This window comes from Nicotiana tabacum, chromosome 18 (assembly GCF_000715075.1).
Source record: "Nicotiana tabacum cultivar K326 chromosome 18, ASM71507v2, whole genome shotgun sequence".
NCBI classification, from domain to species: Eukaryota; Viridiplantae; Streptophyta; class Magnoliopsida; order Solanales; family Solanaceae; genus Nicotiana; species Nicotiana tabacum.
Window position 1 is genome coordinate 77325679 of NC_134097.1, and position 72089 is coordinate 77397767.

The 72089-nt window shown below is 38.5% G+C and overlaps 3 protein-coding genes across 4 annotated transcripts; all 3 read right to left on the reverse strand.

Annotated features, from left to right (window-relative positions):
• Positions 1-12579: 12579 nt before the first annotated feature.
• On the reverse strand, positions 12580-13944 carry LOC142172549 (uncharacterized). The gene is made up of 4 exons (XM_075236196.1): positions 13726-13944; positions 13510-13611; positions 13296-13419; positions 12580-13007 (listed from the first exon to the last, which is right to left on the reverse strand). The coding sequence occupies exons 1-4, from the start codon at positions 13942-13944 to the stop codon at positions 12580-12582; spliced, it is 873 nt and encodes a 290-aa protein (XP_075092297.1).
• A 21140-nt stretch (positions 13945-35084) lies between these two features.
• LOC107766898 (aspartic proteinase A1) lies at positions 35085-39019 on the reverse strand. Of its 2 annotated transcripts, none has more exons than XM_016585788.2 (14): positions 38738-39019; positions 38140-38518; positions 37786-37846; positions 37585-37676; positions 37369-37481; positions 37087-37255; positions 36956-36995; positions 36819-36883; positions 36602-36715; positions 36447-36511; positions 35926-36079; positions 35739-35858; positions 35560-35648; positions 35085-35427 (listed from the first exon to the last, which is right to left on the reverse strand). In XM_016585788.2, exons 2-14 carry the CDS (start codon positions 38503-38505, stop codon positions 35343-35345), a joined length of 1533 nt encoding a protein of 510 aa, XP_016441274.2. In that variant the 5' UTR covers positions 38506-38518; positions 38738-39019; the 3' UTR covers positions 35085-35342. The 2 variants fall into 2 exon arrangements, with proteins under 2 accessions (XP_016441274.2, XP_016441273.2); XM_016585787.2 differs by having other exon boundaries at positions 38802-38929.
• A 6321-nt stretch (positions 39020-45340) lies between these two features.
• Positions 45341-48298, reverse strand: LOC107766899 (uncharacterized). Its single transcript, XM_016585789.2, has 4 exons — positions 48072-48298; positions 46209-46925; positions 45988-46123; positions 45341-45906 (listed from the first exon to the last, which is right to left on the reverse strand). The coding sequence occupies exons 1-4, from the start codon at positions 48154-48156 to the stop codon at positions 45717-45719; spliced, it is 1128 nt and encodes a 375-aa protein (XP_016441275.1). The 5' UTR covers positions 48157-48298; the 3' UTR covers positions 45341-45716.
• Between the last annotated feature and the right edge of the window lie 23791 nt (positions 48299-72089).

Sequence of the window (72089 nt, forward strand, 5' to 3'; positions counted from 1 at the left end):
TAGCACTGCGGACCGCACAAAATCCACCGCGGTCCGCAGTGAGTTCCCAATAGCAATACCAACCTAGGGTTCAAATTTTACACGTTTTAGTCCAATTTTTCACCTAATATTGATTCCCTAGGTATTGAATCGGTGTTTTAACTAATTAATCCTAATTTAACATGATTAGACAAACCTATGCTACAGAATTGAAAGAAAAACGGGAAGATAAAGAAGAAAAACTAAGAAAAATATAAGTCAAAAGAAAATAGCAAAATTAAACAACTAAGAAGGAATTAAAGTTACCATAAGTGAGATGCACTGTTGATTAATCGAGATTTAGCAGTTGAATTCGTGCAATTAGAGTGATGAACAATAATTTTTAATCTCTGAGAATAAAAGGTCGAAAAGTTCAAACTGAGGACCCCAAGTCCTATTTATAGAAAAAGGACCAGGGGCCCATCTCACCTACCCACCGCGCACCGCACAAAATTTCACCCCGGTCCGCAGTACTCAGAAACGTGAAGCACTAGGAAGATGTCCATAGTGGACCGCAAGAAATGTAATGCAGACGCAGTGGTCCACCACGGACCGCACAAAATGCATTGCGACCGCGGTGGAAAACTTCAAAGAATCCTCACTTTTGACCAATCAACTCTGCGGTCCACATTGAATTTTTGTCCACGCACTAAGGCCTTTGTGGCCGCACAAAATGAAGTGTGGTCCACATTGCAAACTTCAAAGAGTGATTGTTTTTCAAAACTTGGTCCTGCACTGCATCAAGACAACCCTACAACATGTCACAACCAGTCAGTCCAAAAATAAATGCTACACTAAGAAGAGAATCAAAGAAAAACAAAAAGAAAGACACATGGGTTGCTTCCCAAGAAGTGCTTGATATAACATCGCGGCACGACGCAGGTTACCATCAAATCACTTCAGATGGAGCAGTGCCACCATGTGGCTGTCATCAATCTTGCCCAGGTAGTGCTTAACTTGGTGCCCATTAACTCTGAAAACCTCCCCATTTTTGTTCTTTAGGTCAAGTGCACCAAACAAAGTCACAAATACCACTTCAAAGGGTCCACTCCATTTCGACTTAAGCTTTCTCGGAAACAGACGTAACCGAGTGTTGAACAAGAGAACCAAATCCCCAGCAACAGTGCCAAAAAGTGATCGGTGCCAACCCTGCACTACTACAAAGTAGCATGAGTGGTCGAAGCAGCTTTTACCCGAGAAGGTCGGGATCGATTTCCGCAGGGAGTTAGAAATGGGAATTGGGTTTCTATCTAAGTTAGAGATGTGTAATTGCTCTTAATTGCACTTCTAATCATAGTTGGTCTTTTGATTTTACTTCTAATTTTATGCTAATAAGATGCTAAATTAAGCTAAGAGTGAAATACTTGAAGGTTGTCTAAATAGTTAAGAAGGCACCAGGGAAGTGACTTTCTTAGGTGGATACTTGACGGGTTCTCGGGTCTAAGGCTAGGTTCTCATGTTGGGGATTATGATATAACAAATGCACTAAACTTCTCACTCTATACCTCTCGGTAGTTTGAGTGATTTTTCCCTAATTGACTTTCTCAAGACCAATTGGGTATGATAATTTGTGCAAGCAATTTAGGTTCAAGTCTGGTATTACTATCTCTAGGTTAAACCCTTTAATTGGTTCTATCAATCTCTTGAATACGCCCCAATTCCTTGTTGGACTAATTTTCCTAGACTCAAGTTCTCTTTCTCAAGAAGAACCCAAGTCAAATAGGCACAATTAGTTATTGCAACCACTAATTCAACATTGAAACCATAAATTAGTCCAAATATCAAACACCCATAGACATTCAATCCTTAAAACACAAGACCCATTAAATACTCACACTAGGGTTGAGCCACAACCCTAGCTAATAGGTCTAGCTACTCATGATAATAGAAGAAAACAAAGAAATAGAAAGAAAAACCCATAATATTTAATTACAAGCTTAAACTTGAAGATTCAATGATAAAACTACTCTAGAATTACTCAAAATAGGTAAGGAACATTGTTCACGATCGCATCTAGAAGATAAAATACAACTGATGACCTAAAAATGTAAAAAGAAACTATTTATACTAGGCCAAATTTTCTGGACAAAAATACTCCTGCGGGGGTAGTTCGGATCACACAAAATCGAGTACGGCCGCAATGAGGCTTCTTGGTTTAAAAGTCTGTTCTCTGAACTTGGCCACCGCAGGCCACACAAAATGCACCACGGCCGCGGTGGCTTCTGTTGCAGTCCGCACAAAAAGGACCGCGGACCGCACTAGCAATGATTCCCAAAATTATCAACTCTCTGAACTCAATCATTGCGGATAGCACAATATCGAGTGCGGTTGCGATGAGCCCATTGCGATCCGCATGAAATGATTTGCGGCCGCAATGCTTGACTTTCTGAAATTAGCACCTCTCTAATCTTCACTGCGGATCGCACAGAATGGAGTGTAGCCGCATTGGACCTGTTGCACTGTGCTTGGACTTGTTCTTGGTACTTGTGCATGTTTTACTCCTTTTTGAGCTGATTTTGACTAATTGTCACCTTGTTGACCAAACCCTGCAAACAAGTACAATATGTATGCCTTTGGGAATATTTTGTACACATTTTCAATTAGAACTCAAGTAAGAAGGAGTGTAAAATGCACCATAATCCCTAGTTATCAAGGAGCCAAAGGATAAGCAAATAGTAAATAGCAATAACAAACTACACTCCCGGCTATCCCCGACTAAGCGAAGCGGGGAACCATACCGCGTCCTCATCACAGGCGACTGAAATGTATCAGGGCCCGAAACACCGCCGACACACTCTACACTAAGGTATGATCGTATCCTCTCTCTTTCAATTATATTCTACACTAATCTGAGTTTAGGTACCTGATTGGAACAGCCAAAGCAATCTCCAACTTGAAGGGCTTAGGTTTCAAAAAGCATGTGTTGCACTCTTTTCCTTCGACCGGGTTTTTATCCCAAAAAAGGTTTTACCAGCAAGGTTTTTAATGAGGCAACACCTACATGCTACCGAAGGAAGATCCAACAAGTATTCAAGTCTTCTTTTGCAATCAACCTCAAATACTGGGGGGCATCCCCCCGGAAGGTCACCTACTCAGAGAAGCCAAGATACGCCGAATAGGGGCTCAATAGGAAAGTAATGTACTGGGCCAAACGGTCAAACAATCTGTGTCCGCATAGAACAACCGAGCTCGCAACATCAAAAACATGTATACTTGTACCAAGTAATCAAAGAATACTTCCCAAAAGCATAAGAAAGCTCAATATTTTTGCAAACAAAGGGCCTCAGAGCAAAAAAAAATGTCCCGAACACTCGGGGACTGGTGTCAACTACTTAAAACAATGCGACCTCCAGGTCGGAGATCCTAACTTATAATCCCTCGATGAGGAAACATCAAGATCACAAAGTGACTCTAGAGCCAAAAACGCCTCGAACACCTGGGGACTGGCATCAAATGCTCAAGACCACATGACCTTCGGGTCGGGAACTCGGAAATTGTAAGCCCTCAATGAGGCAATACCGAGTCTACAAGTAATGGCTCCAGAGCCAAGAAACCCTCGATGACTCGGGGACTGTCGTCAATCGCCATCTCTATCAACTTACCAAAACCCTAGGCCGTAAGGCCACATGCGGGCAACCTCGGTCTTGTAAGGCCTACATAAGGCAAGGGCAACATCTGTAAGACCTCAAGCAAGGCATGAACAATACTTATACCAAGTATCCAAAACTGTAAGACTTCTAAGGAATGAAAAACTTGTAAGACCTTACTAAAGGCCTAAACCCGACCTCAAAGTTTCGGCTATATATCGAACTTGTAAGACCCTTAAAAAGGCATACCCTCGATATAGATGCCGACACTACTTCACTCGGGACTTAAAGGCTCCGGCCAAACACAAATGACTCTGGTCACAAGGTTGTACCAGCCAAACTAATGCAACTCGGGGATGCCTGACCGTTGCTATAAATCACAGGCCTTCAATTACTCTGAATATACTTCGGAAAGAACTGGTTAAATAGGCTACCCTTGATATAGGCAAAAGAGCTTTGACCATGTCAGCTCCTAAACACTAGCTTCAAGATACTCAGCCTCCGAGCCAAACCTTCCGAGGTGCTCGATCATCGCCATATAACAACTAACAATCGAGGTTTTTTAAACCGTCGAAGAGTCAGGCAAACACTATTTCAAAAAATGCTTATCGAGGGAAAAATAAAGCCTACATAAAAGGTCGCATCGACCCAATGCGTAAGAGCCTAAGGGCCAGCTTGCAATTCAAAAACTTGAGGGTCAAATGAGCTCAAGTCATAACCCGATTCGGAGACTGAACCCAAAATAGTTAACTAAATATTCCTAAGGGCAAAAGCGTAAAAGCCATTGTCGCTAGCCCACATACACTAAAAGGTAGCATCGACCAAAAGCATAAGAGCCACTATCACCAGCCTAAAATTTGACAACTTGAGGGTCAAACAAGCTCAAGTCGATGCCCAACTCGGGGACTGAGTCCAAAACAGTTGGCCTAAATATGCCTAAGAGCAAAAGCGCGTAAGATCCTACGGGCCAGACCAATGAGCCTCAAGGCTATAACGTGAATCTAAAGATTCCCTTCAGCTCAAAGACCAGTTCATCCGGCTAAAATCAAGGAAAAAGAAATGTAGGAGAAATAAAGCCGCAAGGTTTCTTCTTTATACATACATGCGGAGAAATACAAGCTCCATTTACAAACGTGCTTTAAGAATGATATATGCAGAATCGGAAAGAAAAATCTATATTCCCCCTAGAGGCTATGGCCCATCGGCCTCACCCTTGCTTTTATCAGCGTCGGACAGAAGCAACCGGGCACCACGCTCGTCTGCGCCAACTCGTCCGAGAGGTCAAATCCCCTAGTGCGGATCTCCTCGAGGGTTTTCCTCCGAGACTTACACTGAGCGTATTCTTTTCTCCTATCAATGCAGTCAAGGATCTTTCTCATCTTAGCTTGAGCATCGACAACATCCTTTAAATAGACCGCCACTTTCTGGTCAGCCTTAGTTCGGCTCATTACAGCTCCAGCTCGGGCATCCACAATCTCAGCCCTTATCTTCGAGAGCTCGGTCTCGAGCTTCGCAATTGCATCTTTTCAAACCAAGCTATTGTCACGAGCTAAGCGAAGTTGAACCTCAAGGGCGGAAGCCTTAGCTAGAGCACCCTCCTCCGTCGAAGCATGAGCATCCGCCTGAGCCTTCAACTTATCATAGTTGCGCTTGGCTCAGCCAACCTTATCTCTAAGGTGCTCCAATCCCTCCGCCTTATTCTGCAACTAAATTAAACAAAACATTAGCTTAGGGAGCTAGCAGGAGGAATGATCGCTCGCTCGAGACAAAAAATACCTTCTCCTTCATATAGCTCTCATAATTTGAGCTCCGACTCGCCTCATACAATAAGTATGCCAATTCAACTTCCCTTTCATCGCAAAGGAGCCTCATGGATTTCTCCTCATCCAGAGCTTTCCGCAGCCTGGCCTCACGGTGAAGCATCTCAAACTTAAGCTTGTCGAAGGCCTACAAAAGAAAACTCAGTAAGGAAGGGAAGGCGCGAAACTCAAAAGGCCTGTGCCAAAAACTCACCACAGAGTGAAGTTGTTGTTCTTTCCCGAAGGTTGAGTGCACATCTGCTAACCTAGTTCCCTTAGCTCTGAAAAAGTTGACCCCTGCCGAGGCACGATCGCACGGTGCATATGATCCCGGGTTTCGAGTATCCCTCAAAGCACCTCTAATGGATAAAGAAGGTGACAACGGAGGATAAATCGCCTATCCAAAACCATAAATCACGAACGCGGTAGGCTCAATGAATACTTCCACTTCGGGGCCCCAGCCTAGGTTCGCCTTGCCCTGAGCGTCATCGCACTGCAAAGGTATCTATTGCTTATTGTTATCATTCTTTAGCCCAGAAGCTAATGCTACTTCTTCCCCCCCCCCCCCAAGGGGACACGGCCACACCTTGGAAGGCTCCCCGATGCCTATAATAACAGGGATAGCACGTAGAAAGAGAAAGTGCTTTTTCAACTAAAAGAAGGGAATAGATCGCACGGCATATACCGTGGTATTTTTCCTCCTATCTATCCTTAGATAAAGTTCACCACTTACACTCGTTGTAAGTAGAGTGGGTCACTAACTTCTAAACTCAATCCGGCAGATCGGGAACCTCGCCCGACATCCACAAAATTGTTGTAGAAAAAAAAGGCACACTTACGAAACACCCCTTCGCCATGATTGAAGAATTGTGAAGGCATGAGTGTACCATTTACGTGTATAATTCCATTCCTCATGGAATGGCATAAACTCCATGGGGATAATATCTACATTTCATACTCGAACGAATTGACTCATCTACTCCCGACCCCCATCTTCTTCATCATCGACAATGAACGGTGTGGCCAACTGGCATCGTAAGGTTAGTAGACCTTGATGATGAAAGGGCAGGTACCGTCTGATAAGATGGCTAAGCATAAATTCAAGCCCTGCCTTCTCCGCAAATAACCTTACCATCAACACTATCTGCCAAGATGACGGGGGAATGTGGGCCAAGGTAACCTGATACTTTCTATAGAAGTCAAGCACAATCCTATCAAAAGGGGCCCAGCATGAAGGGATATGTGAACACATTAAGAAACCCCTCGGCACGGTTCGTAACACTCTCATCCGGGGAAGGTACCTGCAGTACTACCTTTTTCCCCCATCCACAGTCTTTTCTCACCGACCCAAGGTGTCCCTCTCCTATCAAAGAAGTAAATTTCAATGTATGCTCCCATTGATCCTGAGCATCGGGGAGCTTTTCTGATGAAAAGTCCCCTCTCAAAGCATAATGCCCTAAGCCAACAAGGCGAGAACTGGAAGCGGAGACCTCTCCTCCCTGCCAAACGGGTCCTGATGTAGCAGTCATGACCACAACAAAATAGGAGAAATGGAGCGGGAATTTAGGCTAGAGCGTCAATACTGAAATAATGAAAAGCCTAATGCAGGAAAAAAGGGTAACTTCTCAGAATGGTGGAATCTCCTAAAAGACGAAAGCAGCCCTATAAAGGGAAAAAGCGGCAACGATCCACCTGCCTATTAAAATGTTGGCCAAAACCACTTTGGGAAGATGTGTCGGCGGAGTTGCCTTGGTTATTTTACAGCCGTGTCGTCCATTTGACAAGCGTCGTGTGACCTTTTTGGGGTTGGAGACCCCCGTACCAAACAAGTTTTGAGGTGGTGCCCGACCTCAAGGACCTCCATCAAAAAGAAAAAAGGATCCAAGAAGCCATTAATATTACTACCAATTCCGAGGTGGTACCCGACCTCGAGGACCTCCATTAAAAAGAAGAAAGGCCCCAAGAGGCCATTAATACCACTACCAGTCCCGAGGTGGTACCTGACCTCAAGAACCTCCATCAAAAAAAATGTTAGGCTCCAAGAAGCCTTTGGTATCATCACTAGTCCCGAGATGGTACCCGATCTCGAGGACCCCCACGAAAAAGAAGAAAGGCTCCAAGAAGCCATTAATATCACTACAAGTCCCGAGATGGTACCCGATCTCGAGGACCTCCATCAAAATGAAGTTAGGCTCCAGGAAGCCTCTAGCATCATCGCCAGACCCAAGATAGTACCCGATCTCGGGGATCTCTCCAATGGGCCATCGACGTCATTACAAGACTTGAGATAGTACTCGGTTTCGAAGGCTCCTCTCAAGGAGAAAAATAAGAACTTAAAACTCTATTCACACGGGCTTGGCCTCGGGATACCATCTAAACCCGGACAGTCCCTCATCCGGGATCTACCTACAACGCCTTAAGGCTATATACACTAAGTTCAAGACAAGTTTCTAGACGGCCCGAGTTAACCCTCACTCGGGGACTGCTCTCGAAAGCCTAAAGGTAGTCTCCATTCTCGAGCTTCCGAGCGAATACCCCCTTGAAGATTATCACCGGGTGTAAAGGCTAAATCTCGATTTGGGGGTCCGAAGCCCTACTCTCATTCAACTCGAAGTCAGGGTCCTGATGACCTGAGTTTATCAGTCCAACTTGGGCTTGATATTTGCACCAACCGATGGGGTCATGCACTTAGATTCTACACAAGAATAAATAAAGGTAAAATAGTATGCATCAGAGACAAACAAAACATTTTTCATTCATAAACATTCGATTACAAAAGCCCACGAGGGGTCTTTACATATAATTACAAAAGCCCACAAGGGGTCCTTACACAGAAACAAAGAAGCAAAAAAGGTACATATGCAAGAACATCCTAGAGTCTAATCTCTGCTCGAGGTTTCATCCTCGGTGGCAATATCTTCGAGCACCATCCCCTCAGGTATGATTCCTTGGCGGTAGTGTCTTCGACCACCACCTCCTCGGGGGTCTTATCTCGGTCCTCTAAAATGGTATCTCCAAGGGAGAAGATGAAGAAGAGGAAAGTGAAGAGGCAGAAAGGGATGAAAAAACACCATAGCCCGCCACAGAGCAAAGGCTTTCACCATACCAGGAAGATCACGACCCAGTAGAAGACTTGGCAGGCATCAGCCTCGCATGCACGACTACTTTGAGTCCACTTCTTGGCATATTGTGCCGTGCAAGCCATCGGCCAGAGGTACCACTGCACTCTACGGAAAGCAAAAGGGGTGAAGTGCCACACTAGGTCGGGGTAGGAAGGTGAGAAGCGATGTATAGTCTGAACACCCTCATGAGTAGCAATATATAGTCCAAATACCTTCCCAAGATGGAAGAGATCAGCCTCCCTATCTCCTCGTCTCGAGCCAACAGTGACAGCAGTAACAACAACAATAACAATAACAACAACAATAACAAGAAGAAGAAGTTGTTGTAATCTTGCTCGACAAGAAGGGGCCCCGAGAAAAGGCCACAGGCCTCAGGCATGGAAAGAAGAAATGGGAGAAAGGCTAATTGAAGAACACTTGAATAAGGAATTGTTTCCAGAAAGCCCCATTTATAGAGAAAGGGAAGGGTAACCGGCAGGCACAATCAATACTCTTTTGAAAAATGCAACTGACGGTGCCATCAATGTCCTTGAAAGACTTATCGACAGATGCAATTAATGCATTTTGGGAACTAAATTGGCGGCGATATTATCGTCTAGAAGGACAAGAATCGAAAGTACATTGAAAGGTACTGAAAAGACAAGTCAACAAGATGCCTGGGTTGCCACAAAAGCTATGTCATAAGTATGATGTCATCAGTATAACATTATCGTGGGAAATTCGGAAAGATGATTATCAAGATCGGTTCTTGTCATTCTACTCTAACGGGACAGCACGATTATGCTCGACAAAGGGAAGTCCCGGCAAAGGGCCACAGCACGATCTAAGAGAGCTCCGCTAAACGACTTTGAGTCCATGAGCCCCAAGCATGATGTTCAATGATAGAAGAAGATAATAATAAGGAATAGGCAAGCAAGCCAACGAAGGCACTGGGATAGGAAAAACAACACCAAAACACCCCCATTTATAGGGGGTTACAAAAAGGTCATCAAGGCTTTGAAAGATTGACCGACAGACGACATTAATGTATCCTTGGAAGACCGAATCAACGGTGGTACCTTAACCTTGGGGAGAGGAAATTGGGAGTGCATTGAATGAAGTCAAAAATACATAAGCCTGCGGATGCCCCGGTTACCACAAAGATCGCACCAGGAGTCGCATCATCGGTATGACGTTTCCATAAAGAGCTTGAGGAATCAAGTGTTAAAATTGTTTCCCATCACTTCACTCGGGGAAACGCGAAGACTATCTGTATGCGGCAAAATCATATGACTTGATTTCTCGCTCTCAAGTCACTTTGCAAGAATGCCTCAAGACCCCGAGGATAGGAAGCCACGGCCGAGTTCCCGAGCTTGGGGCTCGTCGAGGCCCGACTCAGAGAAAACGGAGATCTAAGCCAGGACAGAAGGGGAAGCTCCCAAGGCACACGGTTAAGTCTGACAAGGCTGGCCTATCCACAGCCTATGTTGAGGCATCGCATCAGGCCATCCCATCTCCAGACTTTGTAATTAATGCCCACGTACTTGTAGCCGAGTTCCCCTCCTATATAAAAGGGACTCACCCTACCTTGTAAAGGGCTGATGTTGCTCCATTTCTCCACGAGTGCAATAATATCTCTCTCTCTTTTCTTTCTAACTTGCTTGTTCTCATTGGCCCGAGGTAACCTTAATACCCATCACTCTTCTACTTGTTCTTCATCATATAGCTTAGTATTGGCCGTGAAGAGCCTTGTTTAATCATATCTTTAACTGTTATCTCATCCCCGACTATCCCCGATAGCTGGAACTCAACCCTGACGTCGACCTTGAGGTCCTCTATCGACTAGAGCTATACCCCGGCAGCAGGCCCATCGGTTTGATTACTATCTCGTTTTAGCTCGCATTCCATTATTAAACTGCATATTATTAGCATCAACTACTCTAACAACTAGCTCGGGAATAGATCACGTATTTTTAGAATCCCATTTACAAATTTAATTGTTGTTACCATTTTTATGGTAAACAAAAGTTTATCCGGAAGGAATATTGAGATTTTTACATATTTTCATGCATTTCACCCATTTATATATGTGCATTGACCCATGACCAGATGGTGTTATACACACACACACACACACACACACATATATATATATATATGGGAAAAGATTACGGTATTATATATGCACGACCACCTGATCAGCTGGTATATGTTGATGATGTTGCCCAAAGTGGCCGAGACGATATGATGGGATGCCTTCAGTGGCTTGATAATATAATGTACACCCATACTATGCATGGCACGACATTTATACGCATGTGCATGACATTATAAATGTTTTAAAATTCACAAAGTTATTCAGGTTTAAAGATGTGTTTCTATATTCTATGTTTCATCTATGTCTTTTACGTACTAATTTTCATGTCTTACATACTCAGTACATTTTTCGTACCGACGCCCTATTTCACGGGGCATGTGTTTCAGCAAGAGTTAGCTGACAGTCCCCCTTCTTAGGATCCCTGAGCAGCAAGAGTTGGCGTGCTCCACTTGATCCGAAGCTGCTTTTGATTTTGGTACAATATGTTTATATATATATATATATATATATATATATATATATATATATATATATATATATATATATATGGGTATGACGTGGCTCAGTCCCATCTTTGTACAATTATGTTTCTATTAGAGGTCTGTAGACAGTATGTCTAGTTGGGTTGTATGTGGCCTTAGTTGTCTATAGCAGCCTTGCCGGCTCGCCCACTGTATTCTACATGTATACGTACATATGCCTTGTTGGCAGGTCTCCTTCATGTATGTTATCTTCATAATTTAGTAGATGTTATACAGGTTCATATCCTAGACGTATGCTTAGGGGTGTTTGACAGGTAGGACTCAGGCACCCGTCGTGGCCTATCGATTTGGGTCGTGACATCTGAGAAGGTTCAGGTTGTTGCTGATTTTGAGCTTCTGTAGTTATTTGAATAGGCTCTTCATGAACAATATGATCATTTAGTTCAGTGTACATATAGTTTGTTGGTATGTCTGAATAGTTTTATTCTCTTATTTCTTGATTTGCATTGGATTCTGCTCTTTCAATTCTATCTGACTAATTATTGCTTGTGGTAATTTCTTATCTTGTTTCAAAAAATACTTCATTGTTGTCAAAAGATACTCCTATTTTTGATATGTTATCCACAAACACAGGCTTTGAGATACATTCTTTATTTCCAACTGGAAATATATCTTTTCTAAAAGTGACATATCTTCTAACAAAGAAGGATTGATTAGAGAGATCATATAAGATATAGCCTTTTTGGACTTCTGAATAGCCTATATGAACAGATAGTTTTGCTCAAGGCCTCATGCTCCTGTACAACTTTTGCAAAGCATAGGCAACCTAACACTCTAAGGTGTTGTAGAGAAGGTTTTCTTTTATGTAGCTTCTCAAATGAAGACATATTTCCCATAACTGAACTAGGCAGTCTATTTATTTGATAAACTGTAGCTAGTATGCAATATCCCTAGTACTTAATAGGTATTTGATCTTGAAATCTTATAGCTCTTATAACTTCCAATATATGTCTATGCTTCCTCTCAGCAACTCTATTTTTCTGAGAAGTATATACACAAGTTCTTTGGTGTATAACACCCAAGGTTCTAAATAGATTTTCACATATAGAGTTTACAAACTCTATTCCATTATCTGTTCTGATGATTTTTATTATCTTCTCAAATTGAGTTTTGACATAGTTAAAGAAGTGCTGAATTTATACACACACATCAGACTTTTGTTTTAGCAGAAAAACCCATGTCATTCTGGAAAGATCATCTATAATAGTCAAGAAGTATATGTTTCCATCCAAAGTAGCTATTTTATATGGCCCCAACAAATCTACATGTATTAAATCAAAACAACTTCTACTCTGAATACTACTGGTAGGAAAGAGCAGTCTAATCTGCTTGGCACAAGGACAAACAATGCACTTATTTATTCTACTCTTGATAGTTTCTAAATCTACTGGAATTAACTTCTTTAAAACATGTATAGATACATGACGAAATCTTCTATGCCACAGTATTACATCTGATTTTTTTAGCTTCAAGTGTCTCATTACTTATTGCAGTTAGTGCCACCACTTTCTCCTTTTCTCTTGTATCAGTATATAGTAGGTAAAGTCCATCATATTCCTTACTAATACCCTTCACCTTCCTAGTGAAGAGCTCCTGAAACACACAAGAATCAGGAAAGAATGTAGCTGAGCACTGTAATTCTTTGGTAAGTTTAGAAACTGACAGTAGATTGCATTTGAATTGAGGAACATAAAACACATTTGTTATCATGCTGCTTTCTGATATCGAACTGGACCATATATGAGTGACTACTGTAATGACACCATTAGGTAACAAGATTTTCTTTAGATTTCCTGTTTCAACAACTGTTTCTTTCTTTAACAAGCTAATATCAGAAACTATGTGATTTGTAGCCCTTGTATCTATAATCTATTGTCTAAGGCAATCAGTAACTAGTAAAGTTGTGTCAATACCTGCTACATTAGATGCTGAGGTAGTGTTGCTTGGCAAAGTGTTTTTGTTCAATATTTGAAGAATCTACTCATATTGACTCTTTATAGGTGCATAATTTCCCAGCTGACTCAGGATTCTCAGTGTTGAAATTGTTAGAACCACTTCTAATAGTCTGTTATTCACATTAGTATTCTTTCCATAGTTAAATGCAGGCCCTTGTTAGTGATCTTGAGCAGCTGAACTATAAACAGAATTACCATTTTTTGTTAGAAGGTTGACATTATAGGCTACATTTGTACTTGTACTAACATTTCCTCTTCTTTTGTTCTTGAAATCTACAGGGTATCCAATAATCTTGTAGCAATTTTCTTTGTTATGTCCCTACATCTTGCAGAATTCATAATATGCATTATAATTCCTTCTACACCTTTAATTTGGATTCTGATTTACTCCAGCCTTGGAGTACATTACAGCTTCAAAACGTCCCATTTGACGTGTTAGGTTAGCTCCCAAGGTTCCTGTAGTAGCAACAACAAATTTTTGTCTCTCATCACTCACAATTAAGGCATATGCCTGATTGACAGTAGGAGTGGGTCTTCTCATTAGAATCTGACTCCTAGATTGAGAATAGGAGTCATTTAATCTCATCAAGAACTGATACAACTTTAATTTCTACAGGTAACTTACAAATTCCCTTGATTTTGTACAATCACATCCAGGTGCTGGCACCAAGGCTTCAAATTCTTCCCACAGATCTTTCAATTTTGAAAAATACACGTAAACTGAAAATGTACCTTGTGATAAAGTAGTTATTTTCTTATGTAGATTGAAAGTTCTTGAGCCATCCCCTTTGTTAAACCTTTCTGGTAGTTCTTCCCAGACTATTTGTGCACTAAATGCATGCATGATTCCTCTAAGAAGACCTTTTTTCCACTGAATTCATGATCTAAGAAAGCATAATTGCGTTCACTCTTTCCAAATAATTCCATATGATTTATGAAAATCTTTCTTTCTTGCATGTGTCATCCACCATATCAAGCTTGTTTCTTCCTAACAAGGCAACTCGCATAGATCTAATCTAGATAGAGTAGTTTTCAATCCTAGTCAATTGAAATGATATGATGTGAATTCCACTCAAATAAGGGATGATTATAATTAGTCTCATTAGCTTGATTCCCGATAGATTGGCTTGCATGTTCAGTAGTGAACTGAATTCCTGGACTTTGACCCAATGAATCATCAGTTATCGCTATTTTCTTGCTAATTCAAGAGTTGAATAGATCTGATACTAATTTCACTAAAAATGAACAGAGATAGGAAATAGTGGTTAGGATCGATATACAAGCTATGAATTTTAGTTTGAATGCTTTGATACCATGATATAATTCACACAGTAGTGATTAGAGTTTCAGAAAGATGAAGGAAGAAGAAAGAGGAAGAAGAAGGACATGGAGCAGTCGTTTGAAAGAATAGAGATAAGACAATGAAATATTATTTCATTACTCAAAAGTAGGCAAAATATATAAGTTGTCACCTAGCCTATGGCCCAAATCCCCGTTACACAGTTTCTATGGACGATAAGAATATTACACACGCAACCTTTCTAAAGTGTATCTAGTACACACCTCTTTTGACTCGCGTGTTTACACACAAAAGAAGCGCGTGAAATTTTATTTTTTTCTATCAAATTATTTATTAAAGTGCCACGTGTTCAAACTTTATTTAATCTTTTTAATTGTGTCACAACCACAAATTGGGGGAGTGAGTTCAGTGCATGAAGATGGAGAAGAAGGGTTTGTGACTCTTGATACCCAATTTTTCCCTATATATATTTTCAAATATGCAAAATACTTTCAAAATAACATATGTATGCATATATAAGTATGTCCAATTGTTTTATTATTTTTTCATCATTTTTAAAAGGTTTTAAACCAATTTATTTCCTTATTTACATCCCTAAAATCCAATAATTTCCAAAATTAATATTTTGATGATTCATTTATTGGATTCTCATATTCATACTAAAATATAGAGAATATAATTTTTGCATATTTTTACAAAATCACTTAGTATTTTTAAAACTAAATTGCATATAATTGCAATATTAGCCTCTTTTAGATTTGATTGTGTTTATATTTATAAAAATTAAGTCCAGTATTTTTAAATTGATAATTATGTATTACAAATCATTTTAGTACCTTCAATTTGTTTTTAGAAATTAATTTGCTATTTTTTATAAAACAAATAAGGGAAAAGTGGCTATTTCAAATCTAGCCCCAATTGCATTTCAATTACAGCCTGAATTGGAGCCCCAATTTAAACCCAACTACCCAGCCCAATTGCCATCTGAACTGACCCAAGCCCTAAATCCGCCTACCCGACTCAAGACCCGCTAAATCCTGGTCGTTGATCTAAAAGATCAACGGCCATCACGATTCCTTTCCTTTTTTAATTCCAACGACCCCCAACCCTAGCCTCATTTCCAAAATCCGCCACCTCTGAATCCCCCTTCTCTCTTAATCCTCTCTCAAATATTCTCAAACCCTAGCTGCAGCCATCAAATTACAACCTTAATACCTCCCAAATCTATGGCTTTTGAGGTCATCGAAGACTTGTATCCACCTCTCATGGCTTCTACGTGTTCGATTTTGTGGTCTCATGACCAGATCCTGAAGGGGCTTTGTCCAGTCTTTGCTCGATGACTGTTTTTCGGTCGACTCTGACCTTTCTCCAGGCCAGAAATGGCTATTCGAGTCAAACTTTTGACTCTCCTGCTTAGATCGAGGGTTTTCAAAGCCTTTCTCATCATTTGGGGTTCTTTTGAAACCCTAACTTCTAAGGTTCTTGCGATTTCTCTTAGATCCATTTCAGATCTATGTTTGCTCTGAACTCTTAAGCGTTTTTCTCGAAGTTTCTTTTAAAACTCTGCTTTCAAAACTCCTTATCTTTTCAATTAGGGTTCTGTTAAGTTATTTCAAAAACTTTTTCTTTGATTTTTGACATATTTTGCTGTGTTTGCTCGTATTATTCTTCTGCCTGAGTTTGCATGTTAAAAGTCTTAATTCCTTTTGAATTGTTTATTAGACTAATGTTGGTTTGCTTGAGTTTTGTCCGATTTATTTTTTATCCATCTTTTAAAATTCTTCTATTGTTGAAAACCCTACTGCTTTGGATCTGAGACTGTTAGTTTAAGTACAAGGCTCTACTTGAAGTTCTTTATTTCGAAACCTCTATTCCTTTGTGTGATCCTTTTGATTCTGGGCTCCTATTTCCTCAAGAACTCAAGTATGCTCGAAACCCTAATTTTTCAAGAGGGGTTTTCCTCACCTGCTACTGCGAGACCTTCGCATGCTTTTGATATTCTATGTTTCTTCACTACTGATTCAATTGACTATCATGCTTCGAGTGTTGCTATCCATTGAATTTTCTTTTTGTGCTACTATTGTATGCTATTTTCCTTTTGCCAACAGGTTTGGCCTCGCATGTATAATGTTTATACACCCTATTTTTATGCCGAGTCTCCTTCCTTGACTAATTTTCAAACTTGTGACTGATTTCAAACTTTTCCCTTGTGAAGTTCTGATTTTACCCGCCTGTTAAGGTTAATTGATTTCTTTTCCTATTTTGCCTTACTGAATCCTTTCCAAAATTAGAGTATTTCTATACCCAGACTCTATTGTTTGCTTAATGTTTTACTATTTCTTTTATGGCAATTGTCAGCCTGCTGACAAATTGATTTCTTTCCTTGTTTTGAATCTGTCAATGCCCATTGAGCAAGTGATCCCTTAATTAAAGGGAATCACTTGTATAATTGATTCCAAACCATTATTGTTTCCATGTTTGTATCTTATTACCTCTCTCTTACTCGTTTTCAAAAACTATAAATACCCTGCACTTCTTCTCTTTCAAACACACGAACACAAGGCATAAGCACTTGAGTTCAAACACACACTACACTAAACCTCTCTCTCTTCTCTGCTACTACTATATTGTTGTCTTGCCTAGCCGGCTGAAAGCCAAGGCTAGGCTGTGGGGAAATTTGCTTATTTTCTGCATTTGCATTTCTTAATGGTATGTTCTAATTAAGTTTTCTGCACCAACAACAACATGTGTATCCACAGTTTCTTGCATTCTTGTCTGCCTACTCTTTGTATTTAACCCAGTATCATTATTTAGCATGTTGTAGTTTCCTTTCTCCTGTTCTGAATCAATGTATTATGACCTGTGAATCCCAAATCCCTACCCCGGTGTGTTTAATACTTGTGGTTGGTTTGGGGCATGATAGCATTGGAAATTGTTGTGCAAGACCCAAAGTTAATCCATGCCTAAGTGTATAGGCTCCTTGCAATGGATTCCCAATCCCCTACCCCTTTGTGTGAAGTTATTGACTCCCTGAAATGTTAATGGTTGTCTCCCATCACCCTTCCCCTCTCCTTTATTCCCTCAGCTTCTAAAACTCAGTTTCTGCACTTTCACTCTCTTCTTATACTTATGTTCTGCCCCCCTCATGTGAGCCTTGCCTTGGGACCCATGAGCTCCATCCAAACTTGGACACACGAGGGCTGGCATTTTCACAATGCACTCATCTCTATTCTGGTTATGTAACTTGGGTGTGAGCATTGGCTGGGGTCCTATTGAGGCCCTTAGAGAACTCTAACACACTCAATTCTGAGAAAGGCTTTGGATCAATGGCTTTGAGGTGGTTTATTCCATAACTCAGAGAGGAAGTCAAGAATTAGGCTTCCTCTGGCTGTAACTTTTCTTTGCACTCTTCTGATGTAATTCAGTATTCTTGGTTTGTAATAATTTGTAATGAACATTTGGGGCTGGCAAGTGAAAAAGGGTTAGGTAGTTATGCATGCATAAGGGTAAAAAAACATGCCTATAGGACTGCTTTTTGTACATGTTCAATTCGCATTTAGAAAACATGCCTATAGGACTGCTTTTAATTCTGCGTATTCACATCACATTTAGAAACCATGTCCATAGGACTTACTTTAAATCCTGCTTGTTCACATCTAGATAAACTGCCTATAGGAATTATCTAAAATTCTGCACGTTAGTCACCGTTTAGATATCATGTTTTTAGGGCCCAATTGGTTATAACCCAATAGAATGTTAAAATTGGTATAATGTATAGAAATCATGCTTATAGGAATTCCTAGTAAGAACCTGCCTGTTTCCATTGTCTACTAGATATTATGCCTATAGGGGTTTGACATTATTCAGATACTAGGGTTAAAATCAGCAATTATGTTAATAAGGGTTTAAAATCAGTAATCCTAGATATCATGTTCATAGGAGTAAAAATTAGCGATAGTGGATACTGTCATCTGCAGAAACTGTAAGTAGTCTAATTTAAAATTCGTCCATTCTGAACTTTTTTTTTAATAACCTAATTCCCTTATTTTAACAAGGTTTAGCAATCATGCCTATAGGATTTCAAGCAATTCGTTTTCAGTTATCGCTATTTCACCACCTTCTGAATTAAGTAGATATCATGCCTATAGGACCCCGTCTAAACACTCAAGCAAGCCTTAGAGTAATAGCTGTAAAATTGAATTCGCTTTTTTTGTTAATTGCTACAACCAGCAGGCAGGCCTGATTCGTACTTCTTATCTGATTTATGTAATAAACAAGCCTGCTTCAATAATCAAACTCCCCTCGTCTTTAGTATTTTTAATCAGACCTAAATACTATGTGCAAGTCATGCTCTATATGTGCTTTGTTTGAGGAGGCATACTTGAGCTTTTATTTGCTTGCATGCTTTCCCCTAATGTGCAGTGTTATTTGTTTTGTATGTCGCCTTAGACTTTTATCCTTTGAAACCAGTCAGCCTAATATCCCACCCTTTAGGACTAGTAGTCTTAAGTGTCTCGGGACTGATAGGAATGGGATGGGTAATAGCATGCAATAGTAATCAATACCAATTTGCGCTTTAATACCTGGGTGGGAAGGGTAGATATGGATATGATGACCGGTGCACTAATGTCACGTGTAACCCATCTTTTGAGGAGTGATTACCGGGTATTGCATTGACGTGATCCATATTAAATATAAACCTAGGACCCCCCCCCCTTTCATTTATTAACAAACTCTTTTTACTCTTCTTTTAATTGTTCTTTCTTTTTATGTGTTTAAATCCCCCAATATTTGAGCCCGTACTTGTATATTTGCTAAATTCACAAAAAAACTATCTGGCCGAGAACCTCACTAGTGGATCCTGAGGGTTGCCTAACACCTTTCCCTCGGGATAATTTCAAGCCCTTACCCAATATCTGGTTATCTAAACAAACTTAGAATTGAACCCCATTAGTGTCTGAATGCACCTCAAATCATTAGATGGCAACTCTTCAAAATGCAAAACCCAGTTCCCAAAAGGAACGAGTTTCCCTCCAATTATCATAAGCCCGATTTCACGAGAAAAAAAGGAGCGCGACAGCATGGCAACTCTGCTGGGGATATTTAGGCTTTTGCCGTTTCAGACTATTATTGTGGATTTATACCTCTTTATGTGCAATTACTTGTTTATTTCTTTTAAGCATTCAATTCCCTTTTCAACTGCAAAACTGACTTGTCTTCTTTGTTTCTTTCCTTGCTACTGCTTTAAATTATGAAACTGCTGTATTTACTACTTTCTTAACGTGAGAATACGTGCCAACATGCTTTTAATTATTACATAATCATGCTCAACATCATACTTCACTCATGCCAAATGAATACAATAGCAACGCTTATAATGAGTGGTTGGGCTCTTCCTATATTATTTCCCCTAAATTCGAAAAAGGCATATTTGCGGTAAAACCAGTCGATCAACGGTGTAGTCGATGGTTCCGTACCTTTCCCCCTTGAGTTGTCCACTCAAGGGTACAAGTCTAAAACCCCATGGAAACCTTACTCTGTTCAAGTTGTGCATGCATCACGGTCAAACCTAGCCGGGTCAGTTATGTTGTCCACATAATGATCCTTTAAGATAGTCTTGTCCAAAGTCCACTGAGTTTCCCTAAAACCTAAACGGACACCATCACGTTCTGTGCATTTATTTGGAGAACTAAATGTTTTATGCTAATTGTTGATGTTAAATAGTTGAGTCTGGCAGGGGTAAGGGCCTAACCTTGTTTGTCTTGCAGAAAATGAAGAACGAGGTCCCCAGTTTCAGTATGGTTAGCACGCCCCCACTCTTTCTAGACTGGTGGAGGAGTCTTTCATCAGATGACCAAATGAATGAGTGGAAAGAGAGGGCCGCCAGAGCTAGCGAAAAGTTGGAATATCTGGAATATAGTCTACTGGAATTAGAAGGAAAAGTAAGGAAGAGAGTCACCGACTGCCAGAACGCTGAGGGAAACGAAGGAGAACACCTGGCTAAGGCATTTTTACTGGTGAACCTATGCGAACTGGAGGATTTGATCAATGAGAGCATTCAACCTAAGGAAGGTCCTTCTAGGACCAAGTAGATAGGAGTTTTTCTTTTCGCTTTACAAAATGTAATAAGGCCAATGGCTATTAGTGACATTTATTTCCTGTTTGTTTAGTGTCGATTTGGGATTTGTCTTATTTTCTATCAATAAAATGAGGCATTTAGCATTCTATGTTCTCCAAATTAATTTGTCGCTAGGCCTACCTCAGGCAGAAAGAGGTTCCCAAATTAGGACACATTTTACATTCCGCACTACGTGTTTAAATATTGCAATATTTTTATGATCCTCACTAGCTTGTTACCTTTTGTTTTTACTTTTGTTTTATTACTCCCCTCCCACGAGATCCAGGGGCCCTCCACCCACTCCTTCTTTTAGTCTTGTCAAAAACAAGAACAAAGGGAAGATGGAAGATTTGAATAACGTCAAAAAAGAGAACTCAACTGAACGGGTAGAGGTCACTCATGGTCATGGTACTCAGGTTCCTAAGGAAAATGCATCCCAACTCGAACAAAAGCTGTTGAAATTCCAAGAAGAACTTGATCAGGTTCGGAATCTGGCAAATCTGTCATTTTCCCTCACCACCCCGGAAATCAATTTCCCAAATGCTCAGAACCTTACACCTCCACAGAATATCCCAAAGCAACAAAACCATCTCGTGTCTCACTATCACTACAACACCTGCCATACCTCAAACAACACCCCATTACTCATTCCAAAACCCCAAAACTCCACAAACAACCACTTTCACACCCACCATAACACCCCTATCTATATGGAGACTATGCCACAGTCTACCCAACCCATCTCAAGTACACTCGAGACTGATGATAAATACTTGCTCATCAGGAGCTTGGGTGAAGAACTTAAGAAATTGACTAGCCAGATTCAAGGCGTTGAAGGGAGTAAGGGAATGGAAGGGCTGAACTACGAAGATCTTTACATACAACCCGATGTCGAACTGCCCGAGGGGTACAAACCTCCGAAGTTCGAAATGTTTGATGATACAGGGGATCCAAGAGTACATTTGAAAACGTACTGTGACAAGCTGGTTGGGGTAGAAAAAGACGAAAGAATCCGCATGAAGCTTTTCATGAGAAGCTTGAAAGAAGATGCTTTGTCCTGGTACATTAGCCAAGATCCGAAGAAGTGGTTGAACTGGGTAGGCATGGCGTCCGACTTTATGGATAGGTTCAGGATCAACACAGAGAATGCACCTGATGTGTTTTATATTCAAAATCTAAAGAAGAAGCCTACAGAAACATTTGGCGAGTATGCTACTCACTGGAGGTCCGAAGCTGCTAAGGTCAGACCTGCCATAGAGGAGGAACAAATGAACAAATTCTTTGTCCGGGCTTAGGACCCATAGTATTATGAAAGGCTAATAATGATCCAGAGCCACAAATTTTCTGACATTATCAAGCTGGGTGAAAGGATTGAAGAGTGTATCAAAAATGGTATGATTACAAACTTTGAGGCCTTGCAAGCTACAAATAAGGCCTTGCAGTCAGGTGGTGTGTCCAAGAAAAGGGACGTAGGAGCCGTAATAGTTACACAGAGAACCAAATCTCCGGTCAAATACTAAATTTACCCAACACCTCCACTCACATATCAACCAACTCCGAACTACCAAGCACCCTCACCCTCCTACCAAACTCCACCACCCACTTATCAGTCACCTCCACTTCCCACATATCAGCCTACTATTCCCAACCCACACATGTTTGCCAAGCCTACAATGCTCAACCATCCCACTATCAATCCCCTCCTACACGCCAAAACTTCCCTAGACCTCGACCAAATCACAAACCTCCGAAACATTATACAACCATTGCTGAACCCATTGACCAGTTGTACGAAAGACTCAAAGCTGCTGGTTATGTCACCCTCATCCCTGCTGCAACCCTTGAGAACCCTTCTCAGTGGGTTAACCCAAACAAATCTTGTTTATACCATTCCGGCATGAAGGGACACACCATTGACGAATGTCGTTCTCTGAAAGACAAGATCCAGACTTTAATTGATAACAAGATTATTGTGGCAAAGGAACCTGCTCCAAATGTCCGCAATAATCCTTTGTTGGACCACAAGGGTGGAGGCATTCACATGATTGAAATAGAGGATGATTGGGATCCCGAGGGATCGATCGGGTTGATCGCAGAAAGTGATGACCCAAAGAAACCAAAAGTTACTCTTAATCCGATCGTAGTCCAGATTCATCCCTCTGGGGGCACCGAGGTAAATATGTATGTACTGCTTGAGTTTGAAGCAACGTCATCTGCAAAGACACCAATGCCAATTGAGGTCGAATTCGTGTCTTTAACAAACGCATCCACACCATTTGAAGTTGCAGTTTTACCACCCAAAGCACAGGCTCCGTTCGGAATAAAGATAGCCACACCGATCCTAGTGGCGATGTCGGCCATGACACCATTCCATACAAAGGCAGTACCTTAGGATTATACAGCCGAGGTAAGGAGGAAAGGCAAGGTTAGGTTCGAAGAGACTATTGCAGCACAAGGTATGACAAGAACGGGTAGAGTTTATACCCTTGAGCATCTAGCCGAGTCAAGCAAGCAGGCCTCCAATGGTCACCCATCATCGAGATAGGGCCGAATGATCTTTGGAGAAAGATACAGGCCAAGGAATACTCGGTCATCGACCAGTTGAACAAAACACCGACGCAAATTTGCTATCCTTGCTTTGCTACAAAATTCTGAGGCACACAAGAATGCCCTGTTGAGGGTGCTAAGTTAAGCATACGTGCCAAGCAACATCACTAGTGGGAAAATGGCTAACATGGTAGGACAGGTATTGGAAAGTCATAAAATTACTTTTCATGAGGATGAGCTGCCACTTGAAGGGTTGGGTCACAACAAGGCGTTGCACATCACCGTGCAATGCGAAGACTATTTTATCACTAGAATCCTGATCGATGGAGGTCCAGTCTCAACATTTGTCCGCTGGTAACACTCAAGAAGTTGGGTAAGGGACTACATGAAATAAAGTACGGAGCTATCAATGTGAAAGCTTTCGACGGCTCCCAAAGGTCCATCATTGGGGAGATTAGTCTGTGTTTGCAAATGGGGCCAACTTAGTTCGATGTTGATTTCCAAGTGATAGACGTGCCAGTATCTTACAATCTGCGATTGGGACAGTCGTGGATTCATGTTGCTAGGGTCGTAGCATCAACATTGCATTAGGCGGTAAAGTTTGAATGAAATCACTAGGAGGTGATCATTCACGGCGACGGTAGTAACCCTATATACAGTTGCCAGACCATTCCGCCAATCGAAGGAAGAAAGAAGCTAGGTAGAGAGACTTACCATCACATCGAACGGGTAAATGCTGTTGACAAAGACAAATTATGGGATAACAAGATTGAGAGTATACTGAATTGGAGTGGGTACAAACCTGGCAAAGGGCTCGGCAAGAACCTCCAAGGAATCACTAAGCCCATAAAACTTAAGAAGAATGGCACCACTTTCGGTCTGGGATATGAGTACACCTGGGAAGAATTCAACAACCGGTCGCCACCATGGCGCAGTCCTTACTATCCACTAGAGCAGCCAATAGCACATCTGGAGCAGACTTTCCAACCAGCCGATATTATTTATGGGTCAGATGAAGAAGAAGCACTAGCAGCTATGAAGAACTTGTTCTTAGAAGACAATGACATGGACTGTTGTGTTGTTCTCGAGTAGGAGGGGGAGGAAGGCCCTTCCATACAGGCCGTAAGCAGAAGGGCATGCCTCAATAACTGGACCATCAGGACAATCAGAGCCCGACGAGCCTCGGGGTAGCAAGGCTAAAACAAGCATCATGCACTGTTTTTATTTACTAAATGATTTTCCTTTCGCATTTTAATTCCCGCAATAAGATCTCCAATGTTCAAAACGATTATGCAATTTATCCAAGCATTTTAACTTTTCTTATAATTCGACGCTTATTATTATTTTTCTCTCATTACTTTACTTATACAGCATTACTATTACTTATCTTGATGAGCCAATGACTGTGACATGCAATGAGACAATGCAACAAACGGACATAGATTCAGGGGAAGATGACATACCAGAGGAGATCGTTAAAGAAGTTGAGAATTTTGAAAAATATAACCAAGTCCAACCTGGACGATACCGAGGTTGTTAACCTGGGAGATGCAGAAAACTTCAAAGAAACACGAATCAGCGTCCACTTATTGCCATCAGAAAAGAAGGAATACACAAATTTTTTAAGAGAATATGAGGACATATTCTCCTGGTCATATGATGACATGACTGGTTAAAGTACATCTATTGTGGCTCACAAACTGCCAATCGATCCAACATGTCCTCTGGTAAAGCAAAAGCTCAGAAAGTTCAAGCCTGATATGAGTCTGAAAATCAAGGAAGAAGTCACTAAGCAGGTCAAAGCTAAGGTTCTCAGGGTAGTAGAATACCCAACATGGTTAGCCAACATTGTACCGGTGCCAAAGAAGGATGGGAAGGTTAGAGTTTGTGTCGACTACTGGGATCTCAACCGGGCCAGTCCAAAAGATGACTTTCCTTTGCCAAATATACACATCCCGATTGACAATTGTGCCAAGCACGAGTTGCAATCATTTGTAGATTGTTTCACTGGTTATCATCAGATCTGGATGGATGAAGAAGATGCTAAGAAAATGGCTTTCTTTACGCCATGGGGAATGTACTGTTACAAGATGATGTCGTTTGGGCTAAAGAATGCTGGGGCCACCTACATGAGGGCCATAACTACCATTTTCCATGATATGATACACAAGGAGATAGAGATATATGTGGGTGATGTTATCATCAAGTCCAAGAAGGCCACTGATCACAGGGAAGATTTGAAGAAATTCTTCAATAGATTGCGGAGGTACAACCTAAAACTGAATCTCACAAAGTGCGCATTTGGGGTTCCCACTGGAAAATTACTGGGGTTTATTGTGAGTCGCCGATGAATATAAATAGATCTATCAAAGGTCAAAGCCATTCAAGAACTACCACCGCCAAAGAATAAGAAGGATGTGATGAGTTTCTTGGGGAGACTTAACTATATCAGTCAGTTCATAGCACAGTCTACAGTTATTTGTGAGCCAATCTTTAAGATGTTGAAGAAGGATGCTGCTACCAAATGGACTGATGACTGCCAAAAGGCTTTCGACAGAATCAAGGAATACCTGTCAACACCACTAGTCTTAGTCCCGCCCGAGCCAGGTAGACCCCTATTACTCTACCTCGCAGTATTGGATGGAGATTTCGGTTGTGTTCTGGGGCAGCATGATGAAATGGGAAGAAAGGAGCATGGCCATTTATTACCTCAGTAAGAAGTTTACCCCGTACGAGGCCCGGTATTCTCTATTAGAGCGCACCTGTTGTCCTTTGACTTGGGTAGCTCAAAAGCTGAGGCATTACTTCTGTGCCTATACTACATATCTCATATCAACGATAGATCCTTTGAAGTACATCTTTCAGAAGCCCATGCCCACTGGCAAGCTAGCCAAGTGGCAAATCCTGTTGAATGAGTTCGACATTGTTTATGTAACTTAGAAAGCGATCAAGGGACTGGCATTGGCAAATCACCTTGCTGAAAATCCTGTGGATGGAGAATATGAACCCCTAAAAATATATTTTCCTGATGAAGAGGTATCATTCATAGGAGAAGATATTGCATAATCCTATGACGGTTGGAGAATATTTTTCGATGGAGCAGCAAATTTCAAAGGAGTTGGCATAGGAGCAGTCCTGGTTTAGAAACCGATCAGCATTATCCGGTGTCCGCCAAACTCAGGTTCCCGTGCACCAACAACATGGCCAAGTATGAAGCCTGCATCCTAGGGCTTAAAATGGCCATTGACATGAACGTTTAAGAGTTGCTAGTGATTGGAGATTCGGACCTACTATACATCAGGTCCGAGAAGAATGGGCAGCCAAGAACTCCAATATACTCCCGTATCTACATCATGTACAGGAATTGAGAAAGAGGTTCACAAAGACAGAATTCCAGCATGTTCCCAGAATTCAGAATGAGTTCGTCGATGCATTGGCTACCCTGTTATCTATGATACAGCATCCGGACAAAAACTTCATTGATCCCATTCCAGTAAAGATCCATGATCAGCCAGTTTATTATGCCCATGTCGAAGAATAAGCAAATGGAAAGCCCTGGTTTCATGATATCAAGGAATATTTGGCAAAAGGAAAATACCCAGAACTTGCAAATCCTACTTAGAAACGCACACTTCGGAGGTTGTCCAACAACTTCTTTCACAACAGAGGAATCCTGTATAGAAGGACTTTTGATTTGGGGTTACTAAGGTGTGTCGACGCAAAAGAAGCATCCAGGCTACTAGAGGAAATTCACGCTGGGACCTGCGGTCCACATATGAACGGTTTTATCTTAGCAAAAAAGATACTCCGAGCTGGTTACTTTTGGATAGATATGGAAACGGACTGCACCCAGTATGTCCGGAAATGCCACCACTGTCAGATACATGCAGACATGATAAAGGTACCTCCAAATGAGCTCAATGCAACAAGCTCACCATGGCCGTTCGCCGCCTGGGGAATGGAAGTCATTGGACCAATTGAGCCTGCCGCTTCCAAAGGGCACAGATCTATCCTAGTAGCAATCAACTATTTCACCAAATGGGTCGAAGCAGCAACTTACAGAGCAGTAACTAAGAAAGTCGTGGCAAACTTTGTCCTAGACCGTATTGTTTGTCGATTCGGTATTCCAGAGTCAATCATTACTGATAGTGGCTCCAATCTCAATAGTGACTTGATGAAAGCTATGTGTGAAACTTTCAAGATCAGACACAAGAATTCTACAGCCTACAGGCCTCAGATGAATGGAGCTGTAGAAGCCGCCAACAAGAATATCAAGAAGATATTGAGGAAAATGACAGAGAAGCATAAGTAGTGGAACGAGAAGTTATCATTTGCTTTATTGGGATATCGCACCACAGTCCGCACATCAACTGGAGCAACCCCCTATATGCTGGTTTACGGTACAGAGGCAGTCATTCCCGCTGAGGTAGAAATTCATTCCCTAAGGATCATACAGGAAGCTGAGCTCGACAACGCAGAGTGGGTGAAAAGTCATTATGAGCAACTAGCCCTTATAGACGGGAAGAGAATGAATGCAGTTTTCCATGGTCAACTCTATCGGAACAGAATGTCCAGAGCCTTCAACAAAAGAGTCAACCCAAGACAATTCACACCGGGGCAGCTGGTGTTAAAGAAAATTTTCCCGCATCAAGATGAAGCCAAAGGAAAATTCTCTCCCAACTGGCAGGGTCCATACATGGTTCACCGGATTCTGACAGGAGGAGCCCTCATACTTGCAGAAATGGACAGAAAAGTCTGGCCAAAGCTCATCAACTCAGATGCAGTCAAGCGTTACTATATATAATCTTTATGCTTTCCTATATTATGTAAATTGAACTATGCCTGACCTGATTCCCATTTAAGAGGGGATGCGTAGGCAGCCTAATGGGTTCGGTCACAATTCAATAAAATTTCCATTTCCCCCGCAATCGGAAACTGGGGCAGAATTTTGAAGAGGACCCTCAAAATTCCGAAGTGATTTCAGCCAATCGTCACAAGCAACGGTCAGAAGCATCTACCCATTAACTAGGGCAGAATTTTGAGGACCCTCAAAATTCCATGGCAAAAGAGGTTGCAATGTCCTGAACCACATCATAGTCGTCGGTTCATCTAAAAGCATTTCTTAATTGTATACTTATATCGTATTTTTTACAAAATCATGCATGTTTATTACTGAAGTTGCCTTGTTTAGCAATGCTACCCCAATGATACATACAGTATCACCAGATCAAAGCCGAGCAGGTCAAGAAGAGCCAGCGGGGATACGAACTAACCTTCCCCCTTTACAAAACTCACAATTTTTTTTGGATGCAGGCACTGGGATTACGAAAGCATCAGACATACTATACACTCACAAGACAAACATTGTTCAGGAATACAACTCTCAGAACTGTCGCACTTACAAACATTTGCTATCCACACACGCTAGTGATATTCCGTATGTCACAATATCCCCAGCAGTAACAATATCGCAACCTACTATCAGCTAAGAAAGCTCTATTACCGATTGCCCTTTTATTTCTTGCATAAGGCTACCATTCTGCCTTATGAGACTAAACGCTATCTCCATCTGCATTTTCTGCATTGCATAAGGCTACCATTCTGCCTTCCGAGACTAAACGTTGTCTCCATCTGTATTTCTGCATTGCATAAGGCTACTATTCTGCCTTCCGAGGTTAAGCTCTACCTCCATCTGCATCTACATGACTGAAATATCACCACCCTATATGCATCTGCATGGCGGAAAGATCGCCACCTTATCTACATTTGCATGGCTGAAAGATCGCCGCCTTATCTACATTTGCATGGCTGAAAGATCGCCGCCTTATCTACATTTGCACGACTGAAATATCGCCACCTTATCTACATTTGAACGACTGAAAGATCGCCACTTCATCTACATTTGCACGGCTGAAAGATCGCCGCCTTATCTACATTTGCACGGATGAAAGATCGCCACCTCGTCTACATTTGAGAGCTTGAAAGATCGCCACCTTATCCACATTTGCATGGCTGAAAGATCGCCACCTACTGCATTGCATGGGCTGAAAGATCGCCAAACCATCCGAAGGCATCATTGTTTGGAGGCACCATTTTCATAGCCCGAGAACGCCATGTCATGGCCTGAGGACCCCCTTTTAATCTTTTGCATATCATTACTCAAAGGCATCATGGTTCGGAGGCATCATCCTCATAGCCCAAGAGCATCATTTCATGGCCTTCAAATCCTTCATTATACGCTTCATGGTCCAGGACATCATGGTCTAAAGACGTCATTCTAACCGTCTGAAGACAATCCTCATGGTCCGACGAAAATTGCATCATGTTTAAATTTATGCACAATATATGCTTGTATTGCTTATTTGCAGGTAAACTGGAAAGCAAATGGCCATCTTAGCAGGAGCGATTCCGCTCCAGTTCCCGCAGCCCTATCAGACCTTAACCATTCACCCCGTCCTAGATATTGTGTCTCCATCGGCATACTCCGCCAACGGATTCTGAACTACATATGGCCTGATTCCTGTAAAATCAGGGATATATAGGCAGCTCAGAAGATAGGGCACGGCCTAAACCTCTTTGAACCGTCTCGCTCGGTCAAAATTGTCCATCATATCTTTACCCGACAACTTTTTCATCCTTCCCGGGTAAAAAGGGGCAGCTGTTGATACCTAATATTTCCCTATATATATTTTCTAATATGCACAACACTTTCAAAATAGTATATTTATGCATATATAAGTATGTCCAATTGTTTCATTATTTTTCCTTAATTTTTAAAAGGTTTTAAACCAATTTATTTCCTTATTTTCATCCCTAAAATCCAATAATTTCCAAAATTATTTTGATGATTAATTTATTGGATTCTCATATTCATACAAAAATATAACTAATATAATTTTTGCATATTTTTACAAAGTCACTTAGTATTTTTAAAGCTAAATTGCATATAATTACAATATTAGCCTCTTTTAGATTTGATTACGTTTATATTTATAAAAATTAAGTCAAGTATTTTTAAATTGATAGTTATGTATTACAAATCATTTTAGTACCTTCAATTTGTTTTTAGAAATTAATTTGCTATTTTTTATAAAATAAATAAAGGAAAATGGCTATTTAAAATCTAGCCCCAATTGTATTTCAATTACAGCCTGAATTGGACCCCCAATTTAAACCTAACTACCCAGCCCAATCGCCATCTGAACCGACCCAAGCCCTAAATCGACCTACCCGACTCAAGACCCGCTAAATCCTGGCCGTTGATCTAAAAGATCAACGGCCCTCACGATTCCTTTTCTTTTTTAATTCCAACGACCCCCAACGCTAGCCTCATTTCCAAACTCCGCCGCCTCTGAATCCCCCTTCTCTCTCAATCCTCTCTCAAATATTCTCTAATCCTAGCCGCCACCATCAAACTACAACCCTAATACCTCCCAAATCTATGGCTTCTGAGGTCATCGGAGACTTGTATCCACCTCCCATGGCTTCTACGTGTTCGATTCTGCGGTCTCATGACCAGATTGTGAAGGGGCTTTGTCCAGTCTTTGCTCGTTGACTGTTTTTTGGTCGACTCTGACCTTTCTCCAGGCCAGCAATGGCTATTCGAGTCAGACTTTTGACTCTCCTGCTTAGATCGAGGGTTTTCAAAGCCTTTCTCATCATTTGGGGTTCTTCTGAAACCCTAACTTCTAAGGTTCTTTCGATTTCTCTTAGATCCGTTTCAGATCTATATTTGTTCTGAACTTTTAAGCGCTTTTCTCGAAGTTTCTTTTAAAACTCTGCTTTCAAAACTCCTTATCTTTTCAATTAGGGTTCTGTTAAGTAATTTCAAAAACTTTTCTTTGATTTTTGACATGTTTTGCTATGTTTGCCCGTATTATTCTTCTACCTGAGTTATCATGTTAAAAGTCTTAATTCTTTTTGAATTGTATATTAGACTAATGTTGGTTTGCTTGAGTTTTGTCCGATTTGTTTGTTTATCCATCTTTTAAAATTCTTCTATTGTTGAAAACCCTATTTCTTTGGATCTGAGACTGTTAGTTTAAGTACAAGGATCGATTTGAAGTTCTTTATTTCGAAACCTCTATTCCTTTGTGTGATCCTTTTGATTATGGGTTCCTATTTCCTCTAGAACTCAAGTATGCTCGAAACCCTAATTTTTCAAGAAGGGTTTTCCTCACCTGCTACTGCGAGACCTTCGCATGCTTTTGATATTTTATGTTTCTTCACTACTGATTCAATTGATTATCATGCTTCGAGTGTTGCTATCCATAGAATTTTCTTTTTGTACTACTACTATATGCTATTTTCCTTTTGCAAACAAGTTTGGCCTCGCATGTATAATGTTTATACACCTTATTTACATGTTGAGTCTCCTTCTTCGACTGATTTTCAAACTTGTGACTGATTTCAAACTTGAAGTTCTGATTTCACCCGCCTGTTAAGGTTAACTGATTTTTTTCCTGTTTTGCCTTACTGAATTCTTTCCAAAATTAGAGTATTTTTGTACCTAGACTCTATTGTTTGCTTAATGTTTTACTACTTCTTTTTTTGCCATTGTCAGCCTGCTAACAAATTGATTTCTTTCCTTGTTTTGAACCTGTCAATGCTCGTTAAGCAAGTGATCCTTTAATTAAAGGAAATCACTTGTATAATTGATTCCAAATCATGATTGTTTCCATGTTTGTAGCTTATTACCTCTCTTACTCATTTTCAAAAACTATAAATACCCTGCACTTCTTCTCTTTCAAACACACGAACACAAGGCATAAACACTTGAGTTCAAACACACACTACACTAAACCTCTCTCTCTCTTCTCTGCTACTACTATATTGCTGCCTTACCTAGTCGGCTGAAAGCCAAGGCTAGGCTGTGGGAAAATTTGCTTATTTTCTGTATTTGCATTTCTTACTGGTATGTTCTAATTAAGTTTTCTGCACCAACAACAACATGCTTATCCACTATTTCTTACTTTCTTGTCTGCCTACTCTTTGTATTTAACCCAGTACCATTATTTAGCATACTGTATAGAAATCATGCTTATAGGAATTTCCAGTAAGAACCTGCATGTTTCCATTATCTACTAGATATTATGCCTATAGAGATTTGACATTATTCAGATACTAGGGTTAAAATCAGCAATTATGTCTATAAGGGTCTAAAATCAATAATCCTAGATATCATGTTCATAGGAGTAAAAATCAGCGATAGTGGATACTGTCATCTGCAGAAGCTGAAACTAGTCTAATTTAAAATTCGCCCATTCTAAACCTTTTTTTAATAACCTAATTCCCTTATTTTAACAAGGTTTAGCAAGCATTCCTATAGGATTTCAAGCAATTCGTTTTGAGTTATCATTATTTCACCACCTTCTGAATTAAGTAGATATCATGCCTATAGGACCCCGTCTAAACACTCAGGCAAGCCTTAGAGTAATAGCTGTAAAATTGAATCCGCTTTTTTTTGTTAATTGCTATAACCAGCAGGCAGGCCTGATTCGGACTTCTTATCTGAGTTATGCAATAAACAAGTCTGCTTCAATAATCAAACTTCCCTCGTCTTTAGTATTTTTAATCAGACCTAAATAGTATGTACAAGTCATGGTCAATATGTGCTTTGTTTGAGGGAGGCATACTTGAGCCTTTATTTGCTTGCATGCTTTCCCCTAATGTGCAGTGTTAATTGTTTTGTATGTCGTCTTAGACTTTTATCTTTTGGAACCAGTCAGCCTAATATCCCACACTTTAGGACTAGTAGTCTTAAGTGCCTCCGGGACTGATAGGAATGGGACGGGTAATAGCATGCAATAGTAATCGAGACCAATCCGCGCTTTAATACCTTAACGGGGTGGGAAGGGTAGATATGGATATGATGACCGGTGCGCTAATGCCACGTGTAACCCCTCTTTTGAGGAGTGATTACCGGGTATTGCATTGACGTGATCCATATTAAATATAAACCTAGGATCCCCTTCCCCCCCTCTTTTCTTTTATTAGCAAACTCTTTTTACTCTTCTTTTAATTGCTCTTTTTTTTTATGTGTTTAAATCCCCCAATATTTGAGCCCGTACTTGTATATTTGCTAAATTCACAATAAACTGTCTGGTCGGGAACCATACTAGTGGATCCTGAGGGGTGTCTAACACCTTTCCCTCGGGATAATTTCAAGCTCTTACTCAATCTCTGGTTATTCAAACAAACTTAGAATTGAACTCCTTAGGTGTCCTAATGCATCTCAAATCATTAGGTGGCGACTCTTCAAAATGCAAAACCCAGTTCCCAAAAGGAACGAGTTGCCCTCCAAATGTCACAAGCCCGATTTCGCGAGAAAAAAGGGGAGCGACAGTGACCCAATTAAAAAATTAAATAAAATTTGAGCACGTGGCACTTTAGTAAATAATCTGATAGTAAAAAATTAAATTTCACGCGCTTCTTTTGTGTGTAAACACGTGATGGTGTGTACTACATACACTTTAGAAAGGTTGAGTATGTAATATTATTATCGTCAACAGAAAGTGTGTAAGGGGGATTTTCTCTAACAGTAATTAACGGCTCTCTAACAGCCTCAATGTACAATGACAGTTATACCCTTTATATTATTTAATAGAGTTTATCTGGAACGTCCCATTATTTGACCCCATCGCAAATTGGGAATATCGAGGTAAATATAGTTATAAACTTGTTGTATTTCTCTTGGGAGGTAGAGGCCTTATGCTTGTTAACCGAGGAGGTGCAAGAGTCAAATTTCGTGGTGCTGTCTCTTTTATAGGAAGGGGAAAAAATGAAAAATCAAGGGATTGACTCTTTAAAGAACTTATCAACATGGTGAATTGTAGTGGTTGAAATAGAAGTAGCAAGGAAGGATAAGAAGGGCAATTCCTCTACTACTGGTGTTTCTATATAGTGCATGTGTGATATGGTATGTTGATGTCTTTTTTGTTTTAAAATTGGAATGAGCTATTTGGCTCTTAAATGTCAATAACAGGATAGTCAATTGTTTTAATGTGATACTTCATGTGGTATTGTTAAGTGTCTATTCTGTTTTCTAATAGTGAATTGCTCGACTTTATATGTCTGCTCATCTTTTGCGAATACATGTACATAAATATGAGTATATTGCTCATGTAAGATCTGGGGGAACCATCATTCGATGCCTCAGTCCTTAGAAATGAGAGTTATGACTTATGAAGAATGAAGCGTCCCAACAAAAGCTCTGCATCCTTGAGGAGGATGCATTAGACCTAGTATATCGGAATGTAGAGGCGGATCCTAGATTTGAAGTTTATGGGTTCCTACGTAATATCAAATTAATATACAATAATAACTGAGTTCACAGTTATATATTTATTAATATTTAATGGATTTTTTAATAAAAATACAGAGTCTACGCAAAAGTTACTGGGTTCGCGGAAACCCTGTAGGTATACTCTACATCCGCCACCCGAATGAATTTTTGCATTGTTGCCCTAGTTGTATCTCATTCAATTCGTGTTGTGTAATAAACTATAAGCATTTCTTTAATGACAAGGATTGAGCTGTCTCCCCCAGCAGAGTTGATATACTTAGGTGCAGTGTTGTCAGATTTTACATTTGTTATTGTTGATATTTGATTTACTAGAATAATAAGTAGTTTAGTGGTAGGAGTCTGTCTTTGACTATTAACATGGAGATCAGGAATGAGGGACTCGAATTGAGGAAACTTGAAAGCATATTCTCCATCACTACACTAGCAATTTAACAAATCTAATTTTTGGTTCAACTGTAAAACCTTAAACGAGCAAGACCTGTTGACTAATGCACAAGGTAACTAACGTATTTTACTTTCACAAACTGTCTCAGTGTAGCACATTGCCTTCGTTGTTGCATACATTTGTGTTAATGAATATATATGCTTTAGTTGTGATATCTCTCTCGTGTGTGATATATTGTCTCGTCTTTGTATATTGCAACATATTAAACAAATATTTAAGGTGAACAAACTTCATCTCTGTTTGGTAAAAAATTAAAGATATGGTCATTCTGGGCATCAATATTAACTCTCATTTTTCATTATTTTACGGCTTGAAGCAACATTGATAATACAAAAGAAAGAAAATAATAAGTGGTATACCATCAAAAAGACGCCTACGGTCGAAAGAAAAGAGAAAATTGCATCTTATTACATCACTAGGATCGAGCACACTGAATTCACCAGCATTGCTGAGCACACTGAAAACTACAATTATTCATCTATTTTACATTATTTGGAACCCAGTGAATAATGTGCAAAGAGGGGCTATCACGCAGCTTCAGCAAAACCCAGTTGAAGATTACCATAGTCAAATACAGTATGATACACCCCCATGAATACATTACCAAGAATCCTGCATGTACATGAATCTTTTCGTATGAAACAGATCGAGAAGCTTTTGAATAAATTGAGGTATTCTTGTCTATGCATGCAATTTCTATGACCTTATTAAAGCGAAATGGTTGTAAGAATAATAAAAACGTACCAAAGAGGACCACGAGGTGGTGGCACATCCAAAGCAACAAACCCACTGAGGCAAATGGTAGCAATCCCCTCTCCAGTTTTCAAAATATACTGGAAACAGAAACAAAGCCACAGTTGAAACAAGGCTGAGTATGCAACATAACAATGTAACATATATAAAATTAGGAAGAGAGGCATAACCTGATCTGGAGTCAGGACAAAATCCTTATCACCAATATTGAATGTAACATTTGGCATGGATGATATGCTATTGCAGTCGATTACGGATTGCCCCATAGGACTTGGTAATTTCTCACAAAGCTGTGAAATACCAAACATTAGGCATTAAGACAATGCTCTGCACTACTTAAAGAGAAAATTCACTCACCTGATTCACATATTCTAGCACACTCTCCTTTGTTGTCTTCTGTTTCAGCTGGTTCTGCATCCAAATTACAGCCATCTCACAGGCAGTGCACAATGGGGCCTCTCCTATGGAACTTCCTTCATTTTCCTTCTCAACCACACTTCTGATATTCGAGCTGCAAAATTGGTTGTAGATTGTCACATGGTTACACAATTCAACATGTATTGTAACAGACATAGATCCTTGGTTCAAATCTCATTACCAACCTTCATCATAATGAATTTCCAAGTACTAGGCCCATGAAAAGATCATACTTACACGTAAGAGAGCATGTCCAAGATATAATAATAATTGAATAAGATTGTGACATCTTTGACAGCTTAAGTTTTTAAACGAGATGGTTACACAATTCAACGTAAACAACATAGCTCTAGAGCCTTGACATATGTTCCAAAGACAGATTGTCCAGTTCAATTTAGTAACTTCACCAAAACCACCTTAATTCACATATGCTCCAAAGAACAGGAGAAAAGCATCCATACCTCAAATGCTGAGCTCCATTAAGATAACATAAACCTACTTGTAAACAAATTTGATCTGGTGTGACCTGCAGACAATTACAAGTAGCATTATATCTACAATGTCACATGCAGTAGTGGCCGGCTCAAATAAATAAAAGAAGAGAAATAGAACAAACCCCTGATACTAGTAAATCCCAAATCATTTCCCCATATTGAGAAATGGTTTCTTTACATTCCATGCTCAATACTCCTTCTGCTCCAATGGCATGGTTGACTTGTGTCACAACAGCCTGTTATGTACTTGCTATAATTACTTTCAAGAATTTGTTCAAGATAACTAGATAGTCGAAAGGTCTACAACTTCTGCAACAACCCAACTAAAGTAAATCATACAGTTGGACCAGCAAGCAATGATGTTCCAGAATCAACTATAGCAGCACAACCGCCTTCACAGAAGCCTGTAAGGGAAAAGTATTAAGACAAAAAGAAATTATTCTTATCTTAGGCTCGTAATCAACAGCAACGCTCACCTGTTGATTGGTTCCCAATAGAGAAATCTCCCATTTTAAACTGAAACAGAAAAAGGAAAAGAACAGATGGGGGGACCGTGAAAAAAGGCAAAAAGGAATGGAAACCATAGTGGAAAAAACAATTCAAGTACCTGCCAGTAACCTTTCTGAGTCAAAGGAACATAAGTATGTTTATCCTTGAAGTGTTTTGGATCAACACCACCAAAAACAAGTTCACCTCCCTCTTTTGCATTTATATCGCGATTAAGCCAGAAAGAGAACACAGGCTCCTTTACGAGATCTTGCTTCACCATATTGTACCTGCACATATATCATGAATCAAACAGACAAGATTCCAAAAACTGAGAAGAAAGGAAAACAAGATAGAATTGGTTAAAAACTGAACTGAACAAATCAATTGCAGGCCTTATTACCAGACAGGTGTAGTGTTTCCAACAGCAATTTCCTTGAAACCAAGCCCAAGTATTCCATCAAACTTTGCAACTATAAATGTAACACTTGATTCCCGTGTCGCCTCAATAAAGACCTGAAGAAATTGATGTAAAAAATTCTCATCCATTGTGTTTTCAGAAGAGCAGAAAGGACCATAATATGAGGCAGTGATGACTTATTGCCAAGCAAGATTTCACCTGATCCGTGACTACAAATACAAAATAAACTTCAGCTTGACTGAGAAATCCTGAAATTGATCCAGATCCATAGTGGATTGAACAAGATTCTCCTGGATTAGAATAAACATCAAATATAATCAGAAGCCATCAATAAATAACTTCTTAGTCTTTCAATTAATGTGAAAGAAATATAACATTAAACTATGATATGAACATCACCTTTTTTTGTGTATGTACTAGACTTCCTTGCCTTGTATTTGGAATGGATCCAGCATGCAATCTGGAAATAATTCAAGTTTAAGGAAAAATTCTGTATAAACCGGTAATTCAACAAAGGAACAAATAACTAAAAGAATTCAAGTTATATACACTAAAAGTGTAAGGATTTTTGTTACTATCAGTATAGTTTAACTTCTGATAGAAATAATTAAGTACCAATTATTGTTACCAATTAATGTTTTCTTATAGAGATTTACATGTAATTACCTTATAAGTGACCTGATTATATAACTAACCTTTGCACCGTTAGCACATATAGAACGTAAACATTAACTAAAAAGAAGCACAACTTACAGAGAAATAACATCTTGATGATGGAACCCAGAGATTAGAACTTCCTGTATCAAATATGACAGTGAAATTTTGAGGGGGTGAACCAATACTAATATCTCCATAATATTGAGCATCCAAGTAGTTCTTTAAGGACACTATATCTGAATTTGTGTCAGATTTCTTCTTCTTCTTCTTCTTCTCTATGTCCTTCATCACATGCTTTCCATATCTGTCTTCAAGTCTTGCTACATTGGCTACATTTAAGCTACTGATATCTAATTGTCGCTTCTTCAGACTAATTCTTAGCAAACTATCAGAGGAAGCAGGAAATACAAAGCAGGCAATGGCCAATAAAAGGAGAGCAGCCCAAAGATGCTTCCTTTCCATGTTCAAACAGTGCCTGTACAACAGCAAAAACCAAGTTTTATCAGAATGTCAAGCAGCAAATATGAATGCAACTTATCTTCAATGGGGTTGATATGCTTTATACATGGTGATGGTTGTCTTAACATGACATGAATTATCAAGTCAAATGGAGAATCAAAAGCTGTTCCTCAACAAACATATAATTCAAGAAGAAACATGCAGAGTGATGAAGATAAAGACACGAATGTTAGACCTTAAAGAGTGGTTAGAACTAGAAAAGAGTAGAAGCTTTGAGATACAGATTACATTCAGGTTACCACAGAGTACGAAGAGTTAAGAGATATTTCATGGAGAAGGTATTGCTCTTTGTCCACGACCAACTAAATAGCCGAGACCCGAGAGAAAAGAACAATATGATTGTACGTACGCTTTTGGCATGCAAAGTTTGGTAATACTAATACATTATCAGTAGTATATATATTTAGTTATGATTAAGTGGTAAGTGTTATGTAAATTAAAGCTAAGACAGGTCATATAGTCATTGATTCGGTGAAATACCAGGGATATATAATTTTTTTCCTCAAATGTGTGTGGTTGGTTTTGAGGATTTGTGCGACAACACAGATTTTTGGAAATATTTCTATGAAAAGAAAATACTTCATCTGCTTCATTTTATGTCCGTTCCAATTTATGTGAACCTGTTTGACTGGGTATGGAGTTTAAGAAAAAAAAGATTTTTGGAATTTGTAATCCTAAACAAGTCAAAAAGCGGCCCAGACTATTTGTGTGGTTATAAAAGCTTCTCATTGAGGGTAGAATTGTAAGTTTAAGCTAAATTATTACCAAATTTAGAAAGGGGTCATTTTTTTTTTGAACGGACCAAAAAGAAAATAGGTTCATATAAACTGGAACAGATGGAGTATTTGACTGGGCATAATATTTAAGAGAGAAAAAAAATTTGGCCCATGTCAAAAATACAGGGATAACTTGTAATCTTAAATATGTTATAATAATTTTATGGCTATAAGAGCATGTCAGAGAGATGGATTTGGGATTTGAAATGTGTTCAAATTCAGAATTACATGTCATTGAAGGTAAAATGAGAAATTTAAATATAAAGAGCTCTCAAATATAGAAAAATAGGACTATTCTTTTTGGAACAAATTAAAAACAAAAGAGTACATACTATTATGGAATAAAAGGGGTACATTACTCTTTAATACTCCCTCCGTCCAATATATGTGGCAACGTTGACTTATGAAAATTATGATTTAAATTAAGCCATAATATTTGTGTAACTATAAATTATCTCATAAAATTAAGATAGAATATTTTAAGTCAAATTATTTCTTAATAAGAAAGTATGATATATTTTTCAGAACAAACTAAAAAAAAAGTATACCACATAAACTGGGACAGAGAAAATATGATCTTTAAAAAAAAAAGGTGTTTCGATAATTGTTGTTTTTCAGAAATTTGTTCTGTGTCTTAAAAAAAAGTATTTTTTTTCCGGAAGGTCTCTCAAAATTTGATTGCAAAGGTCAAAAACTTGTTATACAAATTAAGCGAAAAAGAATAATAGAACATAAAATAGGGTCATGTAAATGTTTTCAAAAAACAGAGACTCTCAAAAACCATCTCAGACCCGCCCCCCTTTTATTTAATTTCTTCTAAATAGTGTTTTTGCCCTCAATTTCATGTTATTACGTTTTCGTGCAATCCTCTCCTAGAGAATAAAGACACCTCAATATTTCGGTTCATTTATATTCTGGAAATACGCCTTCAATTTCATAATTATGTAATGGTTACGTAGTAGTTTCTTCGATATGCTTGTGAGCAGTAGTTTTTTCTAGAATATTTTTGAGAAAACCATTTTATTTGCACATACCTTGTTAGATTTTTCTTCTTTTAAAAAGACAAGCAAAAGATATTATGTTATACTAAAATTAAAGAATTTCGTTTTAAAAGTTGTACTCTAAAACATGCTTATAAACTGTCAAAACACCAAATTTTTGTATTAAGCTTTCCAAAAAACTTTGAGGTGCTTCTTTTAATAGTAACCTTAATTTTCAAATCAAATAAAATTACTTTAGATATGCTCTTTTGAAATCATATAAAATTAGTAAAGTTTCTATAAGACTTTTCCAATATAATGGCCTTACCAAATAAGGAAAAGAATACAGGTTCCAATCTTTCAGCTATTATTATGATTTTTATTCTCTTCTTCCTTTGGAATTTAATGCTGTCCAAACAAGTTAACTTAACTCTAGGGAGCACTAGTTAGAAATTGAAGAACTAACTAATCGTATTTAGGTGATAAAATTTTTATATACGTAGACAACATGTTATCCATATATTCATTTGGTGCAATGATTGAATACAAATATGTTTTTGTCTTTTTCATAAAAAAAGTTTATATGAATGTGCACACTACAGTATATGCAAAGAAGACCTTGGCATGATTTTTGGCATTTGAAAGCTCGCGCTCGTACTTGAGATATGGCAATAATAACATCTTGATTAATCTTTGAGGAAATGACCTAGAAATTTCCTTCGAACAAGTAGACAAAACGATTGATCACTAAACATGGTTACAAAATCGGATGATATAGTTACGTTATCCCTCTGCCAATACGGGGCCGCAAGGGTGAACCCTTTTCTTAAAATTATATTGTATATATAAAGTCAAAATTATTTTTTATGTATAAATAGTGGATGTTGAATTCCCTTGTCTTCTTTGTATGATTATATTTTTAAATTTTGAATCGCCTTAGTGAAAATCTTACAAAATGTAGTAAATTACAATCATCCACTGTAATTCTTTTTTTTTCCTTGTAACGATCGTTTTTATTTTCATTTCAAGTATTATCAAAATCTGCCATGTTCAATGATTTGGCGATCCCAGTAATATATAAGATGTTAGCCCTTAAGGGAAATGACGTAGAAATTTCCTCCGAAGATTTGTTGACAAAAGATTGATCGCCGAACATGATTGCAAATGAAGGTTCTTGCGATCCCCCAAAAATGTCGTGAATTGCAAATTAATTACTCCCCTACAATTTTCTTTCTTTTTTACCTGTTATAACCCTTACTGTTTTCTCTTTTTTTTCTCTTTATATTTTGACATTTCATTTTCCTATACTATTTGGTGAACTTATAAACCTTGCCTATAAATATTTCAAAAGGTTACGATGAACACTAAAAACCTACGCCAAGAAAATGTTAATCACTTTGGTATCATGTATATTTCTAAAATAAGTTTTCATTTCTACACATATTTAATAAAATATTTTATTGAGTTACTTTTGATTTTATAGTGAAATTAATCTATTTATACAATAAACTAGGTCTATTTACTACAAATTTTAGATGATGAAGACTTCTACAATATGTAAACATGTTACTCCATGTTATAATGTCATAAAGAAATATCTTAGTAGGAATTAACATCTCCTATATTTGCTATTTTTGATGTGCCAAATCGCTTTCGAGAAAACAAATAGAAAGATGACTCCCAAATCAGGATGTTGCCTTCTTTTGGTTTGTGCATATCGAAACGTCGTAACCAACCTGTGCAGTGACTCTCAGTTGATATCATAAATTTTATCTCACTTATTATTGTACCCTCAGCACCCCTATCAGTGGCTCAAAGCTTAGTTTGATGTTCACTATCTTAACATGCTCCCAAATGACCATGGCAGATTCAATTTGGTGAAGAATGACTAGAAAAGCAAATTGAATTCAAATTGATAGACTTGTGAGAAGAGGAAGATCATTGATATATAGAATCTCATTCAGTTTGTATTTGCTGGTACTGATTATGACTTGTGAGTCATAATTGTGAAAGCAAAATTTACGATATATATGAGATCTAGAGGGCCACTAAGCATATTTTTGTGACCAACTTGAAGATTTTGATGAAGACAACGAGATGCTCTATATTCCTAACAGATGTACATCAACATGCTCGATCGCACGACCTATTTATCATTATGAAATGATGCAAGAGAATTTAAAAAAGAATATGTTTTTCCTAGCTTGGTGGAGCTACAACACTCCCTTATGTGTGAGTGAGAGATATTGGAGAAAAGCTATCGGTCAGATCCACCCATAAAGTGTGCTAATTAGCCGATTAGCTTGTCCTCCTCGTTAACCTACATAAAACCTATAAGTACACATTAAAGGGTGCAGGAAAATAAGATTTGAAACAAACGACGTCTAGGTTAGTACTTCCTTGCATCATAATAGGATATCAAGACTATGAAAAAGGGAGTTCATCCGCTTTATGAAGATTTTCGATGACCGGTAATTCAAGTTTGGTTATTGCATATCCGCTTCCGCAAAGGAGAAACCCGTAAATCTCCTAAATTAGTATTTAGGATTAAACACTTCATTATCTAATGTGGATTCTGACAACCACGCAGCGCTGGAGGGCTTTAAAATTAATTTTAAACAACGCCAAAAATGTAATTTGATCATGGCGGGGCGGTGACTATGGTTCATTCGGTCATATTTGATGTGCCGGAAAAATATTAGGTGATCCGAAAATTTAGGTGTTTGGATGAAATCTCACAGAGTAGGAGGACAATAATCTTAAAATTGAATAAGTATATGTGTCTATTTGCCAATAAATTAATCATAATTTACTTGCCTGGGCTACCATGTCGCTATCGCACTGTTTACTTCTGCAGTAATGTTAAGCTCAGTTAGTTTACTATGGAAGGGGTATCCTATGTCTGCCAGTGATGCTCAAATATGATTGCCGTTTCTTTACTTTACCTTTTTAGTTTTTACTACCTCAAAGTACAAAAATTAAACTGTTCAATCATCTTTCAAAGTTGCACCGAAACTGCACATGGAAAAACAGGGAAGAAATAATAAGTCAAGAATTTTGACAAAATTACTTGTCCAGAAAAAGTCTAAAAATTTTGAAAAAGTTTAATTGTCCTAAATCCAATGAATATTTACACTATTCAATTAATAATGTCATCCTATATATTTTTCACAGTTTTTTTTATCAAACTCCATTTAGTTATTCAATTTCTATTTTTTTTTGTTTTTGAGACATGTTCTTGAGTCTAAGGGTTTCAAGCTGAGCAGGACGAAGACGGAATACCTGGAGTGTAAGTTCAGCGCTGAACCGGGAAAAGTGGGCGTGGATGTGAGGCTTGACTCACAGGTCATCCCAAGTAGATGCAGCTTCAAGTACCTTGGGTCGGTTATCCAGGGGGAGGGGAGATCGACGAGGATGTCGCACACCGTATTGGGGTAGGATGGATAAAGTAGAGGTTAGCATCTGGAGTCTTGTGTGACAAGCGAGTGCCACCGATACTCAAAGGTAAGCTTTATAAATCGTTAGTTAGACCGACCATGATGTACGGGGCTGAGTGTTGGCCTGTTAAGAACTCACATATCGAGAAGATGAAAGTAGTTGAAATGAGGATGTTGAGGTGGATGTGCGGGTACACTAGGATGGACAAGATTAGGAATGATGATATTCGGGAGAAGGTGCGCGTGGCTCTCATTGATGACAAGATGCGGGAAGCGAGGCTCAAATGGTTTGGGCATATACAGAGGAGAAGCCCAGATGCTCCGATAAGGAGGCGTGACCGGCTAGTTGTGGAGGGCATGAGAAGGGGTAGAGGGCGGCCTAAGAAATATTGGGGAGAGGTGATAAGGCAGGACATGGCGAGGCTTCAGATTTTCGAGGACATGGCCCTTGATAGGAAGATGTGGAGGTCGAGTACTAGGGTTGTAGGTTAGGAGATAGTTGAGTCTTTCCTTACTTCGTCCCTTTGTGAGGCTAGTCTGGTAGTTTTCCTAGTCATCTAGTGGTAATGTTGTGTCTTACTACTATTTCGTTTTTCATAGCTCCCGGTCTATACATTGTCTATCGTTTTTCCTTTGCATCTACTTTCTCATTTTCATGATGTTATTTTTCCTATGTTTTCTATTGGAGGTACTGATATTGTGCCTTTGTGTTTTCATCTTCTTGAGCCGAGGGTCTTTTGGAAACAACCTCCCTACTTCTTCGGGGTATGGGTAAGGTCTGCATACACACTACCCTTCTCAGACCCAACTAGTGCAATTTTACTGGGTCGTTGTTGTTGTTATTTGCCCAGGAAAAAGTTTGAAAATTACTTGCCCTAAATCCAATGAATATTTTCATTATTCAGTTAATAATGTCATCCTATATTTTTTTCACAGTTTTTTTTTAAAAAAAATAACTCCATTTAACTATTCAATTTCTATTTTTCTTTTCTTTTCAATTAACCCATCAAAATAGTTCATAACCCAGTACTTTTAACATTATTTTCCACTATAACTAATATAAGTCAAACCGAGTATCAAACAGCCATCAAAGCAGGAGATTAGTAGTTTCCTTTTTAAACAATCTTGGTCTGTTGATCTTGTTGGCTGTATAATGTTAATCTTGTCTATAGTTGAGGGGATTTTTATCCCTGTATGGCTGTAAACTTTGCAGGGAACACATTCTTAGCGGGCATTTGGACATAAGAATTGTAAAATTTGGGGGGAAAAATAACAATAATGTCAAATGAAAATGGTTTTTGAAAATTAAATGTGTTTGGACATGAATATAATTTTGGATTGTTTTTGAATTTTTGTAAGTAATCTGAGTGAATTTTAAAAAACAGTTTTTTGGACATCTTCAAGTGAAAGTTGAAAATTTTATGACCAAATACTGATTTAAAAAAAAAAAAAAAAAACTGAAAAATTTTCGAAAAAAAACTGAAAAAATTTTCACGGCCAAACGGGCTCTTAGAAAAATAAGGATGACAACTGACCCAAGCGTCCATGAAGAAAGGCAAAAAGAAAAAGCAAAGAGAGCAACTGATTTTGCTGGGCTTTCTACTCATTTCATTCAACTTGAACCATAGGCAACATATTCAACCTAACAATTTCTCCCAATATTGGATTTCTGCTGCACTGATCATACAAGATCTAGGACTAGTAACCTCCTTCCTCATCATATAAACAGTTCGACTTCGGACCTATTTAATTTTGGTGGCGCGAAAGTTACTTCAGAGTACAAGACATGGATTTTGCCTCTAAAACCAATTTCTAAAATTTTCACATCTGAATAAGTAACTAACTTAAGCAGTGTATAGGTATGTCATATCTAAACCTTGAGAGGGTACTACTAACTGCTTTTGTTTCCTCCACAAAAACTGTACATAGCTTCTTACTTGAGAATTGAGCTTCTCTTTTCCTCAGATATCCAAAACAAGCTTGACAGTCATGAGGGAAGTAAACAGAATGATGCAGCTGATAAAGGGTTTCAAACTACTCGACATGGATGTCGACGTGGTAACAGTTGGAGGGATGGTATCACCGAAGCCTGTGGGCATTTCTCCCAAAGCAGGATTGCTCGCATTCAACACCGTTGGAGGTGCTCCGGTGCTGCACAAGTACATCAAAATGGGGTAAATGAAGAGCCTATAGATAATCTTTTCCATAGATATTGATTAACTTTGTTCTCACCCTGGTACTGCAACCCCTGTTGTTGATGATGTCGTTGGTACTGCTGTTCCAGGAGACGGGGTTGTGATTGTTGGAGTAGATGTCACAGGCGATGAAGTTGAAGATGCCGAATTCGGAAAAATGCAAGAACCAGTGCCTGTACATAAAAGATAAGGAAAATTCTGAGATGTAGGTATTCAGTAACAAGACACGATAATGAACGATCTTAATTTTTAGCTTACTTGGATTCGAATTGGTAATCATGGCAGTCCCCCCAAAATCACAGCTGGTTTGTGTTGGATTCTTTTGAAAATAACTATTGAACGCATAAGATGCATGATTTTGCAGAGTATTAGGATTGTAACAACTGCTACCCTGTTGGATGGCCGAGCAATCTGCACCTCCCATTCCACAAGCATAATCAAGTGCTGACTGAAGAGCAGTCTCCATCGCTCCATTCTTTGCAACACACCAGCTCTGCCCTGGAGCAATAGGTGCATTTGTCATAGCAGGAGGCGTTACTGGGGTGGTGACAGGAACACCACCTACTGGTGAAGGATTCGTCGTTACAGGATTACTCACCGGTGGATTTGTGCTCGGGGTGGTAACTGGATTGGTTATTGGTAATGGTGAATTGACAGGATTTGTGTTCGGGACAGAAACAGGAGTAGTAGAAGGAACAGCTAGAGGTGTCGACCCAGGATTTGGAAATCCAGTGTTAGGATTTGTAGCAGGGACAGTAACAATCGTCGGAGCTGAATTATCTGGTGGAGCATTAACTGGAGTCGAGACAGGATTAGTGACAGGAGTTGTAGGATAGACAGTTGGTGGATCTATCAAGTCATGTTTAGTTGCTTTAACGGGTAATAATTCAACCAATTCTTTACGGGACAAGTGGAATATTTGTTCTTTTTCCCTTTCTAGCTCTTTGTGCTCAAAGTCTTTGGCTAGTGATTTCCCTGCAAAAGAACATCTTGCGTGAGACTTGTTTACTTTACTTTTAACATTAGAGTTTAACTGATATTTTCAAGCTCTTGTAACACCAGATATCAACTCCATAAGCTGTATAAGGAAGCAGCTCATTTTCAAAGTAGACATGATCAGATTTTAACATGCTTACTTCGGATACCAACTTCTTTTTCCAAAAACTAGCGCCTGGGACCAAAGGTGAATTGAGGGTTTAAATCAGATGGGTTCAACCTTTATGTTTTCACCACTGAACCATAGCTACATTAGCAATTATGGGTTCAGAACTTGACTATAAAATTTTAGTAATCTTCACACGCATATCTGCTTACGTCTAAAAAATATTGAGTTCTATGTTGACTAATTCATCGAGAAGCCTGCTAGGTGCGAGAAAAACTAGATAGGAACGGAAGAGCTCGCGGAGTGTTGTAGACTTGTAGTTAGGATTTGTACCTACTCCACTGTCTTAACGCTTAAACCATACCATTGGAATACCAACTTCAAGCAGTACAGACCAGCTTTATGGATGTCCAATTCATTAAGCCATTTTCTCCACTTAATCTCTGAGCCTAAACACACTTCGTACAGATATTTTGTCTTAGATTTAAACTCCATTCTTCCTCCCCCAGGCCTTAACCCTACCCCACCCCCACCCCCAACCTTAAGGCCCAAAAGCAAAAAGGTGTAGAGACCAGTCAATATCCATGGAACAACTGGGGTAGGTTGAGAGTTTCACTTGAAAAAGATAAAAAAATCAGATCTTTACACACTACATAGCCATTTCCTTAGAAAATTAAAAACCTAGTCTAAGACTGACATACATAGAACAGTGGCTAATCCTTCCAGGAAAAAAAAAACTAGCACTAACTCACATTTAATCCTTCAGGTATATCTTATTTTGGAAAATAAAAAGAAGAGCAGGAAAAGCAAGAAAATTGGTGTTAATTAACAGAAGAGCAGAAAAAAAGAAGCTTGCTGTTGAACAACAAAAAGCAAAAAAGCAACTTGGTAATTAATCATCAGAAAGTGCAGCAAATGAAGAAACTTGCTGGAAATCAAACATTCAGACACCAATATCTTTGTAAGTACTCAAACAAAAAGTACAATAAATTTCATATTTCAGAAATTAAAGTACTAACCAAGAATGCAGGTAATAAGGAGAATAGACAAGAAGAGCAAAAAGATCAGTTTAGAAGGTGCTGTAGCCATTATGAGGAGAGTCATTTTCTTCTTGAACAGACCCAAATGCCAAAGGGGATTGTAATGTGAAGAAGCACTAAAGGGTGGTGGTGGTGGTCTTTATTATAACACATGACACACAGAATGAAAAGGTGACAAATAGGAGAATAGAGGGAAAAAATGGTGTGTATAGAGAGAATGGGTAAAAGGTGAAAGGGAAAGGAATATATCTTGTTCAACTATTTTAGAGATAAGAGATTCTTTTGAAATAAATAATTGTTGCTTCTCTACTGTGAAAACTTAGGGAATAAAATACAAAGAATTTTTTAATGTTATTTGGATGTTAAACTATATTAATATTATATATATATATATATATATTTGAAAATTATAAAGTGACTCCTTATGTCTCGTTTTATACGAAAGTATTTGATTTTCTCCGATATCGTAGAAGCTCTGATACCAATATGAAGGAAAATATTTTATTATTAATCTCTATGAAAGCTCTCTACAATTCTCACAAATTTTCAGACACAAAATAAGTTATCAATACCTCTATTTATAATAGTATGAAACTTGTTTCAACTAGAAACATGAAATTCTATTCCTACATTTATTCTAACTGCAATTCCTATTTAGACATGAATTAAATAAACCAAATCCTAAATAATTATGGTTTCATATTACAACTTTGAATTAGTTTTCCAACAACAAATAATTTTTTTATTTTTTTTAGGAATTCTCCTTTACTGAATTTAAAAGAAAAAAATGGAACTCCTTTAAACACTAGCATGCACCCTCGGTTTCTAGAAAATGACCCGATTCAAGAATTTTATTTAACCTGAATTTACATAATTTAATTTACATTAATCACTATAGTCTTTTCACCTTTTTTTTTTTTTTTACTGAAATAGGGTGACTTGATTATTAGTTTCAAAAAAATTGTAGTTATATCTAAGTTTTCATGCGAAGAAGCTATTTCGGAAAACTGTAATAGCTCTTTCTAAACTACTTAACATTCAGTTATTTTTTCATCTCGTATCAAATATTTTTATATGTTTTTACCCTAGAAATCGAGTAACAATTAAATTTGTAATATGATTTTAAGAATACATGATTTCACTTAATAGCAATTAATTAATTTAGAGATAAATGATGAGAATTAACAAGAATGTAAAACAAACCAATGCTTGGACAATGCCCTCGAGCTGATGAACCCTCGAGAATAGTGAAGTAAAAACAGCGAAAGAGCAATAAGTTGATGAGCAGAAGAAATAAATATTATATTGTCTTGATATTCGTGAATGTAAGATGTTTATAAATGATGGAACCCCCTTTATAAACTAGAGGACTCTTAATTATAGTACAATTTTAATTACGGAAGTAAATCTCATGATTGGTACAAATAATCGCCCTTGATTTGATCTGTTCCGAGATTTCCGCCATGATCTCCGATCGGTTACGGATATCTCGCATTTCCGTTATTGCACTTCACTCGAAGTCGGTCATACTTAATCTCGATTGCTGCTGGCTTCAGTCTCAACGGACACGTAGATCTTTAGACTCGATGACTTGTCTTCGAGCTCGGGTCTGATTCATTACGAGGCTACTCCCGATGCAACTCCCTTGTCTCGATCAAATAGTAAAATCAGGTATGCCCGATTTTAATCGTATACAATATTTGTTTACCCTCCAAAATGAATAATAATGAAGTCTACCTTTGTAATGTCAGGCTGAAAAAGGGGGGATAGCACTAGAGAGTCGGGAACTTTCACTGCAACTGAAGAGGCTCACACCTTACTAAACTTGCTCTGATCTAGTGTGCGTTCGCTCCTGTTCGGGCTCACTCAGCAGAAAGCCCTTACCCTTTCGGTCGAGCACAACCTCCCGAGCGCTAGGTTCAAGCAACTTCATACCTTAAATTTATATATGGTTTTAAGGATATGTGGAGTAATTCAATACAAATGATAAATTGCGTTAGATTAAACAGATAAAAGACGTAATAAATTGTCAAACCACTTGAGAGGAATGATTCTGGACTCGGTTACTGCCTTAATAAAAAGCTTGCCTTCGATCCTGGATTCACAATAACGAAGCACCGATGAACAAAAGTGAGAACTTTGAATAATAGAGAAAAATGAGAGTATATTGCTTTGGCTTGCGTGTTACAATGTGGTTAATGAATAATCAGACTCCCCTTTATATAGTAGGTGAATTTTACCCTGAGAACAATTCCACAAATGGTAAAAATCTTCCGTTTAACTAATCACCGGTGCTCTGCCGATATATGCCGAGATTTATGCCGTGATACCCAGCTAGTCACGGATATCATGACCCTTTGTTAGTCGTGCTCATTATCTGATAACGTTCTTCGAAGTTTAGGGGTCCGAATCGGTCTTGGGGGCGTGACTCCCATTCCTCCGAGGATATGTGTTTGCTCAGGCCTCGACTCGAGGGGCTTCTTACCTCGATTCCAACTCCTCACATTTGCATTTTTGCTCTGTTTACTTCATCAAGAACCGAGGTGTTCAAAGGGCTCGGTTTTACCCATATACAGATAGTCTCCTCGTTTTTTGGAGAGTAAGTTTATGGAAGCGACGAGAAACGATATATGTACTTCAAGTCCTTCTCTTATACGTCGTGGCATAAACGACAAAGAACCCGAAATGTCTCGTCAGTCATGTCATTATGACCTCAAACACGTGTCAGCCACCGATTGGCTATCTCTGAACGTGAAACACCGTGGAGCCTCTATAAATATTCCCCTCCTTCATTCATTTTTTACTTTATGTTCAAGTTTCTACCCTTCTTCTTACTCTAGTATTTTTACCTCTATTTTTCAAGATTTCTCAATAAGTTACAAATTTTTACTCATCTTCTATCCAAACCACCGCACTTGAACCTTCATCTTTCATCCTTCCTTCATCTTTTTCAAGCTTTTTTCAGATAACAATGTCCAAAACTTCCAAATATGTGCCGCAAAAAGTCACTTCTTCTTCTCAACCGACCACCGAAATCGATGAAACCACTCCCGATGCAGTCGACCCGGAGAGGCCCGCTGCTGACGTGGCTACCAATGAGCTGGTTGTTGAACCTCCGTTGAAAATGTTCATTCCCGGGGATTGTTCGATCAACGATTACTTTAAGGTTGAGAAGCTCTCTTCGGTACAGGGTCGGCATCATGAGATAACCAGAGTAAACATGAGGGAATACCCAACATAGAACGACCCAACCTGATATCGAAACTCATACTTGTGACTGATCGGTTCCAAACCTGCACTACTATAGAGTAGCAAGGATGGTCGATGCAGTTTTACCCAACAAAGGTCGGGATCGAATCCACAGAGAGTTAATTAGTTTGGATTTAGGTTTATATCTAAGTAGAGATGCAGGTTTTGCTCTTAATTATACTTCCACAAATAGTTGGTTTTGTTATCTACTTCTACTTCTACTTCTATAGCATGCAATAGTTAAAGCTAAGTACAATATTTTTGTTGGTTGTTTTCAAGGATTAAAAGGGACTCCTGTAGTGACTTCCACCTAGGTAGATATCTAACGGGTATCGTGAATTCAATGCAAGCTTGTTATGATTGAGGTCGTGATATAACTATCACACATAAGTGCTCACTCTATAACTCTTGGTAGTTTGAGTGAATTTGTCTAATTTGGCTTTCTCAAGTCCAAATGGGTGTTCATGCATAACAAATGATATTGGCTCAAGTCGGGTATTACTATCTCTAGGTTTAACCCTTTAATTGGAGCTATCAATCTCTTGAATGCACCCCAATTCCTTGTTAACCTAATTTTTCTAGACTTAGTCTCTCTTTCTCAAGAAGAGTCTAAGTCATAAAGGCACGAATCAGTGTTTGCAACCACCAATGCCACTATTAAAGCATGAATTAGGCTAAATACCACTAATCCATACACAATTAAGCCCTAAAATTCAAGACCCATTAAATACCCACACTAGGGTTTGGTTAAAATCCTAGCTATGGTTTTAGCTACTCATAATAATAGCAGAAATTAAAGATAAAGATGAAATATAAGCCATAATATTCAAATACAAGACGAAAGCTATAAAGATTGAAGATAAATCTACTCTAAAATTACTCAAAAAGGTAAAAATCAGTTGTTCACGTGTTCTCCTTAACAAAACTTAACCTAAAAATATGAAAAAGATCTATTTATACTAGGCTGAAATTTCCGGACAAAAATGCCCCTGCGGAGGTTTTGCGGAGGCATAATTTTGATCGCGTCTGCGCTTGAGCTATTGCGACCGCGTAATAATGAGCGCGGTCCGCGTTTCTTCAGTTCTGGGCTTGGGTTGGACTTGATTTTGCGAATAGCGTAAAACCCACCGCATCCGCGTTAGCTTCAACTGCGGCCGCGTAATTTGGACACGGACTGCGTTCCTTAGTCAAGCTTAACTTGTAGAGTCTCTGAACTTCAATCACCGCTCTCAGCGAAAATACCACCACGGCCGCGTCAGATATTCCGCGGTCGTGCTTTTCCATCGCGGTCAGCGGTAGAACTTGTGCTCAAATTAGCCTCTCCGAACTTTACTTTCGTGAGCCGCATATTTGTGGATGCCTCAGCGGTGGTCCTCAATCGGCCGCGTATTTTGTCCTCTCTCCGGCCAGAGGAGGAGGGAGTATTGTTTGGGGCTAGTCGTATTTTGTTTACACCCATCCGATAGTATTTGGAGGCCATCCATGATGACATTGATCATGATATACCGGAGCTTCATATTAGGTGGTACACAATGTCGCTGCTGATGTTTATGTTTGGAGGCGTATTGTTCCCTAACACTTCGGGAAACCTAGTCAGCTTGAGATTAATTTCTTCATCATATTGAGCTGCTAGATGATTTACCTCAATACAGCCTGGGTGCTGCTGTGCTTGGTTACATGTACCAGCAGATGTGCCGGGCATGCATGGGCACCCAACGAGATGTTGTAGGATTTATGCCGCTACTGTAGGTGAAAACATAGACAAATACTCTCTTCATTATAACATACATCATAAAAATATACCTTAAATTTTACATCCAAATTGTATATTAGGTTTGGGTCTGGGAGAGGTTCCTACAGTTTCAGCCACCTCTACCACCCATAGCTCAAGATACACCACCTCCAAGTTGAAGTGATTCCCACTGAATGTGTCCATTTCACAATTGCAGATGCTAATATATTTACCCATTTTTCACATATTTGTTTTCTTCTTTATCGCATGCAGCATCCAGTTACAACCAGTAAACCATCTATGACAAATAACCTTGTATACATCCAGAGATGACTCCCATACGATCATCTCACGGCACTTTTTTACGTTGTACATTTTCACCACCCTACTTAGGCGCGCCTTATCAGGGAAAAACATGCCCATTAACAGCACCGTTGGTCTAGATTCATCCCACATTGCTGTCTGAATTTTGTCAATATCCCTTGTGAGGGCATCTACATCCGGCGTACTTAGCAAATGATCAAGGTAGGGAATATGCCTTGAATGAAATGACATGTGGAACTCGTACACTCTTGGTCTAACGGGAGGTAGAGCATGCTCCCTTGTCAAATTAGGTCCGGCATTCTCTTCCTCCTCATCATCACCCCCGTCAGGGAAGGGTGTGTCATCTCCAGACTCATCGTCATGATTGTAATAATCACTATTATCTTCTTGACTCTGCGCATCTGCCAAATTTCGAGTAAATACGTCGCCTTCGGGCATTTGAGTGAGGACATGACCATCAAGTTGCTCGTTTTCACTGCACAACTAAAGAAATAATGAGTTACTGAAATTGGTCCAAACAATACATATAACTTTATATATTCACTTACAAATCATAATGTGTTGATATCCTATGATGCACATTATCTTGTTGACGCTGACTCCCAGATGGACCACCATGATCCAACACACCAAAACTAGCCATATTCTTGTTGATGCTGACTCCTAGATGGACCACCATGATCCAACACACCAAAACTAGCCATATTCTAACTGGCTGTTAGTTCATAACTTGTAAAATTCATATCTGGTCGGTATCCCTTGTGGAATATATGAGTGTTAATACAAATACAATACACACAAATATACATCGTAACACAAACGATAATTGAAGTTTACCAGTCGGCTTGTGGATTTTGTATACTAGGGGAGAAATTATTTCCTCGCTCCTCATTCGCCTGTGGAGATAATTTAGATCTGGCCAAACTCTTTCAACCGGAACCTGTTCGGCTAAAACTACTCTAAAATAACAACCCGGTGATTGAGGGATTTCCCTACTTTGCGCAACCTCATTATTGCGAACGTTTTCAGCCTTGACGTACATTTCCAACAATTTTATCACAATAAATTCCATGTATTCATCCGGAGTCCCCAAAAAATCTCTCAGAGTTTTATCATCTTCGATGGTAAACTCAGCATAACAAGCAACCCCTTGCGAAGTCACAGAATACGGATATCTTCCGGTTATTTTAAAATTCACCGAACATTTGCTCACACTCATTTTATTACATAACAATGATTGAGGGATTTTCCTACTTTGCGCAACCTCATTATTGCGAACGTTTTCAGCCTTGACGTACATTTCCAACAATTTTATCACAATAAATTCCATGTATTCATCCGGAGTCCCCAAAAAATCTCTCAGAGTTTTATCATCTTCGATGTTAAACTCAGCATAACAAGCAACCCCTTGCGAAGTCACAGAATATGGATATCTTCCGGTTATTTTAAAATTCACTGAACATTTGCTCACACTCATTTTATTACATAACAACGATACCAATCTTTCGTACTCCATTGTAAGTGGCAACTTAACATGATACTGTGGAGATAAACTATAGCTTACTGAGTTATTCGTCACCACAACCTTTTTCCCCCAATATAATGAAATCCTAATTTTTCGCTCTTTAGACATTATGACAAAATGCAAAACAAGTTAACAAAGAAAAATTTCAGAACACTTGAAAAATTTCAGAACAAAAATTTTAGAACACTTCATATGTTTATGAATGGATTTTTACAAAATCTTTCACCTCTTTAAATAAGGCAAAAACCAGCCCGGGGTACAATTATTAGAGGTATAGCATTTTTTTTAAAAACGCTATACCCAGTTGAATTATTATTATGTCAGTTAACCACAAAAGAAATAATTTGTGGGCCCACTTAATATGTGTAGCGTTTTAGTAAAAAATGCTATATATATAACGTCTTTTTGAAAGACGTTATATTTAACTGGCCAAACGGTCGTTAAAGTATAGCGCCTTTAAAAAATACACTATATATATATTTTATAATTATTTTTTTCCACACATTTCGGTCATTTGAGTCACAAAGAACCACATTTCGGTTCCGGACTCCCCCCCAGTGGTTAATGCTCTTAGTTATACTTATATTTCTTCTAATTTTCTTTTTTCTTTTTATTTTTATTTTCTGGAATTTAAATGAACATCGCACTAACAGTGTACATGCGACATAGTTTGCAAACACAATTATCCAAAGGGTGACGGATAAAACTCATTTTCTCGCTTTGTTATTTTATTATTTCGTTTTATCTTATTCTTTTGAAGTGAAAAGGATTAGGAATCCTCATTACAACTTGAGGAAATAGTTTCGGTAAATCATGTTGATTTAATCGTTGTGCTGAGGTAAACAATCCGTCATAAGTTTCACAATTAGTTCAAATTTAATTTCTTTTCTGTTAACATCATTAAATAAATAGAATAAAAAATACTCCCTCCGTTTCATTTTAAATGAGGTACTTTCCTTTTTAGTCTGTTTCAAAACAAATGACACATTTCTAAATTTTGAAATAATTCAACTTTAAACTCTTTCATTTTACATATTTATCCTTAATGAGAAGCTTTTATGGACACACAAATGTTATGGCTCCACAAACTTTTTACCCCTTAAGCTTTTAAGACCACAAATTTCAAAAATCTTCTTCCTTTTTTTTAAACTCCGTGCTGAGTCAAACTACCTCATATAATGTGAAACGGGGAGTAACATGTTAACGAATTGTATTTACTTATATGTTTATGGTTTCCATTGGAGCTTTTTTGTTACTAACTCTAATCATGGTCTCAGCACTATCAACTTTCCTGGCAACAAAGTGGAAACTTATATGAAAAAAAATAATCCACATGAAATTCGATAATCAGGAATTCAGTGCATTAGCTTTATGTTGTTGCTCTATTATTTGCATGAGTTTATATATATTGGTGCATGAGTTTCCTTAAACAATGCTATTTGATAATCGATCATGTAAACGAGCATTAAGGAAGTCTTATTCGGCTGCCTTTTTTTTTCTTTTTCTTTTGTGCATTTTAGAGTAAGCTTTTTTATTCAGATAAATTAGAATCAAATCAAAGGGTCCACGCCCATGTGGGCTAATTTCTATCGCTTAATCTTTTCGCTCAACATGAATCAAAAGTAACAAGTGTGACTATGTCTTATATCAGCATGAATAAAAAAGAAGTCTGTTCATCTCTTTTTAAACGAGAATGATAAAAAGCAGGAACATCCAATAAGACATAATCCTAGCTTTTTTCTTTGTATATCTTTTCCAATTTGATTGTTTAAATTAAATTAAAAGTTGAGATAAGTGTTATATATGTCTTTAATTGCGCCAAACTAGTCCAAGAATATTATATTAACATGATGTGGTATTATCCCAAAATTCCTTCACACAATTTAGCATATTCCTACATACACTTTGCATGTCATTTCTTTTTTTTTTTTATTAACTTTTTATATAGAACTTTGTCCGCACACCCTATACCTAGTAGTTACAAAATTGCGGATGCGATTTATATAGTTGATCAAATCTATAGGTGGGTAGTAGAGTATAAAGGAAAGTTGGTACAATTTGCATTAAAGCGCAGGGACAATATTGGTATGGATTAGCCATATCCATTAAATTCTATATATTTGGCAGTAGAAAGTTTTGATAGGTCCACTCTGAGGTTCCAAAAAAGAAATTAATCTTTGGTGAAAAAGGTGATAGGCAACGTCTGCATGAGTTGTATATGTTCACGATTTATGGAACACAACACGAGTCGGCAAATAGCTTCTTGGTTTAGAGGAAGAGCAATATAGTTAATTGATTTTTTAATGTGTTGGTCATTGTACGTGCTATAACCTAAATTCAAAGATAGCAATGGCATTGACTGGACATTTTTATTTACTTTTGATTTTTCATTTTGTTTGATCAATAGTTATTCAGATGATCATATTCATGGTTAATGACTACTATATATCAAAAGCACAAGCAGCTGAAGTTGATGCCAGCTAATTGCTTCGGATCCATGCATGTTAAATAACTTGCTGATATAAAGCTGACATGCAAAATAGTATGTAAGTAATATATTTAATTCTAACATGCGACTTCAGTTGTTTATAGCCTACCAACTTTATCATAGATTGATTATATGATTTCTTCAACAGCTAGCAATACGTCAACCAAATAGTAGTATTAATTTAGCAATAGCCCAGTGATTGTAATTGTATATACATAATGTTGTAGTATTTGCTTAGGTCTATGGTTCATTCCAGGGCGGCTCAAATATATACGTGGCCTAAAGTCAAAGTTTAATATGAGACTTAAAGTTTTTTCTAAAAATTATTAATAATCTATATATTAATATAAAGTATAGTCAAAGGAAGGTGACATGACTTTCTCATAGAGTAGGATTCCTACTTATCTTTTTCCTTATCTTTTTTACCTTTATTTTAATTTTAAAAAAATTATAAGCGTCTGAAAATGCATTAAGAGGTGCGACTTTACAAAATAACCGTTTTAGCACCTTTCAGGTTCTTAAAAAAGGGTCATTTACCAAGAACCGGTTAGAGGGAGAAGGAGAAGGCTGCAAATTCTTAAAATCAAAGATCATAGAGGCCAATGAATTGAGGGGGATGCTAATATTGGCAAGGCAGCTGTCCATCACTTTCAACAGTTCTTTAACATCAATCATCACTACAATGATCATGATATCATCAACTGTATTTCTCGATGTGTAACTGATGCAGATAATGAAAGTTTCACTGTCATTCCTGACACAAAGGAGATTAGAGATGTTGTCTTTAACATGGATCCTGCAAGTGCAGCAGGGCCGGATGGTTATAATGGGAAATTCTTTCAATTCTGTTGGGATATCATTAAGGAGGATATCACTAATTTGTTCAAGCTGTTTTCAATGACAGGAGGCTCGCTAAATTTTTTTCTCATACTTGTTTAGTTCTTATTCCTAAAGTTGACTCCCCTTGTAGTTTCTCCGACTTGAGACCTATTAGTTTGAGTAACTTTACTGCCAAGATTATCTCCAAGATCCTTTCCAAAAGGCTGAATCCTATTCTTGGGAAGCTTATATCAGAGAATCAAAGTGGCTTTGTGAAAGGAAGATTGATCACTGAAAATATCCTTTTAGCTCAGGAGATTGCTCAGGGCGTGAACAAGAAGAACAGAGGAGGCGATGTTATTATAAAACTTGACATGACAAAAGCTTATGAAAGAATTTCCTAGACCTTTCTGATAGCAGTTATGAGGAAATTTGGTTTCTCTGAGAATTGGATTGACATGATCTGGGGACTTCTACAAGATATATGGTACTCTATCATCATCAATGGGGCTAGAACAGGTTTTTCACATCTACTCAGGGCCTCAAACATGGAGATCCCTTATCCCCTTCTTTGTTTATTATTGGTGCTGAGGTTCTTTCTAGATCTCTAAATGCTCTAAATGACTTTATTGGCTTCACTCCTTTTAGCATGGATCCGAGAGGTCTGATGATCAATCATTTAGCCTACGCTGATGATATTGTTATATTCTGTGGTGGAAACAACATGACTCTCAAGTTAATCAAAAAGGCTATTGACAGGTATGGAAAGGCTTCTGGGTAGAAAGTTAACAACGATAAGAGCTTCTTTATTACAGCCTCTCACACCTGCGATGATAGAATCAATAGAATTAGGAAAGCTACAGGCTATATGAATAAGTTTTTCCCTTTCACTTATCTGGGATGCCCCGTTTATTTGGGGAGGAAGACTAGCAATCTTTTTGACGGTATGCTCTCTAAGGTGGTCAAGAAACTTAATGGATGGCAAGCCAATATGATGTCCTCTGGAGGGAGAATGATCTTGATTAAACATGTCTTACAATCCCTCCCCACATACATCCTTTCTGCTATGAACCCTCCTAAAGGAATTACTAAGCTCATGGAGAAACACTTTGCAAACTTCTTTGGGGCACAAATGAAGGTAAAAACAAATATCATTGGTCTTCATGGAATAATCTTTGTCTCCCCAAAGATGAGGGAGTAGCCGGTGTCAGAAAAATGGAGGATATCATAGATACACTTAACATTAAAAGATGGTGGAGATTCAGAACTCACCCCTCCCTATGGGCCAACCTTCTCAAGAATAAATATTGCAAAAGAGCCCATCCAGTGAACAAAAAGTCAAATCCCACTGATTCTCATATTTGGAGAAACATGCTCAAAATCAGAGACAAAGCAGAGGAAAATATTAGATGGGAAATACATAAAGGTAATTGTAGCTTTTGGTGGGATAACTGGACAGGTAAAGGTGCATTGGCCAACATATTTCAAGGTTGTGGAAGATCCTCTAAAGTACAGGTGAAAGACTTCATAATTAATGGAGAATGAAACATTGTCAAACTCAACGATGTTCTTCCCGTGCATATTATGGATAGTGTTGCTCAACTGGATATAGGTGACCCAAATGAGGATGATTTCCCGATTTGGACTACTTCTAATGATGGGAGATTTTCTTCTAACTCAGCATGGCATTCTATTAGATTCAAGAAACAGAAGAATTTCTTCATAAACAAAATCTAGCATAACTCTCTCCCTTTTAAAATGTCCTTTATCTTGTGGAGAATTTTCAAAAATAGGTTACCTTTTGATGATGTTATTTGTAGATTTGGTACTAACATTATTTCTAGATGTTCTTGTTGTTCTTCTACGCAGGTAGAAATAGTTCAACATGTCTTTAATGGTAGTGAAGCTGCCATCTTCATATGGAACAACGTAGGTAATGCATTTGGAATCAAACATCAGAAGGAGCCTATTATTGCTACCTTTAAAAGATGGTAGGAAACAACGGCCAACAATAAAGTGCACAATCAAATGCTTCAGATAGCTCCTACAATCATATGCTGGAAACTGTGGAAATAAAGAAATGCATGCAAATATGGAAAACAAAAGAAGTTTCAGTTGAACTCGACGAGACACCAAATCACATGGACATTGAAAACGACTATCTCCAACATGGTACCAGGTGAATACACTCAGATGGAATGACCTTTATTATGTGATAAGGTCGAGAGACTCAGACCATATCAGAAATGGATACAAGTTACATGGGAGTCTCCACTACTCGGCACTATCAAAGTTAATACGGGTGGAAGCTTTTGCAAAGAAAGTGGTAAGACATGCATTGGAAGGATTGTCAGGAACAGTCAAGGGGACCTTATTGCGGCTTTTTCTATTCATATCAGCTGTGATGATCATACCATGGCAGAGGCTAAAGCAGCAGAGTTTGGAGGGAAATGGTGCAGTCAGAATGGGTACACTAATTTCTCTATCGAACTGGACTCAAAGATCATAGTGGATATGCTCACGGATGGAAATCCTAACAACATGAAGATTAAAAAGGTTATAGACAGAGCCTCCCTCATCATTAAACAAACTAGAGCTACGGTCAGACACTGTTTCAGAGAGGGGAATTAGGTTGCGGATTGTCTTGCTAAATTGGCTACAACCACAAATCAGAGAAGGTTGTATCACTCACTCCAAGAATTGCCTAGCAATGCAAAAGGACTCTTTCTCCTTGATAAATGGCAACTTCCCAGTATAAGGACAAAGTATGAAAAATCTAATTTCTTTGTTAGTTAATGTTGTTCATAGATCTAAGGAACCTCCTGTCCTTCTTTTGAGGTGATTGCATCACCGTTGTTGTATTTTTGTGAGGTCAGGTTTAGCCCCCCTTTTGCACTTTTTTGAATACAACACAACCTAGTTGTCTGTCGGGGCAACTTTATTAAACAAAAAAAAATTGTATTCCTTGGAAGGTGACCGTATCGATTGTTGAGTACAAATAAATTTTTAAAAAAAAAACAAGAACCGGTTCATTTTTAAGATATATTAGTATGTTTCCTTGGTTCCGAGAATGTGCAAGTACGCAAAGCATACTAACTCAAAGCCTACTAACTCAAAATTGTAATAATGGAAGAGAATGGAAGAGGAATAAATAGGTGCGCTTTGACTGATTTTCCAGTACCATACCTAACATTCTGTGTTTTTTTGTCCTTGCGGGTTTTTATTATTCACTTGATTACTTCTATGAGTACTTTCTTAAACAAAATTATTTAGAACTTGCAAATACGTGATTTTTGCCCTATGAAAGAATTACTCCTAAAAAATCCAAAATTAAATGATTTTCCTTGGTGTGCAATCTTGAGAATTTTTGTGACATTTTTGGATAATTATTTTGTCTGTGCATGTTTATTTGTTAAATTAATAAAAATACAAAAATATGCCGCATTTTGCATGTATGATTTAATTCTACAATTGTTAGTAATTAAGTTTGTTTTACAAAAATTAAAAATTACAAAAATGGGCATCTTTTGCATTTTTAGCATTTAATGTCCAAATATACAATTTTATGCTTAATTATTACTTAATTGTGCGTTAATTTGCTCTTTTATAACTTAATTTAGTTCTTAATAATAATTTAAGTATTTTTATAATTTAGTTTTAGAAAAATAAAAGAAGAAAAGAGGACAAAAATACAAAGAAAAATCGGATTGGGCCACTTCTTCAATTTCAAACCACAGGCCCAAATAATTGCCCAACCTTCCCCATGACCCGGTCCACTTCAAACTGGGTCGACCCGGTCCGCTCCATTAACTCAAATACCCAACACCCTTTCTTCATTTTTGTCCAATACAAAACAAAACCAAAAAAAAAACAAAGACAAAAACCCTAAAAAACTAAAAAAAACATCCGCCCCCTCTCTTCATCCTCTCCAAACACCAACCTCCCCATCAATGACTACCTTTACCTCTGCAAGACCAGCTCCCATGGCTGCCCTCGCTGCTTCCCTTCTCCCTCACGCCTCACTCACGCACACACACCACCAAGAAGCCCATCTTCTCCACGCCGAGCTCAAAAGCTCGTCCATGGCGGCGTCTTCGTCGTCGACCCGTCGCCATGGCCATAACGCCATGTTTGCTGCTTCTTCTGCTGCCCGCTACGAACAACCAACGACCACCCCATCGATGACCCACGCGAACAGGTCGCCGCTGCTTCGTTTTCGACCATGAACAGCCCAGGCGACCACGCGACTTTGCTTGCTTCATCTTCTTCGTTCTTCGTCAAGCTCGAGCTTGAGCTCGACATCCATGGCTGACCAGCTCCACCAAGCAGTCCGCCATTGCTACTGCTTCAACCTTTTCTACGACTTCATCGCTGCTTTCAGCTTCTTCGCGCGAACAAACCAAACGCACCCCCAGCTGCTTCTGTTTTGTTCGCTGCTGCCCGCGCCATTGCTACTGCTTCGGCGTTGCTTCAGTTGCTTCTTAGTTCGTCTTCGTTGTCGTTTGGTCGAGCTTTGGTCGAGGTTTGTCAAAACAGTCCGTACATATTTCGTGTCGATTCGGTTAGTAGATTTTAAGTTTTATTTTTGTACGTATTTTTGTTTTGATATTCTCGGATCTAAAATCGATAAATGCTCGATTCTTGTTTTGTTCATGTTTATCGTCGAATTAATTTTTTAGTTTGTTCATGTGTTTGTTGATTTAATTTTCAGATTTCAAATTGAAATTCATGTTTATTAGTTTGTTCATGATTTCAAACTCATGTTTATTAGTTTAATGTTTGTCAGATTCAAATTGAAATTTAATTGATTATTTCTTCAATTTGTTTCATGTTGTTATGTATTTTCCAGAAATTATTAATGTTGTTTGAATCATTTAATCCGTCATGTTTGTTGTTTAAAAATAGATTTAGTTCATGTTCATCTTTGTTTGTAGTTCATTTTTAATCCAGTAATTTAATGTGAGTTTGTGTTTTTGATTTGTTGATTTAGTTTGAATCATGTGTTTGTGTTATTAATATTATTGTTTCCTTGCTCATCCATTTTTGGTCTAAGTTAACCAGGATTGGTTCCCGATATGGTTAACTTATTTCCATTAATTTGAATTTGTTGTTCATCTGTGTTCATATGATTTGTTGTTGAAGATTGTTGAGAAATTGGTCATCTTGGCTATATTTTGGTTAATTTATGATTAATTGATTGTTTAGAGCTGATGGGGGTGGTTTGGTAAATTGCAGTACGTTCAGGGTTAAAATGGTAATTGCAATAAGGTCGGAGGGGTAGTTTGGTAATTGAACATTATTGTAATTCTTTATGTTTAAGCATGAGGGACAAAATATAATGGGGTGAGGTTTGATATAATTGTTTAACATAATGGGGGACAAAACATAATGTAGTGGAGGGGAATATTGTATTTGTTTATGTTAGGCATGGGAGACAAATTATAATGGGTTGGGGTTGATGTATTTATTTAATGTAGGCATGGGGGACAAAAGTTAAAATAAAGAAAACATTAATTAGTGGGGACAAAGCATGCCATTGGGGGAATATTTTGGGTTAAAGGTTCAAGACACGGGTCTTGCTATAAAGAGGAGTCATTCTTGACATATTAACGGGACTTGAACATTGAAAGAGACAAGACTTGAGAGAAAAAACTTAGACTAAAACTTGAAAGATTTTTGAGGATTATTTTGAGAGAGGAACACATTCTGAAAGTCTGAAGAGAGTGTGATAGAGTTTAAAAAAAGAAAACAAAAACAAAGTGAGAAACGAGTTTAGTTTCGGGTTTTAATAAACGCGTGGTTTGTTACTGTTTAGTTGGTTTACAAACTTTGGGTTTGTTCTATTTGAGTTGTTCGGTTTTTCTTCAAAGTTTTCTGGGCCTTGAATCTGATTCGAATTGCTGCTGTTGGGTTGCTGTGTATTTACACTACTGCTGCTTCTACTGATCTTCATCTTCTTTCCTTGCTTTCCAAATACCAGGTACACGAACTAATACACTGGTTCATCTTGTAAGCCACTCGAAGCATGAATGCAAAAAAATGAGAAAGATTTGAAGTTGTAATTTAATGTAGCCTTTTCTTTCTTTTCTGTCTGTATGTAGAATATTCTATGTATTGCCATGCAAACTCCTTAAACAACTCACTTTTGGAACTTAACCATAATAACTCGAAAGTATGTAAATAAAGTAGGACCTTATCTTCATTTATTTTAGAAAACAAAAAATAGAAAAATGTAGTCGTGCTAAGATTATCCTTTAAAAAATAATGAGACGAGCCTCGCCAAATAAAAATGCAAATTGCGGGGCCCTCAATAATTGATCATAATAAATACTTAGAATTTGGGATGGACTGTTTAGTGAATTTCACTGCCTTCCCCAAAGATAATAACGCGTTAGACTCTTTAGGCGCGACTTAATTAAATTACATTCTTAAATTCGGGTGCGCATTTATGTGACCCAAATTCAAATCTCAACGGACTCGAAATGTGTTAACAACTACGGGTGCATTGATTGTGACGTGGTTCGAGATGCATTTTCACGACGTTGCAATTCTATAAAAATAAATGATAATAATAAAAGCGGTTTAAACTTAATAAAAGCACATAAGTCACAACATGTATTTAAATCAGATATTTAGCCATTATAACAATTTAAGCGACCGTGCTAGAACCACGGGATTCGAGGGTGCCTAACACCTTCCCTCGGGTCAACATAATTACTTATTTAGAATTTCTGGTTCGCAGACTTCATTTGGAAAAGTCGAATATTTTCCTCGATTCGGGATTCAAGATAAACCGGTGACTTGGGACACCAAAAGTCAAACCTTTCCCAAGTGGCGACTCTGAATTAAATAAATTATCTCATTTCGAATATTGTCACTTAAATTGGAAAAACTCTCTCGCGCATCTTACCCTTCGGGGCGGGGCGCGCAAAAAGGAGGTGTGACAGCTCTGGCGACTCCGCTGGGGAATAGACCCAGAACCACTTGTTCAGGGTTCAAGAATTCGAGCTTAGAATAATTGTTATATTTGGTTTTATCTGATTTTTACATGTTTGAGCCTAATGTGCTAAATGCTGCTTTTACCGCTTTGATATTATTTGACTGTATATATAAACTGTGTCGAATCCTTCTCTCTTCACCTCTGGGGATGTGCTTACTGGTTGAGACTCCCTATTCTATTAGTGTCAATATCCTGAAATAAAAAAAAGAGGCTCGGACAAGTTACAAAGTCGGATGGCCTTTTGGTTCCCGGTAAGTTGCCCCCTCCTCGACTCGAGTTGTCCGCTCGGGTACACAGTCTAGAACATATACCCAGGTTATAAACCTAGTATAACGAAACCTCATGTCGGATCCCTAGTAGGAACGCTTATTTGCATCATGTTGCATTTGACATAGGGGACTCAACACAGGGGTTGGGTCCGTCTAGGACATGCAACCTGAATTGAAAAGACCATCCTGCTGCATCCCGTCTGTTTTGCGCATTTATTGGCTTCAGATCTGCATGCTGACCGGTTTCTAAAAAAAAAGAGGAAAAAATAGCAGCGTAGGGAGATAATTACTTATTTTTGGAAAAATAAAACCAATGTCCAAGTAGTGTTAAAACCTCGCCGAAATTTTCTTAAAAAAGAAAAAAAATGAAAACAAAATTTGTCTTTTAGTTTGATTTATTAAAAAAAATAACATATATAATACAAGAAAAAAATTTCCTTTTTAATCACTTTCAAAATCCAAAAAAAAAAGTATTTGTTTAAAAAAAATTTAAAAAAGGAAAATTCAAAATTCAAAAAAAAAATACTTTTTCTTTTATAGTATCTCTTTCATAAATTTAGACTATTAGTCCAAATACTTCCTTAGAAGATTTTTCGAAATTTAAAAAAAAAAGAGTGAAAAGAAGTTAAAATTCAAAGACAAAATGTTTCTTTAGTCATCGTCTCTTTTCAAAAGATAATAAAAAAAAAAACAAGTTAAAAAAAAATCGAAATCCAAAAATATTTTCTCTCTTTTTCCTTGTAAGTATTTTATTCAGAAAAAAAGGGTGAGTTTATTTTCTCCTTTCTGATCCGACCGAACTACGCGGGTCTGATTCTCACCGGATGTGAGATACGTAGGCAAACCTCATCGGTTCCGACCCCAATTTTCAAAAAGTCCAAAAAAATATTTTTCATTAGTTCCTTCTTTAGAAATCTTTCCTTAGAAAATTAAAAAAAAAAGGGTAGTTTCCTTCTTTCTGAAGTATTTCATACGGAAAAAGAAATAAAAGAAAAAAAAATAATAAAAGAAATAAAAAATCAAAATCCAAAATACAGGTTTCCTTTATTTTGAAGTATTTTTCCAAAAAAAAATAAAAAAAAAATCAGAAAAAAGAGAATCAATATATATATATATATATATATATATATATATATATATATATATATATATTCGTTCTTTTAAAGACTTTCCTTCTTTAAAAGTTTTTCTTTCATAAATGTCATAGATTTAAAAATTAAAAGTCTAAAAATATTTTCATTTTTTCTTTAGAAATACTTTTGTAAATTTTTTTTTTAAAAAAAGAAAAACTCGAAAATCCAAAATATTTTCTTAAAAGTGTCTCTTTCAAAAATTCAGAGGCGACAGCCAAAATCCAAAGAAAATATTTTCTTTCTTATTTAGAAAAAGAGAGAACAAATGAAAATTCAAACAAAAATATTTTCTTTTTTTTTCTTACTTCTAAAATTCTCGAAGTTCCAATCAAAAGAAAAGGAATTTTTTGAAGTCTATCTTTCAAAAATAAAAATAGAGTCAAATTCAAAAATCCAAAAAAAAAATATCCTTTTCTTCTTTTATAGCATTTTTTTAGAAAAATCCAAAAGAAACAAAAATCCAAAAAAAAAACTTTATTCTTTTAAAGCATTTAAAAAAAAATTATTCCAAAAAAAGTTAGTTTACTTACTCTATTCACGATCGCCCGAACTACGCCGGTTTGATTCTCACAGGGTATGAGATACGTAGGCAACCCTCATCGGGTCCAACCTCCCCTTTTTCAGAAATAGCCAAAATGTCAGAATTTTAATTTATGAGTCAGGTGATGCTGTTTTGTCAAGAATAGCTGAATGTTCCCGAAAGGGACGCCGGAAGGCTGACTTTGCATAAACAGCCATTTTTGGTCATTTTTTTTAAATATTTTTTTGACCAAATTGCCCAATGGCCTTATGATCCTCGTCCCTGAGGCTCTGCGAGGCCATGTTCCCAATGTCGGGTCACCATTCTGAAAAAAAAAGAGTCATAAATAAATCAAGTGATGCTGTTTTGTCAAAAATAGCCAAATGTTCCCGAAAGGGACGGCGGAAGGCTGATTTGCATAAACGGCCACTTTCGGTCATCCTGAAGTCTGGATCGATTGACCCTCACAGCCTTAAAATCTTCATCTCCGAAGTGCTGAAAGGCCGTGTTCGAAAATCGGATCTCTCTTTTCTAAGAAATAGTCAAATCATTTTTCGAGTCAAATCATTTTTGCTTAAATCACCTTAATAAATGTGCAGGATGAGCACAATGCAAAATGAACAATTGTTTCTTTATTTTTGCACTTGTTTGTCCCGAACTACGCAAGATCTGATTCATGCGGGGTCATGATACGTAGGCAATCTCCATCGGATTCGATCATAGCTATAAAATAAAAGAGTGACAAAAAAAAAAGAGAAAAAAAGAGTGACAAAAAAAAGAGAAAAAAAGAGTGCAAAAAATAAAAGAGCGGCAAAAACAAGATCAAGAGTGGTTAAAGAGAGGCAGGAATAAAAGAAAAGAGGTACATAGTGAAGAGGGCTAGTTTAAAGCCGGAATAACGCATGCCTTCGTTGCAAACATGTTAGAAATTCACTTAACTGTATAGGTGCATCATGCCCCAACGTGAGATTACTTATCTGTTACTTGTTTCGAACTAACCGCTTGTTTGCCGTTGAGTCTTTCCAGGTTTTTTAGAAAGGTGTTTGGTTTGGTGGAAGTCTGGCCTCGCATTCATATTTCACGAGGTCAAAAGGGAGTGTTCAGTTACCCGTTATTAAGACAAAAAGGGGTATTCACACTTACTTCACAAGATCGAAGGGGAATATAGCAATGTCTTCGGAAATTCCTTTGCCGACAATTCCTATCTCTGAGGAGAGTTCAATCTCGGTCGTCCCAACTTCCGAGTCAGCAACTGCTGAGGAAAACAGGATCCTGAGGCTCTGCATGATGGAGATGTTGGATGACTAGCATAATGGAAGGGAACCACCAAGTGTTATCCCTGGATTCCCTGAGTTTCTCTACAGAACAAGTGGGACTTCAAACATTCCCATAAGCTACCCAGCTACCCCGTTCGGGTACCCGGCCATTTCAGTCCACTCCGCAGGATCACCATCTGAGTCTTGCCCTTTGATGTCAACGACGGATGTCGCTACAAGCATCTTCACCGCACCGCCCTGTCCAATCATGGCACAACCCACTACACATAGGCCCAATTTTGACTCCTCCTCATTCACCTTTCAAGCACCCTCCTTCTCACTGGAACCAACTCGGTTCACCACCAACACTCCCCCTCAACAACCCCAATACGAGTTTGCACCTGAGCAGGACCAAAACCCCAAAATTGCTGAACAAGATGAGATGGCCAAAAGAATGAGGAGCCTTGAGCAAAATTTGAAAGACATGCAAGGTTTGAGCGGACAGAAGAGCGTCTCCTATACCGATCTATGCATGTTCCCTCACGTGCATCTACCTGTGGGTTTCAAAACTCCAAAGTTTGAGAAGTACGACGGGCACGGCGACCCCATTGCTCATCTCAAAAAGTATTGCAACCAACTGCAGGGAGCCGGAGACAAAGAAGAATTGTTGATGGCGTACTTCGGGGAAAGTTTGGTAGGAATCGCTTTAGAGTGGTATATGGACCAGGACATATCTCGTTGGCATATATGGGATGATCTTGCTAGAGACTTCGTAGGGCAGTTTCAATATAATATTGACATCGCACCAGACAGAAATGCCTTGTCAAACTTAAAGAAGAAACCCTTGGAAAGTTTCAGAGAATACGCCATCAAATGGCGCGAGCAAGCGTCAAGGGTAAAACCTCCCATGGACGAGATAGAGATGGTCACTACTTTCCTCCAGGCTCAAGAGTCTGACTACTTCCAAAACATGATGTCAGCCATGGGAAAGCCTTTCGCGGAAGCGATTAAGATCGGGGAGATGGTGGAGAATGGTTTGAAAACAGGTAGAATTTTGAGTCAGACAGCCATAAGGGCAACCTCCCAAGCCGTCCAAAGCGGGACCGGAGGAGTGGCAAGAGGGAAGAAAAAGGAAGAGACATCCATGGTGGCATCAGAGGCAGGAGAATATCATAATCCCAGGCCTTGTTCTCCAGAAAGAACCCCGCAACATTATTTCCCCCACCATAATGTGACCTATGCTCCTCAGCCTTACATGGTCATGAATACCCAGCCTTACATCCAGCGGCCGCGACCAGCCAATCGGGGTCAAGCTCCACACCCCAAAAATCAGCCTCCTCACCAAAACCTCTACAATCATCGACCTTCCCAGAATAATTTCCGTCCTCGGGAACCACCCAGGAGACCCAACTATACATCAATCGGTGAACCCTACTCCACCTTATTCCCTAAGCTTGTCCAGATGAATTTGTTGCAGCCCATACCGCCAAACGGGCAAAACCCGGGATCACCATCATATCAGCAGGGTGTCAGGTGTGCATACCATTCAGGGGTAGAAGGGCACGACACCAACAAATGTTGGACATTGAAACAAGCCGTAGAGAATTTGTTGGAGCAAGGGAAGATTGTGTTGAAAGATGAGGATGTCCCAAATATGACCAATAATCCGCTGCCCGCCCATAACAACGGGCCGATAATTGGTATGATTTGTGAAGACAAGGAATTTGATCCGGCGCTTAAGGCCATAATTGCTATTGCTAATACAGAAAGGAAGCCCAAGGCAACCCCGGAGCAAGAAAAAGGAAAAATTGATGTATCCAAGCAAGCCTATATGGTATGGGGGACGATAAAACCACCTCGGCCGAACGAGCCAGTGGTTGTTGGAGGCATACCACAGAAGCCAAAATACAGTAATGAGGAAGATGATAAGGTGTTCCCGCTCGAAGAGAGTGAGGGAATATGTGAGGCGGTGAGGAAAAAGCTATGCGAAACACACATGGTCTAGCCAGGAGAGGGCACTAGCACCACTGAGGTATCGTACATGGGACCAAGCGCCAAGCTTCAAAACTGGAAGGCTACGCCATTCTTGATCAAACGGAAGTCCTAATGGACCTGTCCTGCCACTTTCTATACACCACGAGCAACCCCAGGGTGTGACTCAGATGTTTTCTTTAGTTTCCTGTTTTTAATTTCCTGAATGTCAACTTTTTTATCTTCCCGAAATTCCAAGAAATGAAATCATGTTTCATCGCTCACTTTCTTTTTCAAGAGATCTGCTATGTTTTCCTTTTTGTTGTTCTCTTCAATTCTGATGATGCAGCTTTAAGTAACATGATGTGCTTGCGGACTTCATGCCCAGATCCCGAGAACTCCGTCAGACTTCAAATAATGAGTCAAAATTTGAAATATAAAGAATCTGAGAAAATAGGGACAACTAAAAGAAAATTGGTTCATGGTTGGGAAATGTCCGTCACTAAAGCAGAGTTTGAGGACAGTAAATGGGTTTAGACCCGTACGGAATGTTAACCTTAATGACTGCGGTTTGTCACGAGCAATTGTACAGACAAAGAAGGGTCCATACGTCATTAGAAAATATTGCACAGAAGAGCATTTGTATCGGGGCGACGTCGAAAGAAATGACGCCAACCCCGCTTGAAGGCAGATGCAACACTATGTCTAGATCGCTCCGGCGATGTCTTTGCACAGTTTGAGATGACGAAGGCTTTCATTCTCACTACCCAAACACTATCAACCCTTTGCAAACCCATTTGAGTCGGTTACTCTTCTTTGATTACCCTCTTTTGAACCTAAAGTATTACTGAAAATAAAATGAAAAAAAGAGAAAAAGAAATTGAAATGAAAAGTAAAAAAAGAAGAAGAAGAAAGAATTGGAAAAATAAGAAAATATATATACAAAAAAAAACAATGAAAATGAAAAAGGGAAGGGAAGTGAAAAACAAAGCAAATCAGAAAAAACAAAAATCCAAAAAAAAAAAAGTTGCCTGAACTACGTTTGACTTGATTCCGAAAGGATACGTAGGCAACCTCTCCTTGGGGTTCAGTCACACCAAAATAAAAATCCAAGAAGTTCCCCAAAAGTGAAACTGGGGCAGAAGTTATAATGGTTCGGCAGTGATCCCGCCCAAAAGGTTCCAAAGTTGTAGTTCAATCCCAATTTTTTTCACCCCAAACCTTGTCCAAGTTCTTCTGATCAATCGGCAAAGACAAGAAAGTGGAAAACAACATTGTTGGAATCTGATGGAAATCAAATTGAGAAGAATAAAGTGAGAGAGTCTTATCGGTGAAAACCTTCGGGCACCATGAGGCGACGCGAGTAGAGAAATCGAAAATGAGAGAGCTTGTTTAGCAAAACTCGCAAAGAGTGCTATCAGGCGACAGTAAGAAGAGAAATGAGAGAGGTCGACTAGCGAAAACCCGCAAAGGGCGTTGTCGGCCGAAAAGATGATCCCACTTCAGAAAGTTCGGGCAAGGTTCCCGGTTTTGAAAACATAGATTCGTTTTAGTTCATGAGGAAATGCAAGTTCTTGAAGGTCGGGCACCCAGTCCAAAAAGCATGTCATGTCAATTTAAAGTCAGCATGTTTGCCTCACATAAGTCTTTCTTATCCCGAAAGGGACATTTCTCTTTTTAAATTCAATTTTTTTTTCTCCGCTCTTTGTTT

Coding starts and splice junctions, on each gene's coding strand:
- LOC142172549 (XM_075236196.1), bottom strand. CDS start 13,944: ATGCATGCATTTAGTGCACAAATAGTCTGGGAAGAACTACCAGAAAGG. Junction 13,420..13,509: donor AAATGGGACGTTTTGAAGCT/GTAATGTACTCC, acceptor TGCAAGATGTAG/GGACATAACAAAGAAAATTG. Junction 13,008..13,295: donor CAACCTTCTAACAAAAAATG/GTAATTCTGTTT, acceptor AATAGATTATAG/ATACAAGGGCTACAAATCAC.
- LOC107766898 (XM_016585787.2), bottom strand. CDS start 38,833: ATGAAATATCTCTTAACTCTTCGTACTCTGTG. Junction 37,677..37,785: donor TAGTACATACACAAAAAAAG/GTGATGTTCATA, acceptor ATTCTAATCCAG/GAGAATCTTGTTCAATCCAC. Junction 36,080..36,446: donor AATGGAGCTCAGCATTTGAG/GTATGGATGCTT, acceptor CCAATTTTGCAG/CTCGAATATCAGAAGTGTGG.
- LOC107766899 (XM_016585789.2), bottom strand. CDS start 48,156: ATGACTCTCCTCATAATGGCTACAGCACCTTCTAAACTGATCTTTTTG. Junction 46,926..48,071: donor CCTTATTACCTGCATTCTTG/GTTAGTACTTTA, acceptor GTTCTTTTGCAG/GGAAATCACTAGCCAAAGAC. Junction 45,907..45,987: donor ACAGGGGTTGCAGTACCAGG/GTGAGAACAAAG, acceptor GTACTTGTGCAG/CACCGGAGCACCTCCAACGG.